General features: G+C 33.8%; 5 protein-coding genes across 5 annotated transcripts; 1 reads left to right on the top strand and 4 right to left on the bottom strand.

Annotated features, from left to right (window-relative positions):
• Window positions 1–1,760: 1,760 nt before the first annotated feature.
• Window positions 1,761–2,207, top strand: LOC148209195 (uncharacterized). Its single transcript, XM_088117443.1, has one exon. It carries the CDS (start codon window positions 1,761–1,763, stop codon window positions 2,205–2,207), a length of 447 nt encoding a protein of 148 aa, XP_087973569.1.
• Window positions 2,208–6,670: 4,463 nt separating this feature from the next.
• LOC111018324 (MLP-like protein 31) lies at window positions 6,671–8,518 on the bottom strand. Its single transcript, XM_022294366.2, has 2 exons — window positions 8,266–8,518; window positions 6,671–7,275 (listed from the first exon to the last, which is right to left on the bottom strand). Exons 1-2 carry the CDS (start codon window positions 8,453–8,455, stop codon window positions 7,004–7,006), a joined length of 462 nt encoding a protein of 153 aa, XP_022150058.1. The 5' UTR covers window positions 8,456–8,518; the 3' UTR covers window positions 6,671–7,003.
• Window positions 8,519–20,075: 11,557 nt separating this feature from the next.
• Window positions 20,076–20,936, bottom strand: LOC111018314 (uncharacterized). The gene is made up of 2 exons (XM_022294349.2): window positions 20,573–20,936; window positions 20,076–20,458 (listed from the first exon to the last, which is right to left on the bottom strand). The coding sequence occupies exons 1-2, from the start codon at window positions 20,934–20,936 to the stop codon at window positions 20,076–20,078; spliced, it is 747 nt and encodes a 248-aa protein (XP_022150041.2).
• A 4,143-nt stretch (window positions 20,937–25,079) lies between these two features.
• Window positions 25,080–26,636, bottom strand: LOC148209194 (MLP-like protein 43). The gene is made up of 2 exons (XM_088128369.1): window positions 26,361–26,636; window positions 25,080–25,562 (listed from the first exon to the last, which is right to left on the bottom strand). The coding sequence occupies exons 1-2, from the start codon at window positions 26,545–26,547 to the stop codon at window positions 25,147–25,149; spliced, it is 603 nt and encodes a 200-aa protein (XP_087984495.1). The 5' UTR covers window positions 26,548–26,636; the 3' UTR covers window positions 25,080–25,146.
• A 22,608-nt stretch (window positions 26,637–49,244) lies between these two features.
• LOC111022325 (MLP-like protein 43) lies at window positions 49,245–50,331 on the bottom strand. Its single transcript, XM_022299498.2, has 2 exons — window positions 50,068–50,331; window positions 49,245–49,687 (listed from the first exon to the last, which is right to left on the bottom strand). The coding sequence occupies exons 1-2, from the start codon at window positions 50,327–50,329 to the stop codon at window positions 49,416–49,418; spliced, it is 534 nt and encodes a 177-aa protein (XP_022155190.2). The 5' UTR covers window positions 50,330–50,331; the 3' UTR covers window positions 49,245–49,415.
• Window positions 50,332–60,948: the final 10,617 nt, after the last annotated feature.

The following is a 60,948-nucleotide window of genomic DNA, read 5'->3' as shown; positions in this document are numbered from 1 at the left end:
GGACGTTCGAACCATCGGAGCCCGAAGATGAGGACGAAGTCCCGCACGAGAACAATGCTGCTGAACCATCAAGTGCACATGCAGGACCAGAGAAGGACGACGGGAGACAAGGAGGGAATGTCGACGAAGGTGTCAGAGAAGACGTCCATCAAGAGGCTGAGGAGAAAGAGGAGAATGGACGGGTAAGAAGGTACGCATGTCTAGTGTGCGTCTGAGGAAAGTTGAGAAACGGATCAAGCACATGGACAAGCGCATGGACGACGGGTTCGAAGGTATTAAGGCTGAATTAAAATCCATCCGGAAGTTCTTGCGAAGAATCGCTAAGGTAATAACAGTTTTCACTTATGATAACTACGATGTCATTTTCATATAAGGATAACTAACTTGTTATCCATTGTATAGGGTTTGCCTGTCGACCCGAATGACATGAGAAGAGGCAGCAGCCGTGATGGTACTGGGCAAGGTGATGGTCCGAGTGATGGTCCTGGCTAGGAGATGGTTCGAGTGATGCACCCAGTGGGGGACCTAGTGATCGAGGTGATGGTCCTAAGGATGGCGATGGTTCTACACCATCTCCTAGGGACGTGGACGACACGGATGACATGATCATCGATCCCCCCATGTGATCGCGCACGAGACAAAGGAACATCAGTCCGGCCAAACGACCGGGGACCAGGTTGAACCAGAACGCGAGGTATGTGTTCGTAATCCATAAGTTCAAATTTGATCGTAAGCATGGTCTAACGAAGGTTACTCTGCCCTGTATCAACAACATTCACCTGCCTTGACGCGCAAGGAAGACATGGGTACAGAGGACATGCACAAGGAGTGTATGGATATCGGTCTACATGCGCGTTGTGAGGCTGCCCCTCTCGAGTAGACTCCTGTTCAGAGCAGATAGGTAGACCATATTACGATCGATTTGCATCCGTTGAGTCATCTATGGACGACGAGGTATTTATTTTTGACTTTTCAACTCTAAACACAAGATTTTATTTGCTAACATAATTTATCCAGGACGAATACGCCGAGGACTTCACGGACTCTGATGCGGAAGGACCGAGAGCGACGTCGCAACCAGATCTAGATGAGGTATGCGTGCTATCGCAGCCCGTTGAACGTCAGAACCCTCGGCGGGGGTCTCGGAAGAGGAAGTTCCCATGGAAGCTTCGAAGGTCGTAAATATGTCATGGTGGACGGGAAGCGGAAGAAGGTAATGCGATATGACCCACTAGTTCACGTCCCTTCTGAACAAGTCCAGAAGTTTCATGCTTGGCTGGCGAACCCTAACACCGACCGCGCCACAGGCAAATCATGCTACGGTGATCGGGGAAAGACATGGTTCCGTGACCTTATCACCTCGGGCAAGTGGATGACGAGTGAGGTACGGGTTCGAAACCCCAAATATGTTGTACTGGTATTTAGTTTTTTTCTAACAACAATGACTTATATAGGTGATCGATTCGTTGTTCATGTTTACGCGGAACAAACTCGAGCAACGACAAGACTTGTGTTCTCGAAGATTCACCACGGGTGACATTGTCCTTGCGATATGTAATATATATATATATATATCTCTCTCTCTCATACGCTAACCGTTTTTACAAATTCATGTGCTAATTGAAATGTTTTATTCATTGCAGAACTTTCTTCGACGAACAGACGGACTATATCAACGCATGACAGCCCCGAACGCTGTACCTGCGAGAGTTGCAGCGGAATACGATTGAGCTGGAAAGTATAAGACCATCCTGAGCTATATGGATGGGACGTACACCGACTATCAGACACGATGGCTTGATCTGGATGCTGTTTACCTGCCATACAACATCGGTGGCAACCATTGGATTATGCTACATATCGATCTGCAGGAGGGTGAGATCATTGTGTGGGATTCGATGAGGTTGATGACACACTTTCCAGCTCTGGAGTCCGAGTTGAGGCCGATGGCTGTTGTCCTACCTGCATTGATGCACAGGGCCGGTGTTCAGGTACTGAGACCGACACTACCGAATACGCCATGGAGCATTCGTCAAGTAACGTTCACGCCCCAGCAAAGCGGGTCTGGTGACTGTGGGATGTTTTGCGTTAAATATTTAGAGTATGATGTAACAGGGTCAAATATGACCAGCTTAACTCAGGACAACATTAGTTTCTTTATGGAGAAATTGACCATAGAAATGTGGGCAAACCGATCTATATTTTGAATCTAATTCGCTTATTAGTACTATGCTATTATTTTATTACCTAGCTCTTACAAACTACTTATCTTGCTTCGTATAAGACAAATATGTTAAAAAAGCAATTTGATACATAAAACGAATCAATACAACATTGACCATTCATATTCCACCCAAATGAACAAAGTATGGAAATCACTGAAACATTCCACGGGCGAAATCGGGCTATTCACGGGCAAGAAATATTTCAATCAGTGTAAATGAAGTCACTGAAATATTTCTCGGGCGAGAATACGGCCATTTCACCCGAAAAAGTTTTCAACCACTAGTGCGCTGGTCTCTGCACTATTTCACGAGCAAGAATATCATTATTCCGCCCGAGAACTGCATTCATGGCAACATCTCGTTAACATTTCGCCCGAATATATGATGATCAGATTCCAATACACAAAAAAGAAAATACATGGATATAAGTAAATCATACATCGAACTAAGACTCAGTTGTTCGTAATGGTTGGCGGCAAGTTTTCCTATTGTGACCTTGCATTCCAAACCTGCTGCATTTATGTATCTGTTGAGGCTCGCTTGTTGATGGTATTCGTACTGTTTGCCGTCTACCAACTCTTGCAACGAACTTCGGAGGCTCGATGGTGTACTCAACAAAGTCGTCGGGTAAAGGCCAGTCCTCCTCATCACCCAATGGGTAGATTGGCTCGGCGTACGCGTTAAGAAACGTTTCTAATTTATACTTGGGCGACACAGCGTGTATATACTAACATTACGATGCATGGCGGCAGCGACAGCGTGGGAGCACGGGATCTGAAAGTAGTCAGACTGCTTACACGTACAACTCTTACTGTTTAGGTTGACACGCACCTTGCTGTTACCATCGTGTACCTCGTACTCTAATTATCAATCGGTCTAATCGTATTTTGTCGGGCCTACTCCACTGCACTCTTAACAATCCCTTCAGCATAATCAGTTAGAATGGATGCTCTGGTCGATGCGTACGTCCGTCGTTCGTAATACCATCGTTGCAGAAGAGCCCTACAATGTTCTAATAGTACAGTGACCGACAAATATCGTGCGTGAACTAGAACTGCATTCATGCACTCTGCAATGTTAGTTGTCATCTGATTGTACCTCAATTCAGGTTGATATGCGTGTGACCATTTATCGAACCCGAGTTCCTCCAAGTACTGTCGCAGTTCTGGGAATCCCGTAAGTTGATTCCAATAATACCTGAAGGTAGACTTCTTGAATGCCTTAGCTGCTAGGAGGTATAGCCATTCCACGCCTTCGCTCCGAATCTTGAACTTATCATTCAAATTCATCTGCACATGATGCATGCAACTGATGTGTTCAGCAGTGGGGAAGACAGAAGTTACAGAGTTATTAATGGTTCGGTGCCAGTCAGACATGAACACCAATCCTTCAACATCTCCAATACAACTCTTCACCCGCTCCAAGAACCAAGTCCAAGACTAGTCTGTTTCCCAGTCTACGATTCTAAATGCAAGTGGATATATCTTATTATTACCATCAACAAAGGAGGCTATCAATATCACACCTTTATATTTTTCCCTTCAGATGTGCACCGTCGATGACAAGTACGGCGCGAATGCAACTTCTAAACCCCCAGATAGAGCAGCCTAAGGCCATGAATGCATATTGGAAATATTTATCGTCCTCTAACTTGAATGAAAATACCGTGCCCGGGTTCACCGATTTCAATGCCTCACCGTATTTACGCAAAAGAGTGTACGACTTCTTCGGCGATCCCATTAGTAGTTCCAAAGCCCTCTCTCTCCCATGCCATGCCTTTTCATATCGAATGTTAACATCGTAATTTTTCCACATGTCATTAACAATATCCTTCGGTTTATAACGTCGACTTACATCCTCAAATGTGGACTTTATAATCTGACCCACCACACGACTTCGAGCTTGCCGGTGGTCATGTTTCATTACCTCACGAGTGCAACTGTGAACCTCATAGAATGTAGAGATAAGAAAAGTATCTGAACCTTTAATTTTCCTTGAACGTAGGCTTCATTTGCACCCATCCTCGGTGCATCCGACAGTGTACAAACTTTTTGTCGACTTCTTCACACGATATTCAAAATTCATCTTCATTGCGTACACCGAGAGTTTGAACTGCAAATCTTCTTTCGATCGAAAAGTACTCCCTACCGCAATGTCCTCTGTTGACGAACAAACTTCAGTCCTAACAATTTCCCTTGAGCAAGAAGCTTGTGCGCACGGTGCATTCGTACTGACCACGTGCACTTCGGTCGAGGGGTTCGATGATGGACCGGCTACATCCACTGGTCTACTTCCTCCTCGTTGTCAAAATCATCATCCTCGAATTCAGTATGATAGGTTGGGAGCGTGGAATCAAAAGGAAACGATGGAGCATAATACAGAACGGTCTGCCCTAACTGGTGGGGAAATGATTGGAATGTTTTTGCTTCTGGAATGTTACGATTCATACATACAATGGGACTTCGGAGGGATGTGGAGGGCCTCTTAAAAAAAATCTAAGGCTATGGTCATCAAAGACGTAATACTTCGGAACCTGGTACTGCAGATTGAACTTATATACACAGTGTCTCAAGATTTTGAACTGATCCGGATCTATTCGGGTAAGGCTGAACATAGCACTAAAGAGCTCCTCATAAGTTATAGAGTCGTCCACATCCAAACCTCCCATAATTCCACCTTCATATAGAAATTGTGACTCATTCCAACTACCACCATAGCTAACAAATAGGCAAGGCATCCTGCATGTGGAAAGAGAAGAATTCAAAATTCAAAATTCAAAATTTTTAACGTTCTCGGGCGGAAGTTATTGTTGTTCGGGCGAGAATTCACGCCCGTATACAATATGATTCTCGCCCGAAACTCATATTATATTGTCATTTTCGACCGTGAATAACCCTAACTTCGCCCGAGAATCATGGAAAAATACAGACAGTACATGCCCCAAACATGTCGTTCTCTAAGGAAGAATAAAAACTACAAAGATGCACTCAAACGTTTCCAAATAAACAAAAAACAAAAGGGTAGACATATAAATGTGCGACTTCAGAGACGAAAAACACAAAAATAGACCATTCTTTGTAAATGACATTTCACCTACCTCGTTTGTGTAGAAATCTTATTCAGCTACAAACAAACTGTGTGGTCAGATGGAAGAGTTACTTTCAAACATGGAAAAATACAGACAGTACATGCCCCAAACATGTCGTTCTATAAGGAAGAATAAAAACCACAAAGATGCACTCAAACGTTTCCAAATAAACAAAAAACCAAAGGGTAGACATATAAATGTGCGACTTCAGAGACGAAAAACACAAAAATAGACCATTCTTTGTAAATGACATTTCACCTACCTCGTTTGTATAGAAATCTTACTCAGTTACAAACAAACTGTGTGGTCAGATGGAAGAGTTACTTTCAATGTACAATATTCTTTTTGTTATCTGCAAAGCTGAGTATGAAGTGCACATATGAAGAAGACTGGTTTGCTAAAGTGCACAGATGAGAGATGATTGTTTGATTAATTGGAAAACCTTAAATTCTCGGGCGAAATAATACCAGTTAACGCCCGAGAATTCATTGTAAGTCAACCTAACTTCTCGCCAATTCTCGCCCATAAACAACCAAAAATTAGCATTTTGGCCAATTTTCGGGCGGGAAAAATGCGATTTTGCCCGAGAATTAGTTATCATTTTCACGCTCACGGCCGAGAAAATCACGTTTCAGCCCGAGAATTGACGCTATACTTGAGGGGTAGTTGGGTACATTTACTTCTATTGACAATTGTGAAAAAGCAGATTTGGGTCATTCAAAACAATTTTTGAGGGGTAGGTTATTTGAGCACATTGGAACTTAAGAAGGTCATATGAGTCATTTTCCCAATACATCAGGCCCGATAACGTTTCTACTTCTAGTTTTTCATTTTCAATTTTATTAATAAATTTAAGTATTTTGACAATTATTTAATTGATTTATTTCTATTTCTTAGAATCATTCTCAAAATTGTATTAGATTGGTAGGACAACAAAAACATGTTTCTTATTTTTAGCTTTCGTTTCCAATTTATTCCAAAACATAAATAAAAATATTATTTTATCATTTCTTTATTGGGGCATACCCATTTTATTTTTTCTTTATTAAAAAAAAGAAACAAAAGCAATAAATAGGAGAACCACCTTTTCTAATTTATTGTTTCATTTCTTGACTTTTTGTTCATATTCCTCTGGGATTTTTGTACATCTGCTCATATTTTTTCAAATCTCTTCTTATTTTGTCCAAATTTATTAAAAACCTGGGGTTGGGAGGAGGTTCTGAATGGATTTGGATTATTTTAAAGAGCATTTTTTTGAGTGATGGATCATAGATTGAAAAACTTACCACTATATATATATATATATATATATATATTTTGGTTGTGTAAATTATGATAAATAACAAAACCCCAATCCTCCATTAAATTCCACCTCCATTTCTATTAATTATCCAAACACAGAAGATATTCACCCTGAAACAAAACCCACAATCCAAACGTCCCCAAAGTAAGTAACCTAATTCAACATAATTCAGGTAGTTTTTATCCCACACCATTATTTATAAGTAGGTTTACATTCATAATATCTCACAACCATGAGTTCTCCAATGCATGATTTCGTAGAACATGCACAAAGAAAACATTTTGCTTACAAGCAATTATTTTAAACATAGAGTTCATACATAACGCATAGTAGATGTCAATACTCGATCGGTATCAGACCCGACCTCCCATCAGTGGTTTCGGTTTCTCAGTTACCTCCCATAAGGTGCGCATCGATATCTTTGGCGGTGTCAGCGAGAAATTGAAGCAAGGAATGTGAATCTCCAATATTTTCATGCAATTTTTCATATTCTATAGTATAGTGAATCACACTTCCCTTGCCCTTTGGAATAGCTTGGAGAGTACACTTGAAGTTTTTATAATTCTTCAATTGGTCTCCTTCTATTTCTTTGAAAGTGATCATATTCTTCTCCTCATCTACTGCTTCAATCAGATGCTTTCCTACTTTAGCTTCTCCATCTACAATTTTAACACTACAAATTAATAGTACGGTTGCCATGATTTATGGGTATCGTTCGTAGATGAGAAATAAATTATAAAAGTTGTAAAATAGTTATTGGAAAGGTGTGATGCACGAAATAAGAAATGAGAATGAAATGGATTAGGTCACGAGAGGAATGAAAAATTATCTGTTTTTAGAGAGACAGAGTGATTTCGAGTGAGTCCTGATTCTAATCCTACAATCTAGTAAACACCCTCAAAGGTAATTTCATTCTCATTAATTGATTCATATTCCTTTGAACATGGTCCGGTAACGTTCTTGTTTTTCCAACAAAATCAAGTTTTTCTTTATTTTTTCAATAAAAAAATAATAAAGAACAAGAAATAGTTTACAACTACAATTATTGTTTTTCTTTGTCAAAAAAGAGGAAAAAAGAAACAAGAAACCCATTCTCGTTTCTTGTTTATGAGATACATTAGATCAACGAATCTAATAAGGTTTATAAGGCCTCGTTTAGTAATCCTTCTATTTCTTGTTTCTTCATTTTTTTTGTAAAGAAAAATGAATTGTATGACCCTAACATCCATAAATTCAAGTATGATATACAACAAATATTTTTTTTACGTATGATTTGAAACAAATTGGAAATGGGAACACAAAAAGAGAAAACCTGTTTTAGGTTGTTTCCAAAATTTATAAAAATATTTCCAAAAAAGGGAGAAACAAGATTATTCCCGCTCTAGTGGAGATTACTTGCTTTCTGGATGGGAATTGGTAATACTTGGTCTTGGTCTTGGTCTTTGATGAGGAAGTGGTGACAAGACAAAGAAACAATAGCTAGTTGAAAACTGCTTAGATTTCTTAAGAAAATTGGAAACGAGAAATAAGAAATGAGAACGTTACCAAACAGATCTACGATACCTGAACTACTTCTTTCATAGCCAATTTATTTTGAGAATATTAAGAAAAAGTAAACAGTACGAACAAAATAATTGACGAAAACAAACCGTGAAAGTAGTTCCAGGAGATGATAGAACCCACTTCGCCCCAATTACCCTCATGGAGCTCACAACCTTGTATGTTGCCCCCAGAAACATTGGAAATATGGTGTGGTCTCTTGAGGACTAATTCATGGAACTTCCAAGCTGGGGCCTTGATTTCGACATCGACTTCCAATTTTCTACAGAGATCAGACATTGTGTTGCTTTGAAATATAGATTATAACTTCAATTCAACAAAGATTAATGTCTTACCAAGCATATAAGTTTTGACACTTATTTATAAGGAGGGTTGTAACATTGAATCAAGACACTTGTTCTTCACAATTTTGAATTATTAGGCATAAATTAGATCATTCAATGGCAGTAAGCCTACAGACTTTTATTGAGTATGTTGTGTCGCGTTTGGTAACGAATTGTTTCTTGTTCTCCGTTTCTAATTTTATTAAGAAATATGAGCATTTGACAACTATTTAGATTTCTTGTTTCTCATTTTTTATAAACATTATGAAAATTGTACAGAAATTTTGTAAACAACAAAAAACAAGTTTAACTTATTTTTTTGTGTTCCCGTTTCTATGAATTTGTTCGAACAGAAATTACCTTGTTTTATCATTCTTGAACAGAGAGGTTTGGGAGCTATGCAATTCTATTTTCTTTATTGAAAAGAGGAAATAGAAACAAGAAATGAGAACGATACCAAACGGGCCTATAGATGCTAATTTCTTGTTCCTACTAGAATTATTGAAAGCATAGGAAAATAAAGCTTAATTTCTCAATACTATAAAAATGGAAACGTTACCAAATGGGGCGAGAGATTGAACTTTCAACTTCTAGAGAAGGAATATGTCGTGTCTTTACTATTTTTTTTTATTCAACCCTGATTTGAATCTCTAACCTAAAAGGTAAAATAATGTATGGACTAGTTGATTGACTATCGCTCTATACTTCATTGGGTTATGAAAGTTTATAGGGTCACTCAATGTATGTATATATGAATATAATTAATTGCTTATAGTCCTTTATTAGTGAAAAAAATACATTAATTTATTTTTTAATATAAATTATAAGAAATTCACGAAAGAAAGTATATATATATCTATATTATACAGATGAAGGTAAAAATTGTCATGCGAACATGTTTTTAACATGGAAATGTTAAAAATGCATGGAAATTTAAGAGATCATCCCCTAGTTCCTTACATGCTTTTTGTATGGGTATCTTTGAAAATGATTAACTATTCACGAACTGGAATTACATAACTTAATTTGACTACAACATATCATCGACTAAAAGTTAAATCTTCAAATCTCTACTCTCACATATGGTTGAACTCAAATTAAAAAAAAATCAAAATATTTTATATTCCTACCAAACAAACACTAGAAATCTAAATACTCATTATATAAATCTTGGATTCCAACCAAACAAACTATCACTATTACCAACCACAATGTCAATGCTTAGGGACGTTACTGAATGTGTTCATGATATTTAAAACCATCGAAAAAATATATCACTTTCTTGTAATATAGTTTGTAACATATCTAAAAAATTTTATTTGGAATCCTATAATAAAAATATGGTAAAACATAATAATTAAATAAATTTTGAGAAGTTATAGAGTTAGAAAAAAAATTCATGAAATGGATGAAAATAATAGAAATCTAGAGTTGATGTGTATAAGCTCAGACATCAACGGACAACTTTGTCACTCGTCTTACCCACATCATTGTTATTAATATTTATCAAGTTCCTTTATTTTTTGTTTACATGCTTTGTAACCCAACAAAGTTGTTGCATAAATAAAATTTCCTGGGAGGAAGATTTTGTAATACTAATTTTCAATTTCATCTCAACAAATAAATCTGGCTTGAATAAGTCATGAGATTTAGGTATAAATTATTCATAGTTGTTTTATACTTGGAACCTATTAGCTTATGCTGTGACTTGTGGATGAATATGATTAACATCCAGCAGCTATAATATAATTTTTAAATGACTTTTAGATATAATAATGTACTTTACATTTATGTTCTTTTAAATAAACCTACCAACTGCCTTATTTTAATGGGTTTGTTTGATGACTTTGGAAAAAAAAAGTTTTATTTTTAATAAAATTACTTCTTGAAGAATTATTAATTTAGAGCATTGTATGGGAAGAAAAAAAATTAGACATGACAGGCCATGTCTAAAGCATGAATAGACCCAAGGTGTGAACAGATCTAGGGCGTGGCTAGATCCAAGCCCCCAGCCAGGTCCCGACCGACCAAGTCCCGACCGACTAGATTTTTGCACTTCTCCAAACCATTTTTTGAACTAGTGTTGTAGGGTGCTCTAATACCTCTCAATCGACTCTTGAACAAAAATCTGTTGTTCGCAGATTTTTTTTTTCTTTTAGATGACCAATCGCACCTTATAGATCATTGGTGACGACTCCAGACCCTTATCTCGAAAGAGACCCTTTAGGCGATGACGTAAACCCTATTTGCCATTTTCTTTATTTTCTCTCGTCTCCTAAAGGTTAACACGAACTACAAACGTCGTGCTTGAAAGAAACAAACACTTGTAGAAATTTGGGCTCCAGTGACAGTTAATTAACATAATTCATGACGGGTTTTTTTTTGTCATCTATTAAGGCATCAAGAAAGAGGAGAAGATGCCAAATTTGAAAAATTGTCATCAATGCATTTACAAGTACAGTTATACTTTGTCACAAATAGATCTTCCATCACAATTAATAAATGTCACAGAAACTCATTTAATTACAGTTTATAACTGTCACTAAAACAATGAAATATTTTATTTTCTTGTCAATAAAACGTAATGACGACATTTTATAAATGTCACGAAATATTTTTTAACGACTGTTGATAAACGTCAAGAAAAACGTAACACTGACTATTTATAATTGTCATGAAAACTTTTATAGTGATAGTTTTAACGGTCATGAAAATCTTTATATTCACAATTTTTAACTGTCATTAAAACCTTTATATTGACAATTTTAACTATCACGAAAATTATATATATGACAATTGATTAATTGTGACAGTTTTTTTTTTGTCACAATTTGTGTTTAATAAAGGTTTGTAATGTCAATAAAAGTTTATATATGACAATTTCATAATAGCCATGAAATACATTTAATAACACTATACACGTTTCAAAAAAATTATCTATATCTGTAAATTATAAAATGTAACAAAGTTGCATATAATATGATCAAAGTCTGATCAAATTTGTACATTAGGATATTTTATACAAATACTATATACTATAAGTCTATGACTACAATAAGAGAATGCCCAACGAACTATATTCACATTACATCAACCTCGTACATGTTGAAAATACGCCGAAACTCTTCCCTATACATTCTCCTTTCTCAAAATATTGCTCCCGCAAGCTACTCCTTTTCAACAAAATAAAACGAACAATTAAGAAAATATTAATATTAACTCCCACATTATCTTTCTAGCTCCAACATGCATTACGTAATAACACATATAAACACCAAATCTTAATTGGCTATCTTTGCTGTAGAATAGCCACACAATTATCAACCTAGATTTTAAACTATATGCATGACACAGATATAAACACTAAGTCTTAATTGGCTATCTTTGCTGCAGGATAGCCACACAATTATCCAATTGAAATAAGTGCAAAGGGAATGAATTCATTTTCATGAAGTTCATGTGCAAAACAGCTATACGCTCAGCTACATACTCAAACCTATTAGTCCAGACATAAGAATGTATCAGAGTTGAAAGAAAACAATCTAATTAAAAAATTATATTTAGCAGTGAACACACAAAGTATTAACTATTTACTAAAATTGATGTACTTATAAGTCGAAAATTAGCAAATTTTTATATGCACTTCAGTAGATGAACAAACCAACAGTCTCCATTAAGCATTAAAGGTGGATGAGAAGTAGGCTTAGCTAATAGTCCTAAAATAAGCGAGCACCAAAACATGAAAAATGAACCTATATAATTATAAATAACAAAGCACAACTACGTCATGACATTAACTCATTACTTGTTACTTCCTTAGAAAAAACATCCAAAATAAATAGATATTTGGTAGACAATACTAAAATAAATTTACAAACTAGAACGAACGGAGAAACGACACCGTACATTTCCAGTTGATTGTCCATAGCTAGAATAATCATACCTACATAAAATACAGAACAAAGGATCATGAGCCAATTCTGCTGTTGGGTGCAATGTGTACAATATTTCAAGAAATTCACGGTATTATGAAGGTAGTAGAGCAACTTTCCTTGATTTCAGCAGTTACAAATGCTAAAGGGTTTTTTTTTAATTATGAAAAGCCGAGCTTCTATTGAAATGAATGAAAAAAAAACAAAATAGCATAAAAAATAGCTTAACCAAGGGGAGCCAAACTAAAAGAATGAGCTTTAATCAGCAGCACAATAAAACCTAAAGAGTATACAAAATATGTTCAACTATTTTGAATACTTTTTCGATCTTGTACAGTTTATGGCTTTGAATTGGAGTGCTCAAACAATTTTTTTTGTAATTACTCAACCTGTACTATTGGATTAGATTGGAAGGGTAAACACCTTGTCCCGAGGTCCACTAGGCTGTATTTTACCTTTTTTTGGGCTCTTTGAATTAAAGTCTCCCTTGTTTCTTATTGAAAAAAAAAAGATAGGAAAGACTACTCTTAAAATCGAGTTCAAGCACATTCTTAATGATGTCATCATGTGATCAGAATAGTGATTTCCAATGTAAACATGATCAAGAGACGTATAAATCCTTGTTTAATGACTGCTTCTAAAGTATGTATTTCAGCCATAACTATTAGAGCGATAAATGCCTAATTGCATTGAGAAAAATCCACTATTCTCCCATCCAGCCATCCCTATTCCCCCGCTTCCATGGAGAAAAACGACGCTAAGACAATCGATTACTCATTTCATTTCTATATGATACTGTCTAAAATTAAACTAAAATATAATCCATAGAACGACATGATTTGAAGATGAAGGAACAAAATAAGTTCAAAAGTTGATGAAACAAACCAAAATTTCAACTAAAATAGAATCCATAGAGATGGATATCAAAAGACAGAAATTTTAAACTCTAATCCTTGTAGTGGTTAGACTCAAACTAACTTGTACATGACAAAGAGGACGGCAAATGCATCAAGCATGAATGATTTAATCAGATTGCTCTTTTCGAATTTTCACAGCAATAAGAACGCATGTACAAATTAGGCAATTATAATTTTCATGTTTCAATTCAATAATTACCTCACTCGACATCGTACCCCTTCTCTTGAAGCTCCGAAATGACCTCGTTCCTCATCCTCAACCATAGCTTCTAGCCCTCTTGCTCTAGATTTTTGTTCTGTAATTATTTCTAATAATTATAAGAATCCTTATCTAAATCAAGCATCCACTTTGGACCTATGATAGTTCCAATCATTCCCCCTTTGGCAATGAACACCTCCATATCTTCCTCGTCACCTGGTTGATAATATATCACAAGATTAACTTTAGTTCAACCCATAACCCTAAACGACCTAGGTTCTAGATTAGTTTACAGGACCAACTCCGCTCGACACTCATCTTTGTCCAAAGTTGACGTATCGATCCCCGACCTTCGTACCCAAAGCCTCGATAACCAACTAGTGACGTATTAGCCTCCTGACCCTGATACTCACCCATTCGCTTCATTACATTTCAAAAATCTCACCAAAATCCTACATATTTCTAAGTTATGACCCATGCATCAAACGTCTCACAAGAATTCATAACTACAACTAGGTATCGAATCCAACAACACAAAGCTAATCAATCATATCCAGTCAGAACCAACTTGTTCATCCAAAATACTCATATTCATCAATATTCACAAAGGGATAATCGACATACATATTATTGGATAATAAAACACAGAAAGGCCAAGCAATTCATACATATTTAATTGAACTTTTGCTCGCATTGTATCATTTGGTCTATGTACCGGAACGATCAACAAACAATCCCCTCAAGTAAGAAAGTACTTACAAAGGTCATAACACTCCTAAACTTTGCCGAAGGGTTCCTACTAACTCACCACTAATCACTTGGGTTATGGGTGGGTCAGTGTCAAATTTGTTGGGTGTGTTACCTAAACTCGTGGTTTGTATTTATGTAAAAACAAATTTTATATTTAATAAAGTTATATTCAATAAATTTGTTGTTGAATTCATAGCATTGCATTGTCCAAACTCCAATAAACTAAACATCCAAGGTTATTATCATGTAACCGGGAAAATATATCTATTCGTAACCGGGAAAATATATCTATTCGGTATATATATGATATATTCGGTATATATTTGATATACCCTTGATATACTAGGTATATATTTGATATATCCCTGATATACAAGTGGATAATATCTTGGGAATAACCTAAAGGGTCTATAGTATATGGATAAGGCTGGGTACCTTATCCTGGTAATATTATGGATACGACCCACTTTGTAAATGTTACAGACAACTCGATCCAGGTCGTTCGTGTGGAGACATGCGAGTGGGGGTATCCTACACAAAGAGTTTGTATAAGACCGGATGGTGAAATAACCAATCTTTAGATGTAACACTGTTAACTAACAGATTGCTATTTCTTAGGATGACCAGACAACTCATTCTCAATCTTGAGTGAGTTATAGACTCCTGCCCGTGAGGGCTCTTCCTTTGATCTGTATGGGTGAGAGCGGCCTGAGTCTCCGACTCAATATTCCTACCATTTTGGGGACGAGACCGAGTGGGGAGCTGGGAACATAATTTCACAAGATGGAATTCACTCCTCCCCGACTTTAGGGAGTAGATGAGTGTTCTCTTAAATGCTGACGTCGGGACTTGAACAAGGGGTCCCACCCTCTCATTGGCCTAAGAGGGACTTCTGGTTATTGGTCGGACCATAACCAGGTTGTTCATTAAAGGAGCAGTGGTATTTAAGGAGTAAGATGTAACTCAGGGGTAAAACGGTAATTTGACCCAGCTTGAGTTACGAGCACTCGTGAAGGATTGACTTGTCATTAATGGTCATATATTCATGGACACAAAAACATTCTGCAGTGAGAAGAGTGCAACTGCGGGTCTTTAGTGGAGTGACCTGTAGTAAACGAATGTTAATTAACTCGGTCAATGAGTTTGACCGATTAATCTCGCATCGTTGGAGCTTCTGATCTGTAGGTCCATTAGGTCCCCTTGCTAGCTCATAACGGGTAAAACGAGGATCAAGTTTTTGGAAAATTTTGAAATTTTCAAATTGCTCAAGGGATTATATGTATAGTGATACATTATAATATATAGTTAATTCTAATTAAAACTATATATTATGAGAGAAATTATTTGAATGAGATTCAAATAAAATTAATATGAATATGATTCATATTAAAACTATAGGTTAAACATAATATGCATAAGATGTACATTACAACTATAGATTAAGAGAAATGCTATAGAATACGATTCTATTTTTGTAATAAATAATTAAGTGTTAATTATTTATTTGATTTATATATATATTAATTGTTAATTAGATTAATAATTAATAATTATTTATTAATTAATATGATTAAATAAATAAATAAATAAATATGTATATATATATATATTAATCATTATTATTTATTAATAATATTAATATATAACTCCCCTACAAAAATGCTGGGGAGTTAAGCGACGTGGGTTAACTCCCCACATCACAGTTTCTTTTGTTTTGGTTTTTCAGAAAGGTTCTGGAAAAACAGAACAGACACTCTCAACATTTTCTCTCAATCACACTCTCTCAATTCTCCCTCACATTCCCTGACGCTCCCACAAACATGATCTTGGTACCCAGAGAATAGCTTGGAAGATCTATTGGTGGTGTTCAGGAAATCGTTGAAGAACAGTTCTTCAAACGTAAGTTTTTCCCTGTGTTTCCTTTTTTGCACATTTGGTTTTGTTTCTCAAGATTGATGAACGATGATCATCGCTTCTGTTGCGGGATTCACATCCCATCAAAATTAATGTTGAATGAGCCCGACACTTTAAAATGAAGTTCGAAAATGCTGGAGTTTCCTGATTTGATGCCAAAAAGGGATGAGTAATGCAAATCGGGCTTCAATTGGGTGTGGGTAAGCACTGAAAACCACCGAAAAGCTGTTGTCCATGAAATCCAACAAATAAGGTGCACTACTGATGCTACTGTGTGCGGTCTAGTTGACGGGGACGTTGCTACTACCATAAAAACACCCCGAACTGCCGCGATTTCTGCTGCAAATCGCCCTAAACTGTTGCAACTGCTTCTGGGTGACGGGTTTAGTGATGAAAGCTTCGAGCTTTCTTGAAGACATCACAGATCAACGCGTGAAGAAGCGGCGATGTTCGAAACTGTGCTTAGATGAGGCTGAGCCACTGCCAAATATTTGCTATACGTGGGTTTCGCAAATCTGTCATGGTTGTGTCGCCGTACGTTTGTTAGATCTTAAGCATAAACTATCCATTCTGCTCATAACATGCCAAAAGGAGCCGCACGCACTGCTGGGCCGTCGAAGAACGCCAGATCTGGGCATTTGTTGTTGTCGCGCCACCAGTCGAAAACACTACAGCAGGAGGGTCACGCCGTCATGGGGTTCGTTCGCATCGCCGTTCGCTAGGAAACACTGTCGTGGAGTCGCAGCCAATGATGATGAATAATGAGGACTGCTATGGAGGAAGAAGAAGAACAACAAGAAGGTGGGTGGTTAGGGTTTCCTTCATTTTTTTTCCTTCTATTTTCTTTCCCTTTCTCTTTTTGTTTTATTTATTTTACAAAAAAGAAATGGACCCAGTGAAACTAAAATAGTAACACAAAGTAATGTTCAAGGTCTTATAAAAAAAAAAGAACGTTACATAATCATTTTCCCAATAAGAACTCTCTCTAAAAATGCTTCGGAAAATTTATCTAAAAGATTAACTAAATTTAAAACCCAAACTTAGAACTCTAATATTAGAAAATTCATGAAACTAAATATCAGCTTAGAGGAAAAATCCAAGGGCACAAATAAGTCTTAAAATAAACGAGCCAGAGAACGCGAGCGTTCACTACAAGAATTTAGAGATTTGCGACTAAGAAATTTGTCGCTAAAGGTTGGAAAGTCGTCACCAAAATCGTCGCCGCTGCCCTGTCGCGATAGATCTTTGACGACGAAATCATTTTCGTCGCCGAAAGTCTATGGCAACGAAAATGATTTCGTGGCCAAAAGCCCCTATGGGGACGAAATTGCGTCATTATTTTTTTTAATTCTTGTTTCTTCATCCTCTTTTTTCTTCTTAAACGTTAAAAAATTTAAATCAAACTTCATAAACACGTATTCAAAAGTATATATAAACTTCAATTTATATTAAACAACAAATAATTATTACAATCGGTATGATATAGAAAATTGAATAGATAATAGAAGCTAAATTTCGACTGCAAAGTAAATCTAAACCTAATACAAAAATCATCATCTCCTTGGCTTCATGAAATCTCGTCCAATTACCAAAGTTTGTGAGAAGAAAAATCAAAACAACCTGAAAAACAGAATTAAAGAGATGAAAACTTAATACAAGAACCCATTAACCAATTATTTTATCTTCAAATAAGGAAAAAAAAATAGAGACGTCAAACAAACAGAATTAAAGACATGAAAACTTAAAAAATATACCAAAAAAATAGTCATAACAAATAACATTAATTTGATTTTGAGTGTGTAACAACATAGAGATAGAGAAAGAACAAGTTTTAGAATTTTACCGACGAAGAACAACGGAGAAACACGACAAAGTGAAGCAGTGACGATAGCACAGCGGTGGCATCCTATGATTTCAAGATATATATACTCAGATTACTTGAAAAATAAAATAAAACAAAGTATAGATTAATACCTCAAAATCAGTAGAAGAAGAGTGGTGGTGAAGGATGAGAAGCAATAGAGAGAGAGAGGACACATCACACACACAGAGAGGTTGGACACATCCACGGAGACGGAAGGAGGGAGAGAGAGTGGTGACAGTGGAAGGAGGGAAAGGTGATGATAGAGGCGGTGGAGGGAAGGAGAGGGAGTGGTAAAGGCGGAAGAATGGTCGGTGATGACGGAGGTGGTCGAGGGAGGAAGAGGAAGTAGTAGGGAGAAGGAGGAAGAAAACAACTAAAAATGAAAGGGAGGAGGAAGAAAACAACTAAAACTGAAAGGGAAATGGAGGGGGTTAAAACGTGATCTATGGCGACGAAATAAAAAGTCGTTGCCCAAAACCCTTAATATCGTCGCCTTAAGTTTCCCTAAAAAATTGGGCGGTAAAAATCTCGCCATTTCTCAAAACTTTTGGCGACGAAACCTTGAATTCGTCGCCAAAAGTGTCTTATGCGACGAAATCACGATTTCGTCCCCAAAAGTTATGAATAAAAAATATTAATTTAATCGGGACTTTTGGCGATGAACCCAAATTTCGTCGCCATATGATACTTGTGGCGACGAATTGCAATTTCATCGCCAAACGTTTTGTCGCCAAAACTAAAATTTCTTGTGGTGGTTACAGAAAATGTGAGAATTTCAAAAAGTGAAAAGTCTACGTTTACAAAGGCAACGACAATTTTTTGGAGTAAAAATGATATTTCAATAAAAAAATTTCGGTTCAGTTGAACTAGTCATTTTATGTAAACCAAAAAATCAAACTCAACCATTCAACGAACATCCAAACAACTAAATTTAATTATATTTATTTCAAATTATTTTTGTTCCAAACAAGATAAAGAATTTTCAATCGTATCTCTGACTATAAATCACGAAATTTAAAATCATTTCTTGAATATTCTTGCCAGCAAACGAGGATAAGAGAAAGTATTGAATTCTTGCAAAAATAAAAAATAAAAAATAAATAATAAAATTGAATTCTATTTATAGAGACGATCTCTGACAAGACTCCCGCCAATGGCTTAACGATCATCCGACAGCCCGTAAAACGCGACGTGTTGTTTGATTAATGTGTTAATCAACACTCTTGCAGACATCTTCGCGTAGGTCGGCTCTAACCTTCTAGGTCGGTTGATAAAACATAATGAACAGGTTAGCTCAGCAAAACATTCCAACCTGAAGAGACCATGATTAAAGATATTCTTAAATAACAATACCTTTCTTTTGTCGACACGTGGCCGGCGATAAATAGTCTCCAACAAACCTAACTAGTTCCAATTTAAACCCAAAATAATTCATAAGCATTCGATTAAGTTGACTACCTTTCATTCCAATAAAAAAAACTCGAGTATAATTTAAATATGAATATTTTGTCTACGAAGTGCTTGGTGAAACTAGAATTAACTTATATTATTTTTATAGAAATATATTAATAGAGGGTTTAAAAATTAATTTAAATTCATAGGGCTTAAACTAGGGACCGAAGAGAGGAATCACACAATTACGCAGGATAAGCATACCACTATACCAAATACCATTTTCTACTTGTTTCATGGAGTATTTGGGGAAACTATTAAGCGTAAATCTATACTCGATGCGACTGGACAATCCCGAAATAATTAATATCGTTAAAAAAGCTGCAGTTTTTCTGACAGAAATGAAATGCGCTCAAAATCATTTGTTTTTGTATGTCATACATTCTCAAGATGGTCTAGGTAATTATTATGAATACTTGAATTTCTTTTTATTTTTCTTGACAATTATAAAATGTCATAAAAGCATGAAAATTTTCGTAAATTGTCGTTTTTTGGCACCAAAATCGCGCCTCCACCATTTCGTGACAGTTTTCACTGTCATTGAAAATTCAGTTTTCATGACAGTTGTTGGAGCTTTGTCCCTTCTTGTGTCTACAATTTGCAGCTATATGGCCACTATTGCCACAAACCCAACAGATTGCACGAATACGCTTGTTAGCGTCATTCCTTGGCCCAAGATTCACATTCTTTGTCTTGACTTGATTCTTCTTGGGATGACGCCTTGAAGCTTCAGCAATATGGACATTAGCTTCAACTTTACGTGGCTCTTTGTCTCCCTTTCTGTTGTCCTCTTCAATGTGGAGTTTCACAGTAAGATTCTCCATGAACAACTTCTTTCGCTTATGTTTGAGATAACATTTGAATTCTCTCCAAGCAGGAGGTAATTTCTCAATCACAGCAGCAACTTGGAATGATTCATTAATGACCAATCCTTCACGTTACAAATCACTAATGATAATTTGCAATTCTTCCAACTGGTTAACTACAAACTTGGTATCAACCATTTTATAATCTAAGAATTTTCCAACAAGGAATTTCTTAGTACTAGCATCTTCCAGCTTATACTTCTTGTCTAATGCCTCCCACAATTGCCTTGAAATATCAAAGGCATTGCAGTAGACATTATACAAGGTGTCATCTAGGCAACTTAGAATGTAGTTGCAACACAGGAAGTCTGAATGCAACCATGCTTGTTTGGCAGCTTCAGTTTCAGGAGTGATTGCTTCTAGCGGAGTAGTTGGGATACCTCCTTTAAGATGAGCAAGATTCAAGGTGGTGAGGTAGAAGATCATCTTCTGTTGCCATCTTTTGAAGTTTTCTCCCTTGAACTTCTCTGGTTTTTCAACATGAGATTTGACAATGGTCAATCCCATCATCGAAGGAGCGTTGGCAGAAGTGTTTGCAGCCATCAGATAATTGTCTTCAGATTGTTGGGTAAATATACACTGTATATATGAACTGTGTAGTACTGACAAACAGATTACAACGTAACTAGTTACAAACGATATAAATTTGAACAACTTGATGAACACCAAAACTTGATAAAAAATAGTCGAGACACGCTTCAATAGCGTTGACTTGAAGACAATTATTCGCTCTTCACAAGTTGCTAGCAGACTACAGCGATAATCTCAGCAGGATACAACGACTAACTTCGGTAGAACTGCAACCTCGAACTACTTGGATCTGGCAGAACTCTTAGATACTTGCTCTCAACATAAACAAGAAAAACAACTCAAAAGAAGAGAGAATTCTTGTGAGAGGAGGAGAATACCCAATTGTAGTATGCTTGGATATCTCAAAATGAAGAAATCCACAACTATATATAGTTGTACAAACAAGTACATCTCACTCAAAATTAAACACATATGTAACATTTTTACATATGTTACATAGTTAACTTTAACACATTTATTTGTAACTTTAACAAAATAAAGAAATAATTTTTCATTTAAATACATAACTTCAAGTTTAATAAATAAATAAATAAAACCACTAAAGAAATAAATATATTCACAACGTATATGTGAATAAGTTTGTTTAAATTTCACTTTCTTTCACACCTTTAAATCCAACAGAAAGTATATATATATTAAACAGATGAAGGTTATAAAAAATTGTCATGCGAAGATGTTTTTAACATGGAAATTTAAGAGATCATCCAAAAAGTTTCTTACATGCTTTTTGAATGGGTATCTTTTAAAAGGATTAAGATTCATGAACTGGAATTACATAACTTAATTTGACTACGATATCATCAACTAAAAGTTAAATATTTGAATCTCAACTCTCACTATAGACACCATATTTGGTCCAGCTTATTTTATTATTTTATTATTTTATTACTATTATTATTTAATTAAATTTGATTGTCGCAACGTGATCGCGACGCGGAGCGGCTGACGTCTTCTTTTAAAGGTCTCTTAAAATAAAAGATTTTGGAGTCGCCACCAATTATGGTTGAGGGTGTGATTGGTCACCCAATTAGAAGAAAAAGCAAATTGGTCTACGCAAATCACATTGAGTTCGAGAGTCATTTGAGTATAGCAAAGGTATTAGCACCCTACAACACCCGTGAAACGGTTAGCAGTATTTTAATTTTTATTATCCAATTTATTAGATTATTAAAGGTCACCAAAAATTTATTTATTTTCTTTTTAAATATCCCATTTATTAATCCACATTTTAGAAATAAAACACGAGTTAATAATTATGGGTGACATAAATGTCATTCAAAATATGAAATTTTATTTTGGGATTATTAAAATTTATTTTAAAACGGAAATTTCATTTATGGAATTTATAAAATCAAGAACAATATTTTTCCAAAATTATAGAAATTTATATTTATTTGCGCGAGAATTTTCATGTATTTATGAATTTTAAGAAAATTCACAAATTTGATTTATGTTGTTTGTTAAACAATGAGTTTTGAAATTTTGTTAAATTAATTTTTGGGAGGAATTTCATGTATTTATGAGATTTTAACAAAAAAAAAAAAAAATCATAGCTAAACAATACACAGATATTTAAAAATTATTTTCTCTATGTCATTTGAAAATTTCCTTCTCTCTGTAGTTTGTAGTTTGTGCGTTCCTTTTGACTTTTTCTCACTGGCTCCCTAGAATGAGATTTTGAGAGGAAGATAATATTATGAGATCATTTTATGAGAAGTGAGGAGAGAGAGATCTGGAAGAGGATCTTGCAGTGAAGGTAAGAACAGAAAGATTTTGATATCCCAAAGAAATTAAAGACACTCAAACCTTCCCCTCCCTCTCCTAGGAGATTTTGGAGCGGATCCTCATAAAATTTTGTATTCCACCACCTCACCTCACCTCCTTTGTTCCGTGTGTATTTCTTCTCCTTATAGAGATCCTTTTACTTTCCCATTTCTTGTACGTGTTTCCTTCTCTCTTATCATAAAAATCAATCTAATATAGGGAGGATGAAACTTGAAAATAAATGAATGTAAGATGTACGATGTTATAGTAAAAGAGAAAGATTAGTGGAATTGATGGAGAATGTGATGGTGGAAGAAAAATAATTGGGAAGAGAGAAATGTGAGAGAGAAGGAGATATTGTTGGAAATGTACGGGAAGTTGGTAGAGAGTGGAGGGGACAGAAAGAGAGGAGGGAAGTGGGAGAAAATCAGGGGAGAGGGAATATGGAGAGAAATTAAACGAAAGATTATTTTATCTTTTTAAAATTCTATTTTCTCTTTTCATTTTAAAAATCATAATTCAATTTAAAATTTATTATTAATTTTTAGTTTTTTTTGTTATTTTATACTTTTTGTATTTTCAATAACAAATATCAAATAAAGTTAAAATGACCGGACGAGATACGGTATCTACATTGATTTTAATGGTTTTAGTTAAAAATAACATCATTTTACTTTATTATAAGTTTTATTTTTATTTATTATTTTTTTGCTAAATAATTATTTCAAAAACTTCAATGATGGGAACTCGAACCTTCGAGTATTCTGTATCAAAATTTTTCTAATGGCTTTCGTACCACTCATACCTATTAATTCATATCTTATTACAAAATGTGAATTAATATAATATAAGACATTTAAAATAAAATAAAAACATTTCTTTTTTTTTGGACCAAATAAAATAATAGGATAATTTTTGACAAAATGTGGTACCGTTTTCGAACGGGTGTCGTAGTACGCTCAGTCGACTCCCGAACCAACAATCTGTTTTCTCAGACATTGTCTCTATTTTTAGGTGACCGATCACACCTTGTTGATGTTTGGTGGTGACTCCCAAATTTTTTATTTGGAATTCTATTTGGAATCTCAAATTTTTTATTTGGAATTCTATAATAAATGTATGGTAAAACATAATAATTAAATAAATTTTGAGACGTTATAGAGTTAGAAAAAAAATTAATGAAATGGATGAAATAATAATAGAAATCTAGAGTTGATGTGTATAAGCTAAGATATGGTATAGCCAACGAACAACTTTGTCATTCATCTTACCTACGTCATTGTTATTAATATTTATCGAGTTCCTTTATCTTTTTCATGTAGGATTTTTAACGTGCCCTTTAAGATAACTCTCATGATTTTGCTTTTGATTTCATTCAAAAATTTGATACAAGGTAATTGTCCTCATTTATGTATTATTGATCTCTCTCTTTTCTAACCAATATGAGATTTTGTTTACGCACTTTGTAACCAGTTACAAAGTGGTTGCATAGATAAAATTTTCTGGGAGGAAGATTTTGTAATACTAATTTTCAATTTCGTCTCAACAAATAAATCTGGCTTGAATAAGTTTGAGATTAGGTATAAATTATTCATAATTGTTTTATACTTATAACCTATTCGCTTATGCTGTGACTTATGGATGAATATGGTTATAATAATGAGTTTTAGATATAATAATGTACTTTATATTTATGTTCTTTTAAATAAACCAACCAACTGCCTTGTTAATATGAGAATTCATTATGGTCAACATTGTTACATAATTTATTTGGAACATATTTTAATGCGTTGATGACTTTGGAAAAAAAAAACGAAAAAAATTGTTTTTTTTTTTAATAAAATTACTTCTGAATTATTAATTTAGAGCGTTTTATGAGATTTTCGTGCTTCTCCATACCATTTTTTGAACTAGTGTTGTAGGCTACTCTAATACCTCTCAATCGACCCCTGAACCAAAATCTGTTGTTCGCAGACTTTTTTTTTTCTTTTAGCTGACTCAATCACACCTCACTCATAATGGTTGGTGGCGATTTCAAACCCTTCTATCGAAAGAGACGGACGATGTTGGCTTGCGTGATGATGTTGTGACAAAACCCTATTTGTCATTTTCTTTATTTTCTCTCTATCTCCTAAAGGTTAACACGAACTACAAACGTCGTGCTCGAAGGAAACAAAATTCACGCTCGTCTGCCCCTACGTGGATCCGCCCTGATTCCAATAATTCTCGACGTTTATTATTTAAAAAAGATTACAAATGATAGAAAAATATACTAATGAAAAGCTTTCCAATATCAATTCTAAAACACATTTAATTTAGTGATTTTATTCCCATAGTTTAATTTAATAGTAGCATTACATTTAGGATACTTTATGACTATTCTCCAAGGCATGATAACTTAGAACAAGCCCAAAGAGAACACATATTGCATACGAGAACTTAGAACAAGCCCAAAGAGAACACATATTGCATACGAGCATTTATTTAAACATAGAGTTGGTACACATATAACATATAGTAAAACTAAATAATTTGCTTCTTCCTTATTGCCATTCATAAGGTGAGCATCAATGTCCTTGGACATGCTCACACAAAACTCAAGCAAGCTGCATGAATCTGGAATTTCTTCATGCAGTTTCTCGAATTCCAAAACCCAGTGAACTTCACTTCCCTTGCCCTTTGGAGTAGCTTGGAGCGTAAAGTTGAAGGTTTTATAATCCTTCAAAAGGTCTCCTTCTATAACTTTTGAAGAGATCAAATTCTTCTTCTCATCCACTGCTTCAATTAAATGCTTTGCCATTTGAGGCTTCCCATCTGTGGTTCAACACTACATAAATTAATATGGCATGCTTGTTTGGGATTCTAGTAAAAAGACGTAACAAAAATTTATAATATACACGATGTTGGATTTGTAGAGAGTGCAAATAAAGTTCCACATTGGCTCGAGAAAGGATCATGGATATATATGCGAGGGACAACATCTCCATTAATTGGTATGAAGTTCTTTTTGGATGAAACCAAAAGTAAAGTTGCGAGGGTTATGTTCAAAATAGACTATATCATACTATGTATTAGAGGCCAAAAGTTCAAATGAGTATATTCGATAAAAAAAATGGGATCCAACAAATATTGGAGCTCAAAAGAACCATTGGGATGATAAAAGAAAAATACGTATTTACATATTTACACTGCAAAAATAAGTGATATTTTATTATTGCTTATTTTTAAATGTTTTAATGAAAAACGTTTATTTCTGTTTTGATTAATTATTTGAATGTTACTTATTAATTGTTTAACATTTTAATTAACAAATTCATTTTTTTTTTGTAACGTTTCAATTAAAACGTTTTTATTTTTCCATTTTAAAATAAAGTCAAGTTTTCTTCTTCGGGGTAAAAATCCAAAATCTCTGTCAAATGTTCTTCGATTCCATTCGACTCCGGCGAGTGCATTATTTAGCACCGTGATCGTACTCAAATTGTTTTCGAGGCAGTGGTTTATCCATACCACAACAATCAATTTCATTTAAATTCTCAACCAGTTCTAACAATAATAAAGATCCAACGTTGAAAAGAGTAAAGAAATATAGAAAGAAAAATGATGAAAACAAACCATGAAAGTATTTGGCGCAGACGACAGAACCAACTTCGCCCCAATTACCCTCATGTAATTCACAACCTTGTACTTTGTCACCAGAAGCATTGGAAATATGGTGTGGTCTCTTGTGGAACATTTCATGGAACTTTGAAGGTGGAGACTTAATTTCTACATTGGCCTCCAACTTCCCTTTGGGAGCCATTGATGATGCTGCTTTGGAGTATAAGTTATCAACTTCTAAGTTATGGAAGATGATGCTTTGCTAGACATACAAGATTTGACACTTATTTATAAAGAGGGTTCACTAGTTAACACAAGATGAATTGCTTGTCACATTATAGTTAAGGGAATCCATTTATCATCCTTTAATTTAGATATAGACTTAAATGCTTGTCTCCACTGAGTTGGAATAATTAAATAATTCAAATATAAATTAGGTGCTCCGCTACTCTTGATTTTTATAGCACAACAAATATGAGGTAGGAAAATTTGAATCTCCAATTTTAAAAAAAAATTGAATGTCGAACTATGTTCCTGCTGTGATTAAATAGACTTCTATTGAGTAGAGTATAGAATGGTTACTTATTGGGAGCTTAGAAAATATTATTCAATATTGAATTATGGTGTGAATATATTTTTTTGTATTTTCTTGGAACTATGGTTTGAATATTCTACGCACTATTTAGTGTTTTTATTATTTACCTGACACTGATCTCTTCTCTATAATGTGTTTAGTTGAGAAAGATTAAAGCTGTTTGGTAACTTTTTTTTTTTTTTTTTTTCTGATTTCATTTCTTCTTTTTCAATCCAGAAAAAAAACAGAGTTGCATTGGTAATTGTTTTTTTATTTCTGGTTTTTTTTCTTAATATTGAAGAAGAAAGAGAAACTATTTCCTGCTTTTTCCTCTCTAACATTTTAAATTTTAAAGAGTGAAAGTTTTATATAAAAGTTAATTTGTCAAATTTAAGAATTAAATTTTTTAATTTTTTTCCTGATATTTATTATGTATCTTATAAGTAAAAACTTATACACAAAAAAATATTTTATCGTGTGTTTGGAAAAATTGAAAACAAAAAATTTGATTTATTGTTTTTAAAATCTCTACATAATTTTGAAAATTAGAAATAAGAAAAGTTACTGAATAGCAAATACTTATGTTTCCAAAAAAATTGGAAACCAAAAACAAAGAAACAATCCACACAAATGTTACTAAAAGGACTTAGAGTCCTTTTTTTGCTTTCCTTTTTATATTTTCTGGATTTAGAAGGTATGTAAAATTACATAGCAATAATTTTGAATTGGGTTCACAAGTAATTCATGCTTGCAAAAAGGTCTAGAGATTAGGTATAAATTATTCCAAATTATTTTATACTTAACTTGTGTTGGGATTTATTGATGAATAATTTAGAAGACAATTTCAACCTAACTATATATATCTTATTTATTTATTTAAATGAACCTCCTACCTATTACATAAAGTTATTCCAACTTGAATTATCTCATCTGGTTAAAACATCTATCTCCGACCAAAAGATGTAAGTTTAAATCTCCATTTTTATATTATTAAAAAAATATTAAAATTTTTTATAAAATGATGCAAGTGACGTCAAAATATATTTTATTAATTGAACTAAAAATACCCACAGGTTTAAAATTTATGAAATTGAAACATGTCCACCCATAATTGTATCCCAACTCACTTTATACGACTCGACTAATAGTAACTTACCCGACCTTAAATGACTTGCTATTAAAGAAAATGGCCTTCGAAATTGTGTTAATAATCTAGCAATCTATTGACTCATAAAAGAGTCTCTCTAATATACTTAATCATTGTCAAAGTGAGCATAGCTTAATGATAATTGACATATATTTCTAACTAAAAGATTGTGAATTTGATCTCAATTCTTACGTGTTGTACTAAAAAAACTAATCATTTTTTATATTTAGTGATAATAAAAACTTAGATCAGAAAAAAATTAAATACATAACAATGAATTAATTCAACTAAATTTATCTTGAAAGCGAGGATCATATTGGTCCTATATACCAATACACTGTATGTACTTTTCATTTGATCTAAACAGATAAATCTCATTTATCTAATTATTGTCAAAGCGAGCATAGCTCAATAATAATTGACATATATCTCCAACCAAAAGTTTGTGAGTTCGACTCCTACATCCACATATTGTACTTAAAAAAAATCATTCTTTATATTTAGTAATAATAAAAACTTAGATTGGAAAAAAAAAATTTAAAACATAACAATGAATTAATTCAACTCAATTTATTTTTAACGATGGAGGATCATATTGGTCCTTTATACCAATGAAATAAATCTGACAGTATGTTTGATCAAAAAAATATCAAGTATCCATCGCCAAGCTAGGACTAGAGATATCAACATACCAACAACTTGTAAAATAGAGTTAGAACTCAAATGCTTTGATTGATACAAATCTGATTTATATTCGAGAGAAAAATATAGTTTTGTGCACTTTGTGTGTGAGGAGGGATCTCTATCTATGGAGGTGAGCTCCCGACAAAATTTCTAACCGCGCTCCAATTGCTCTCTGATTGCTCGAGAATTGCGGTACCTTGTCGGAGAGTGTGTCGGGTGTCTTTGCAACTACAAGTGCTCTTAAAGGTCGGCTCTTACTTGACGAAGGTCGACTGAAAGATATAATATGGCTCGACTCAGCTTTTGCTATCGAGCTGCCTAGAGTTGTCCAGAGTAAAAGACTCATCTGAATCTTCTCTTCACCATGATGACTAACAATCTCTGATGTCGACACATGGGAGGTGATATTTACCTCTAACATAACAAAATGAGGGCATAAATTATTCATAACTGATATATAATAATGCAAGTAGGTTGTGATTTATAGATTAATAATCTAAATTACATCACTAGGCTATCATAATTTTCAAATAACTTTTAGAAATAATTACATACACTAGTAGAAAGTCGGTCTTCAATGACAGTTAAAATTCTGTCATTAACATCATTCATGACAATTATGTAATTGCCATCTATTAAGGCATCAAGAAAGAGGAGAAGATGACAAATTTGAAAAATTGTCATCAATACATTTACAACTATAATTATACTTTGTCATGAATAGATTTTCCATCACAATTAATAAATGTCACATAAAGTCATTTAATTACAATTTATAAGTGTCACTAAAACAATCAAATATTTTTGTCATCCTGTCAATAAATACCTAAAGACGACAGTTTATAAATTGTCATGAACTAGTATTTAACGACAGTTAAAGATTGACATGAATTTTTTTAACGATTATTTATAATAGTCATGAAAACTTTTGTAGTGATCATTTAATTGTCAAGAAACGATTTTGAATGTTTTTTTTTTGTCTCGAAACCTATTTTGTTGACATTTATAAATGTAACTTTTCATATAAACTTGTTTTGAAATATTTTTAAAAATCGCTTTTCATTGTTGTACCTCGTACCTGTCAATTGTGACGTATTTTACATACAAAAACATATATATCCATTACTATACCAACCCACTTGTAAATATCAAGTGTATACATATAGTAAATTATATATACATCAACGAACGAATTTTCATGTTCATCAACCCCGTACATAAACAAGTTATACCAAGTAATTGCTAATCCAATAAAAACATGGCACAACAGTCATCTTTTAAATATTCCAAGTAGCTACCCGCCATGGTTCTCCAGGCTCTTTTTGGAAGACCAAAACAATGAAAAAAACCTCAAATATTTCACAATAGTATCTGCGAAAGGTCAAACTACAACAAATGTACCTAACATATTACTATTATATGTTGTTAGAGTTCATACCGTGTAAACGTGAAAGGACAAACTACAAAATGTGGCTAACATATTACAGAAACTCTCGGCCTTGCTTCCTTCAACCCTCGTTCCCACATACAGAACAACATATTCAAAACAAACAATTAAGAAAACACGAATCTAACTTCGGCAAATATACACAAAAGTGGAGAACCTAAACTTTCAAATCTTCTTACACTGAGTTTACTTCCTTTTTCTAATCATTGTAAAAGTTAATGTAGTAGAAAAAGAAACTTATATTTCAAAACTTTGACTAAACTTTATGAAAAAACAACAAAAACATTTTAAGCTAATTTCAACACTGTCAACAAACACATTTTCGAAAATCATAAGCTTGTCTACAATTGATAAGAATGTGACACTTATCTATAAGAAACAACACTTAGACACAAATTTTTGGATATCATAGATACAAATTTTTGGATATCATGGATACAAATTTTTTGTTCAATCCATAAAGGATCTACACCCATTTTAGGTCATCCACTATGTAATCAGTTTTAACAATTACAAAATATAAACAGATGACCAACAAACTTTATTTTTGGAATCAACACACTTTCATAGCCTTTATGTAGTGCCTCAACAGAGAGCTAACAATCACAATAAGCACCTAAGATCTTTTTCTTCCCTTCAAATTACTCACACAAAACCCTTTTTTCATACGCAAAAAGACAATATCAAACGATTTTTTTAATTCTCAAAATACTAAAGTTTTTACCTAAATAAAACTGATCTAGGAACAACACAGATGTTGAACACTAACAAACAAAACAATCTTAATTGACTATCTTTGCTGCAGGATAGCCAGAAGATTATCTAACTAGATTTTTAACTATATGCATGACACAAATATAAATAATAAGTTTTAATTGGCTATTTTTGCTGCAGGATAGTCACACAATTTCCAACTAAACGTTAAACCACACAATTATCCAACTAGACATTATACTATATGCATGACACATATAAACACTAAGTCTTAATTGGCTATTTGCACAATCTTACATAAGTAAGTTAAGCCTAAAATCAAGGCATAATATTCACAAAAGAGACCACAGGAGCAACCAGAACGGGAGAGAAAGACAACCAGAAACAAGATATGAACACACAAATCTAAACAACATAGCTTTAACAAACATAAACGGAAACGAAAACATTATCTAACACATTTCTCACTGCAAGAACAAACTTTCACAATTAGTAAAAGTAATGAAAGGAAAGAATATGAAAGATAAAAATGTTTGAACACACTCCACTAGTGCCAAAGTGCTAACTTGCAAAGAGCGATAGAAAATAGAAACTAAAACTAAGAGAAGGACATAAAAAATGAAAACTAAGTGCTTCCTCCCCTCCCAATAATAAAATTAAAGGAATGATCACCTTCTGCCTTTTGCACTATATATATGTACATCATTTTCTTTCATTCAATTCAATGCAATTTATTGCTTTAGCAATCATTTTGATATCCTCCAATCTAGTACCCATGTATTTTATTTTCTTTCTCCACACCAAAATGAAACAAAACTATATATATACATTCTCCATTCCTTGAGAAGACATGAAAACATAATGCCTAACTAATTTTATGGGGTGGTAAATGACACAACGAATAATTCTACTATGACCAACATGCTTCTCAAGATCATACGATATGTTTCAACTCAAGAATATAGTCAATAACATGAGGCGTTAACAGTGACCAAGAACCATACCTCAATACACATTTACAGTATATGTGGTTCATGCCAAGGGTATTGCCCAAAAGTATTCAATCAAATCTTTCACTCAACAAAAATTTTCAATCTTCAACATGCGGCAGCCAACAAAATGCAAGATTACTTGAACGGGGAAACCAAAAAACAAGATAGCACATATACTACGAAAAATATATGTGCGAGAGTATGAACTCTGTCAACTCCCTCCTAATCACATCCAAGTGCTCCTATGTGTAACACTGCGGTGTCCCTTTCATCTATACATATTTATATCAAAGTCAAAGCAATGCAATGTGAGAATATATATTATTATTCAAACATTCACACTATGTTATATACGTACGCATTCTGGGATTGTTGTGTTACGAGCGAAGACTATGTCCCGCATGAACCGCATGACATAGCATCCGCATTCTACTACATTCGGTTGTTTTGGGCACTGTGAATACAACATATAAATAATACACCGCAATGAGAAAGTTACATATAAATCCAGACAAATAATTGAACTCGAAAAATGCTTTACCGGTACACGCTTCAGAGCAAATGGTTTTTTTTGTATATTTCTTACAGTCCTACACCAAGTGACTCATATAAGATATTTCATCATTATATATGCTAAATAATATTCAATACTACATGAGTATGCATGCAGTACACTTACATCGTGATGACACTAAGAATATCGTCTGTTAGGCGATTTCGCATCGAGTCAAGAAAAAATGTCATATTCTTTGCGGGAGACATCACTATAAATGTCCAATGATCTCTATAAGCAGTTAACGACGCTATATTTCTTGTTTCCTTAAATTGAAAAGCTGGTGAACACTTACCTTGAACGCCAAAGTTTCTTCCTTGTCCAATATCTTCAAGTGAACACATAAAATAACATTAGTTAAGTATTGATAACTACGTTCATTACATTTCTTATAAGAAAACTTGGTAAACATAAATATTTACCTCATCTATATTCTCTATTTTTAAAACCTTTTCATCTCGCTCATGCTTCGATAAAGTACCACGCTTTGATTGAGGAAATTTTTTTGAAGCGTTTTTAGATGGTGTGGTACGCTTCGACTGAGGAGATTTCTTTCGAGTGTTTTTAGATGGTGTGGTATGCTTTGGTTTAGGAGATTTTTTAAGAGTCTTCTTAGCCAGCGTGCCATGTTTTGATTATGAGGAACCTTGTTCATCCCAATAAAGAAACTACCATGACGTATAATGGTCACTAAAAGGAGAAGTTTCCTAGAAACAAACAAACTTGAAAAGATATGGAGGCTAGCAAATATCTAAATATAGTATCTAACTTGGTTAGTCTAACAATTAGACAACCCTCATAAGGTATAATTTAACTAAACTAACATGGAAAAAATAGAGACCTTTCTATTCTTATTCCTATTCCTAGTGTGAAGTTCATATTCCCTTTAGAAAGGGGAGGAAAAAAGGGAATGAGTCATTTTTCTATTTGTCTGATCTTTTCACATCATTTGTGAAAAGTTAATAGAGAAAAGTCTGATATGGTAATCTATCGAAAAAATATTGGATGTCCATTTTTTCAATATCATAGTATTACTTTTTGTGAAGATGGATTATATAACATTTCGAATGTAACATATTAAAAAAATTTCCAAAAGTACAATATTGATTAAATTGAAAATCTAGCATAAATCGTGGCTTATGCTCTAGATTTTTTTTCTAAATTTTATTATCCGAAAATCAACACCACCGGCTTATGCCATATTCTAAAAATACAATATTCCTTGTAATTTTAATTTTTTTTCACACAAAATATATGAATCCCTTATTCCTTTAGGTGAATTGTGAATTTTTTTATTTATACTAAACAACTCTATTTAAATCACAAATGAATCATATTCAATATCAGTCACTAATCCACTACAAAAGATTAAAAACACAAGATAATGTTTCTTCATTTTCCTAAGTTCATTCCAAGGTTTGTGTGCAGTCCTTTGTTTCTTTAAATTTACATTTTACTACCACTATTTTTAGTGTAACGACAAACTCTAAATAAAAGGCATCATTTTTTTTATTCCAAAAATCGAATCCGGCGAGAAAATGAAGAGAATAGAAGAGAAATACTAACCGATCAATGGCAACGTGACGTCACTAGAGCAGGTGGTGCGACGGAGGAGAAGAGATCGTTGCGGCGTGCGGCAGAGGGAGCGAGCACTGGCGGTGGAGTGCGGCGGCGGCGATGACAGCGACTAGTGGCAATGGCAGTGGAATGCGGCGGCGACGGAGCGGGCTGAGAGTGAATCGACGGTGAGGTCACGAGGGAGAGAGAGATTGTGAGTGTGAGAGAGGCAGAGACGAACTGAAGAAGGGAGGGAGGAAGGCTGTGCGTGAGGGTGCGGATTTAGGGAGTAAAAAGGTAAAGTAACCTAATTTCTAATATGATATAATATAATATATTATATTATTATATATATGTTAAAAAAAAATTTTAACAACATATAATTCACACGTAGTTCAATATGTTTTTATTTATTAAACAGAAATATCTACTAAGTTTTCTTTTATTTTACTAAAAAAAAATTGTTTCTATTTTCTTTAAAAATGTTTCAATTAATATTCTTAAAAACTTAGGCCAGAATCTAATAAAAAAAAATCAAAAATTGAGATTTAATTAATAGATTTCTATCTAAAATTCAAGATTTTATGTTATAAAAAAATTTAAAAGATCATGAACCTAACTAGTTCCAATTTAAATCCAAATTAATTCTTAAGCATTCTATTAAGTTGACTTTCATTCCAATAAAAAAAATCCAGGTTATAATTTAAATTCATACAAGGAAGGGTTGATGAGAAGTAAATATATATTATTATTTTTTAATTATAATTAAATTTGGATAATGATGGTTGTATGATCGAATGACAACACTAGAGGAGGGGGGGGGGGGTGAATAGGGTTGCTTACCACTTTTTGAAAATTAAAAATAAATTTAAAGTAATGAACAATTATGCAACCAATAAATCAAGAAGAGGAAACATTGAACAAAATATTTAAGTAAACCTATATGCAATCTACCAAGATTCAAAGTAGGTAAATATTGAATTTAAAAGAGAAAAGAGAAGAGAGTGGTGACACCGAGAATTTTTATAGTGGTTCGGAAATTCCTACTCCACTCCCAAGACTCCTTCTTGGGTATTTTACTGCAGTGGCTCTCTTAACGGGTGAGAACCAAACCGATCGACCATCTTTTTGTCCTAGGCTAAAGAGAAACCCAAAATTCTTTTTACTGGTTCAGGATCCAACCAATTGACTTTTCTCACAACCCAAAGTGTACCCACACCTTAATACAAAACCCAATTTGAAAATATAGAATTAAAAAAAAAAGTGGATTACACAAATTTTGCACCAAAGTAATGGCTAAAAAGCCACACTCTAATGAATCTCTCACAGAAAAATGAGCAAGTTATGTGTAGGAGAGAACGAAAATTTTGCAAAAGTTGAGAGGAGAATTTGTAAACAAATGATTTTGCTTTGATAGTTGGTGTATAGAATGATGGAATTTGGTGGCTTTAAATAGAGTTTCTATGATGAATTTTGGCCATTGGATTTAGGACAACAAAGGATGAATGATATAGATTAAGATGTGAGGTAAGGAAATGAAATGAAAACATAATTATGGTGATTAAAAGAAATTGGTGGAGATTGAGAAATCATTGAGATTGTGAGTGATTGAGGAGATTGAGAGTGATTGAGGAGATTGAGAGAAATTTGTGGAAATAGATTTGTGGAGATTGAAAGAGTCACATGTCATCTTCTCATTTGTTCGATTGTTGGATGTCACGTCAGCATAAGTATGTCTTCTTGATGCCACATGTCAACTTCTAAGCGGTCCACTTGTCCATGTCACCCACCATGTAGGATTTGTCCACTTGTCCACGTCATCCGCTACGTAGAATTTTTCTCCTAACTTGTTTTGACCATAACTTCTTCGTTTAAACTTCGATTTAAGTGATTTGACAGACATTTGTTTTGTCTTTTCGAGCTCTACAATGTGGACACTTTGAAACACTCAAATTGTTAGTTTATACTTTGTTTGTGATCATCAAAATATTTGGTTTGATTGAAGCCATAAAGCTAACAATCTCCCCCTTTTTGATGATGACAAACCACTCAAGAAGACACGTTCACAAAGTGGCTATATTCTCCCCCTTTTGTTATTATAAAAAAAAATTCCATGAAATTCAGCTCCCCCTTAATAAGATAATTATTGCGTGGTAAAAAAAAATTATCCCCCTCAATCATACATACAGAAAAATTCTCTCCCTAACAAATACGTTTAGACAATTAAATGCGAAGGATGCCAAGTGCAAGTCTATTCCTACAAAATGCTTCTTCATTTAATGGTTTAGTAAGAATATCTGCTACTTGAATTTCTGTGCGAACATAATTAAGTACAATATTTCCATTTTGCACATGTTCTCTAAGAAAATGATGTCGGATATCTATATGTTTTGTCCTAGAATGCTGAATGAGATTCTTGGTTAAATTAATTGAACTAGTATTATCACAAAAGATTGGAACATGTTCAAAATTTAAACCAAAATCACGTAATGTTTGTTTCATCCATAAAACTTGAGAGCAACAACTAGCAGCAGCAATATATTCAGCCTCAGTAGTAGATAATGCAACAGAATTTTGCTTTTTACTAAACCAAGACACTAAAGAGCTACCCAAAAACTGGCAAGTTCCACTAGTACTCTTCCTATTGGTTAAACTACCAGCAAAATCAACATCGGAATAAGCAATTAAATCAAGAGATGCATTCTTAGGATACCATAAGCCCAAGTCAACAGTTCCAAACAAGTATTTAAAAAATATTTTAATAGCATGAAAGTGTGATTCTTTAGGACATGATTGAAATCTAGCACACATGCATACACTGAACATAATATCCAGTCTACTTGCAGTTAAGTAAAGCAAGGATCCGATCATACCTCTATAAGCTTTTATATCTACATTTTTACCTTTTTCAACTTTATCAAGCTTTGTAGTAGTGCTCATTGGAGTCTTTGCTATTTTGGCGTTATCAAACTTGGACCTCTTGAGCGGATCTCTTGTATATTTTTCTTGATTGATGAAGATTCCCTCTTTAAGTTGTTTGATTTGAAGCCCAAGGAAGAACTTGAGTTCTCCCATCATGCTCATCTCAAACTCACTGTGCATACACTTAGAGAATTCTTCATATAATGAAGTGTTAGTAGCACCAAAAATAATGTCATCTACATAAATTTGCACTAACAAAATATCATTTTCTTTGGTTTTAATAAAAAGTGTATTGTCAATAAGTCTCATTTTAAAACCTTGTTCAAGCAAAAATTTACTCAAACTGTCATACCAAGCTCTAGGAGCTTGTTTAAGACCATAAGGAGCTTTTTTTAATTTATAAACATGATTTGGATTTTCAACACTTTTAAAACCAGGAGGTTGTTCAACATATACTTCTTCCATTATAAAACCATTTAAGAAAGCACTTTTAACATCCATTTGATATAAAGTAAAATTCTTATGAGATACAAATGCAAGCAACATTCTAATTGATTCAAGTCTAGCAACAGGAGCAAAAGTTTCCTCATAATCTATTCCTTCTTCCTGACTATATCCTTGTGCAACTAACCTATCTTTATTTCTAACAATATTACCAGACTCATCCATTTTATTTCTAAAGACCCATTTAGTACCAATAGCAGGATGATCATTAGGATGTGGGACTAATTCCCAAACATTGTTTCTTTCAAACTGATTTAACTCATCTTGCATAGCAATTAACCAGAATTCATCAACCTCGGCTTCTTTAAAAGACTTTGATTCAATTTGAGATACAAAAGCAACATTATTTAATGCATTTAAAGAAGATCGAGTTCTTACCCCTTGGGATACATCACCTATAATTAACTCCTTCGGATGGTGAATTGAGAAACTCCAATCCTTAGGAAGGGTTTCCTCTGGCACTTGTTGAGTCTCATTTACTACAACTTCCGAGTTATTATCTTTAAAGTTCAAATTCTCAAAAGGCATTTCTAACTCATCACTAGCTGGAACTTGATTAGCAGTAATATGAGATTCATCAAAAACAGCGATGACTCTTCAACTACAAGGGTTCTTTTATTAAAAACTCTATATGCTTTACTACATGCTGAATATCCTAAAAATATGCCAATATCAGTTTTTGACTCAAACTTTCCAAGTTTCTCTTTATTTTTCAAAATAAAACATTTGCAACCAAAAACTTTGAAATAACTGATATTAGGAATTTTATCATTAAAAAGCTCATAAGGGGTTTTATTAAAAATTGGCCTTATTAAAACACGGTTCATCACATAAGAGGCAGTATTAACAGCTTCAGCCCAAAAATATTTTGGTAAATTATACTCATTTAACAAAGAAGTAGCTAATTCTTGCAAAGAGCGATTTTTCCTTTCTACAACACCATTTTGTTATGGTGTTCTTCGAGAAGAAAAATCATGAGAAAAACCATTTCATCACAATATTTTTCAAAAGCTACATTGTCAAATTCTCCTCCATGATCACTTCTAATTTTTGAAATCATAAAACCTTTTTGATTTTGAATTTTCTTTGAAAAACTAATAAATGCTTTTATGGCCTCATCCTTATGAGATAAAAATAAAACCCAAGTAAACCTTGAAAAATCATCAACTATAACAAAAGCATAATGTTTTCCACTTAGACTTGCAACTTTAGTAGGTCCGAATAGATCCATATGTAATAATTGCAAAGGCCTAGACTAGAAACCATTTTCTTTGCTTTATAGGATGACTTAGTTTGTTACTCATTTGACATGCATCACAAACTTTGTCTTTTTCAAAATTTAATTTGGAAGACCTCGAACAAGAGATTTCTTGGAAATATTTGAAATCAGATACATGCTAACATGACCTAATCTTCTATGCCACAACCAAGAATCATCATGCATAGCAGACAAACATTTATTAACAACGGGGCAGTCATTCAATTCAATAGTATAAACATTTTTATCTCTATTTCCTACAAACAACTTTTGTCCATCACAAGCATTTTCAATTATGCAATTTTTATCATTAAATACTACTTTATAACCTTTATCACATAATTGACTAATACTTAAAAGATCACGCTTTAAGCCATCAACAAGCAACACATTCTCAATCATAAATTTTGAACCATTACCTATGTTACCTTTGCCAATGATTTTACCTCTTTTATTATCGCCAAAGGTAACGTATCCTCCATCTTTCATTTCTAGGTGCGTGAATTTTGTGTGGTCTCCAGTCATGTGCTTTGAACATCCACTATCCAAGTACCACTTGTTCTTTATTGATCTCAAACATACCTCGTCGTCGTCATCTTCATCTCCAAAAGCCATGAAACAAAGATTAGCTACTTCCTCTCCACTTTCAGAATCACTTCCTTCATCACTTTCATCCCAAGTAGCTTTCATAACCTTCTTGTTTCTCCTTGAAGATGATTTACGTAGTAGAGGGCATTCAGATCTTACATGTCCAGCCTTTTTGCACTCGTAGCAAATGATGACGTCTCTAGTGCTCTTTTCTCCTTTAGCATCTTGACTGTTGGTTTTCTTTGGAAAGTGCCTCTTCTTGAAATGCTTCTTGAACCTCTTGGATAGGTAGGTAAGTTCTTCCTCGTTTAGTTCTTCCTCACTTTCAGAAGCCCCTTGGAAGGATGTAGACTTTAATGCCAAGGTTTTCTTCTTTTTGACGTCCTCTTCCATATTACCTTTCATGATTATCTAATGCGTCACGCGAGATCCAATGAGCTCCTCCAATAGAAGTTTTGAGAGATCCTTCGCTTGTTGAATTGCTGTCAGTTTGAGTTACCAACTTTTTGGTAGAGATCTTAGAATCTTCCTCACGTTCTCAGCTGTAGTATATTCCTTTCCTAAATCTTTCAAAGCATTAACAATATTCGTAAATCTAGTAAACATCTCAGTAATAGACTCGTTAGCATCCATTTTAAACGATTCATAATTATGAACAAGCATGCTAATTTTTGACTCTTTTACTTGATTTGTTCCTTCATGAGTTACTTCAAGCATATCTCATATTTCTTTAGCAGAGTTACATGCAGATACTCAATTAAATTCATCAGCACATAAAGCACAAAACAAACAATTCATGGCTTTAGCATTAATCAATATTTTTCTTTTATCATCATCATTAAACTCATTTTCATTTTTAGCTACATCTACATTCTCAACTTTCTTAATAGGAATAAAAGGACCTTTAGAAACAATTTTCCACAAGTTATAATCAATTGAAATAAAATAAATTCTCATCCTAGTTTTCCACCAAGTATAATTATTTCCATCAAAAAGAGGTGGTCTAGTGGTAGAATGACCCTCACTAAATCCATTAACCCCAATGTTTGCCATAAGCTCAAACAATTAAGTTTTAAGAAAAGATTCAAAGAAAATAAATTTAGAATTAAGAAAGGTTAACTTTCAAAGATATTAAATTTCAAAATAATTTCAAAGATTTATTCTAGACAAAATAAATTTCCAAGAGTGAAGAAAGAAAATAGTTTTTAAAAGTCAATTTTTGAGGAAAATTAATTTCTAGTAAAATCGGCTCAAAAACTTAATTTAAACTCTTCTTCAATAATAAAGAAATTTCCGAAAAAAAAAATAGTATTAGAAAAAGATGGAATTTTCAGAAACCTTTTAAAAAAAATGAGCTACCTGCTCTGATACCAATTGTAGGATCGAATGGCAACACTAGAGGGGGGTGAATAGGGTTGCTTACCACTTTTTGAAAATTAAAAATAAATTTAAAGTAATGAACAATTATGCAACCAATAAATCAAGAAGAGGAAACATTGAACAAAATATTTAAGTAAACCTATATGCAATCTACCAAGATTCAAAGTAGGTAAATACTAAATTTAAAAGAGAGAAGAGAAGAGAGTGGTGACACCGAGAATTTTTATAGTGGTTCGGAAATTCCTACTCCACTCTCAAGACTCCTTCTTGAGTATTTTACTACAGTGGCTCTCTTAACGGGTGAGAACCAAACCGATCAACCCTCTTTTTGTCCTAGGCTAAAGAGAAACCCAAAATCCTTTTTACTGGTTCAGGATCCAACCAATTGACTTTTCTCACAACCCAAAGTGTACCCACACCTTAATACAAAACCCAATTTGAAAATATAGAATTAAAAAAAAAAGTGGATTACACAAATTTTGCACCAAAGTAATGGCTAAAAAGCCACACTCTAACGAATCTCTCACAAAAAAATGAGCAAGTTATGTGTAGGAGAGAACGAAAATTTTGCAAAAGTTGAGAGGAGAATTTGTAAACAAATGATTTTGCTTTGATAGTTGGTGTATAGAATGATGGAATTTGGTGGCTTTAAATAGAGTTTCTATGATGAATTTTGGCCATTGGATTTAGGACAACAAATGATGAATGGTATAGATTAAGATGTGAGGTAAGGAAATGAAATGAAAACATAATTATGGTGATTAAAAGAAATTGGTGGAGATTGAGAAATCATTGAGATTGTGAGTGATTGAGGAGATTGAGAGTGATTGAGGAGATTGAGAGAAATTTGTGGAAATAGATTTGTGGAGATTGAAAGCGCCACATGTCATCTTCTCATTTGTTCGATTGTTGGATGTCACATCAGCATAAGTATGTCCTCTTGATGCCACATGTCAACTTCTAAGCGGTCCACTTGTCCATGTCACCCACCATGTAGGATTTGTCCACTTGTCCACGTCATCCGCTACGTAGAATTTTTCTCCTAACTTGTTTTGACCATAACTTCTTCGTTTAAACTTCGATTTAATTGATTTGACAGACATTTGTTTTGTCTTTTCGAGCTCTACACTGTGGACACTTTGAAACACTCAAATTGTTAGTTTATACTTTGTTTGTGATCATCAAAATATTTGGTTTGATTGAAGCCATAAAGCTAACAATGGTAATAGGTAAAAGTTTGTAAAAATATAATAATACAGGGTTGATAAACTAATTTAAATCCATCGGGCTCAAACTCGATATCGAAGAGATAAAGGGTACAATTACACAGAGTATCATGATCAAAGATATTCTTAAATAGCAATACATTTCTTTTGTCGACACGTGGCCGGCGATAAATAGTCTCCAACAAACCTTGCAATTTAAACCCAACTAATTCCTAAGCATTCGATTAAGTTGACTACCTTTCATTCCAATAAAAAAAAAAACTCGGGTATAATTTAAATATTAATATTTTGTTTATGAAATGTTTGGTGGAACTAGAATTAACTAATGTTATTTTTATAAAAATATAATGATATAGAGTTGAAAAAATAATTTAAATTCATAGGGCTCAAACTCGGGACCGAAGAGAGGAAGTGCACGATTACGCACGATAAGCATACCACTATACCATACCATTTTCTACTTGTTTCATGGAGTATTTGGGACAATCTATTAAGCATAAATTTATACTCGATGCGACCGGACAATCCCGAAATAATTAATATCATTAATAAAGCTGCAGTTTTTTCGACATGAATGAAACGCGATCAAAATCATTTGTGACACTTTTTGTATGTCATACGTTCTTAAGATGGTCTAAGTAATTGTCATGGAATACGTGAACATTTTTTTTATTTTTCTTGACAATTATAAAATGTCATAAAGCATGAAAATTTTCATAAATTGCCGTTTTTTCCCGTCAAAATCGTGCTTCCACCATTTCGTGATAGTTTTTCATCGTCATTGAAAATTCGATTTTCGTGACAGTTTTTAACTGTCACAAAACTTACAAAATCCGAAAAATAGCGTTTTTTCCCGCCAAAAATACACCTCCATCATTTATGACAGTTTTTTTTTCCTCCAAACTTTTTTACTGTTCACAACTGTCATAGAAGACCACTTTTCTACTAGTGATATCATTTATTGTATTTTATGAGGTTAGAATCCACTTAATTAACAACAATATGTTGAAATCAATTTGGAACACAAAGTTTATATTAATTTTTGTTGGAGGGAACACTACAACAAATACTGCATTTTATAGCATTAATTTATTGCATTTGACCATTTAATGTTATTAAAAAAATTGGTGGCAATTGAAAAATAAAAGAGGGAAAAAAATTCGGGCCCGCACGTCGTTACATTTGACCCCTTTAGGGTTATGTTCGCCTCTCCCATCACGCTCTCCCCCTCACTCTCCCCTCTCTACTCTCTCCCTCTCTTCCGCGAAACTCCGGCCGATCGACAATCTCTCCCTCTCTTCGGCAACGACTGAACCGACAATGGCGCGCGACTGCTTCTGGTCAGTTTACAATCTCTCCCTCACTCTCTCTCTCGACTTTGTGTTTCTCTCTCTACTATGCTTTTTCACTTATGCTTCGTATTATTTCCTACCATTCTAGAAAAATTTTTGTTCACAAAACCATTTTTCTGTTTTTGATATTGAATAAAACTACTAACACACTCGGTTCTATTTTTTTTTCTCTTCAAAAACAATAATTCCAAAATGAATTAAGTAAACTATTTAAACATAGATTAGTGAATTTTTCTTTAACTAAGAGTGTGTTTCATATTGTCAAACAAAGTATGGTTCAACGGTAATTGATATATATCTTCAACCAAAAGGTTGTGAGTTGATCCCCACAATGGATTTTAGAGAAACAAAAGTTATCTTTAACACTACTACAAAACTGGTCTAAAATTTTGGGAATAAAAAAAAAATATCATAAATTGTGGGGCATGTTTTTTTTTTGGGAAAAAAATGCTACTTTACGAATTTTAAAAATTTTATGATAGTTAAAAATTATCACGAAAGCTTGAAATTTTTTTATTTAATGACAGTGAAAAATTGTCACAAAATGAAAATGGTGGAGGTGCGATTTTGATGGAAAAAATGAAGATTTACCAATTTTTCCAAGTTTTATGATATTTTGTAACTGTCGTGAAATGTTTGTTTATAAACATTTGCATATCATTTATGACAATTTTTAATTGTCCGGAAAGTTCACAACTTTTTAACTGTCACAAAGGTCATAATTGTTTTTTAAACCATAATTTATGACACTTTTTAATTGTCATGAAAAGTTACATTATTTTATAAACCTTTCAAATCTTGTATGAACTTCACATTTCTTCCCACTCGTACAATGACTTTAGGCAGTAGTAGTTACACATATTTTATTCTATGACACTTTTAATTTGTTGTTAAATATATTTTCATGGCGTTTATAAAAATGCTGTTAAAATAAATTTTTTGACAATTATAAATTATCGCGTGATGGTTAAAAATATGATTATTTAATGTTCCATGACATTTTTAAATTGTCGTTATACATATTTTCGTAATGTTTATAAAATATCGTTAAACTACCTTTCGTGATAATTATAAACTATCGTCAATACGTTTTTGTTGACTGGAAAGCAAATATTTGCCTTGACAGTTATAAACCGTCATCAAATTAGTTATTCATGACATTTTTAAATTGTGGTGACGATCCATTCCTCATAAATTATATCTGTCGTTGTAATTGCATTAGTGGCAATTTTAAAAAACTTTCACATTTTCCATTTCCTTGATGTTTTAGTCTAGGACTGTTATCAATTTTTAACTCGAAATCAATTTTGTGATAATGAAATTAGTTTCAATTTATTTATTTTAATAGAACACATTAAAATTGATTCTGTAGAAAGTAATGGACTGAAAATCACTTAGATGATGGCTCAACTGCCACAAACCCAACAACTTCACTTGTGTAAGTTGTAACAACTAAACAATATGCCTACGTGTGTGCCAGCTCCTCAGTACTTGTCAACCTCAAATGATGCTATTCGCGTATTTGTACATGTCCATCATTCAATTAAAGACTATTTATTCGGTGCGATAATCCAAGATTCTCATAGGATGGATATTTGAATTCCTATATTTGTTTTAAAGAAATATAAAATACCCATCTTGAGACGTTTCAATACCTATACGGTATCTAAATAGTTTTTTTAGCACTTTTGAAATATGAGTTTCTAAGACTCGTATGTTAAAGGACATCTTCTTATTATATCTTTGCTTTTCAAAATTCTTTTTTTTTTATATATATTTTCTTTCATCCATCTTCTTTATTTTTTATTTTATAATTAAAATAAATATATTAATGTATGTATTCACTAATCAACAACTCTATATTCATCAAGAATCTACGTTGAAAAAAAATTCTATACAATTAAATTTATTTATATATTACATTTATATATAAATAATATTCAATTAAATTAAATTGTATAAAGTTTCCATTTATTTGGTTTGTAAATTCTCTTAAAATTGAGTTTCATTACATATTTCGAAAGAATTATATAGAAACTAATATTATTACTGTCAATTTTTTTTCTTTTTCTAATTTGGTAGTGTAAAAACGTAATCCAATAAAAATATCATCAATTATATAGTTGTATTTTTTTGAAAAAAAAAAGATGAAGTTTAAGTTGAAGTTAAAATTCAAATCAGAGTTAATATTAAATATTGGAAAATTTTAATGGATAACACACATTGCATATTTACCAATATAGCAATATAGCAACATGATTATGATTATAATATGAATTTTTGTAAAAAAAAAAAAAAAAATCCAAGTGCCTATTTAGACATTCTCACTCCATTCTCGTATATCTACACTATATATAAAAGATACAATTGGGAAAAATTTATCTCCCTATTTTACCCTTTTACTTTAATGTTTTTCTATATTATTTTAATGACATTTTTGTCATTCAACCCCGATCTCTCTCAAATTCCACCCACTTTTCTCTCTTGATCAAATCTTATCAAATTCAACTGGTTCACTCTCCTCCCTCTCCCCACTTCACCTTTTTCTTTCTTTTGTCTTTTTAATAGATTTATTTAAGTTAAAATGAAGAAAAAAACTAGGAAAAGAATGTGAAAAGTTGGAATAAAATTGTTGTCAATTTATTCCTAAAAATTAATGACTTTATATTTAATTATATAATTAATGGAATTTCAAAAGTTGTACAGTGTTTTGATGGTTAAATAATATTTTAAATATAAAAGTATAAAAATATATTAAAATAAATAATTAGATACATTAAATTGAAATGACAAAAATGTTAGAGTGTGATTACGGAAAAGTTTTGTCTAACCTATTTTAAAAAAATCGTTTTGAAATTCATAACTATTGAAAATAGATTAAAAAAATCTACAATCTTTAGGAAAATATGTGGGCAATTTTGTTTCTGTATTTGAAACATGTTACTCACTATTTGTTTTAGTACAATATGTGGAGTGGGGGATTGAACTCACAATCTGATCTTGGTTTGAAAACTTGATACATAATAATGACAAAATTATATGTCATTAAGTTGAGGTCAATTAAAATTTGACAAGTGTCTTTAAATTAAAAGATATAAAAAAAATTGACCAATTAAATAATGTCACTTGTTATTTTTGAGCATTTGAATTCTACCAATCAAATTATGTTATGACCATATGATGACATAAGTTTGTCTAATAAGATTGCACCACCTATGACATAAATGGATCCAATTAGATTGTGACACGTGACAATGGACTTAAAATCAAATGGGTCCAAACTACCTAAGGTCCATTAAAGATCCTATAAATAAATGAGTTCATTCACTATCTAATTCATCTACATAGTATCAAAATCCTTTCCACACATAGGATTAAAAGCCTCCCGCCCTCTAAAGATCATGGAGAAGCCAAAGAAGATCTCCATCAACAAGTCGCCAGAAGGCCGGTCAAGATCAACAAGCCGCCAGAAGGCCGATCAATATCTTTATTTTAACTTAAATTAACTCAATAATTATAATATTTAATTATATTAAATTATTTAATATAAAAAATTTTGAAGTTTCAAGAGTTTCGCGCATGTTTCGTTTTTCACATTACTCTTATTTCTCTCTGGATTTTTTCTTTTAACGTAGTCAAATTTTCACCTTCAGCCAAGTGTTGCCATTAACAATGACTTCACCATTGTCACAATGATCAACTACTATTACAATTTACCTAAACCGTGGTTCCATTTTCTGCCCCCATCAAATGTCACTAGCTAGTAGATATTCAGGTTTCAATGATAGTTAAAAACTGTTATTAACATAATTTATGACAGTTATATAACTATCATGGATTAAGGCATCAAGAAAAAGGAGAATATGACAGTTTTGAAAATTTGTCAGCATTTACAACTACAGTTATAATTTGTCAATAGATCTTTCATCAGAATTAAAAGTTGAAAGGAAAATTAGAGCTTGGTTCTCCCAATTTCTCAAAAATTCTATTTTAAAAACTTTAATTAAATTTGTAAAGGATTTGAGAAGAACCGTAAACAACTTGTGTATTTCAACTTAGGGATAAATTTAATGAAAAAAGTTAAATTTACAAAACATCTTATTTAACATTTAATTAAAAATCTTTTTAAAAAATTTGAACATTTAATGACTTAATTTTATATGAAAGATTAAAACTAAAGTCCGAATCCCTTTTCCCAACTTTAAATATTCAACTTTGAATTTAAGATTAAAAAAAAAAGTATTTTTCAAGACCAAGGAGGAACTCATGAATTATATATTATATTATTTGATTTTTACCCTCTATTTCAGTTTAGATATGGGAACTCAATTATTGTTCTTAAATAACATAATCAAATACTCTTAAAACTAAAAATTTGAAAAAGAATTTCAAGACATAAATTAAAAGTTGAAATAGTATAACTTGAAAACGTGGGCGCACACAGAGAGGATTGACTGAAGCTCAATACCCCATCAAAATCTCGGAATAATCACACAACACAGGAAAAATCTTTCCAAACTACAATGAACAAAGATCTGGATTGGTATAGTTTGCAGAAGAAGCTAAAAAGAAAGAAATAGAGGGAAGAAACCACGGTATGGTGGTTTGGGGTCAAGAAACAAGGTGTGAATAGTAGAGGAGAGAGAGTGGTTTTAAATTAAATTAAAAAAAAAGAAAAAAAAGAAGAAGAAAATGTTGGAAAAATTGGGCTATAAGGTGGTGTGGAAAGATAATTGATTGTGGGATGTGGTCCCACTTGTTAATATGTAAGAAATGGAACTAGTGAGTTTTAGTGAGTTTTTAACGGAGAGAGATGATGGGGAGTTTGGATAATTGGTTTTGTTTGACTATTGTGATTAAAGTTTGTAATTAGTTTATATTGGAATTAAGTGAAATAATTTGGTATTAAATCGATATTTCAGGTCAAGCGGAAATTGGAAGAGCGTGCGACTCCCTTAAAGGATTTGTGAATGGTTGTTTTATTAAACGTTTTTGGATACAAGTCGGTTTTTAATTCTAACAAAATCGATTCCGATGGAAATATTTATCAAATCAACCGATCGATGTCGGTTCGGTCAGTTTTGATCGGTCGGATCGGTTTTTCGGTCTTATATGCTCACCCCTAAGTAGAAGAGAAATTAAGGTGACTTTACTTGGACCATCCACAATTCACGTAGCAATAACTATAATGGAAAAAGGAATTCTTCAAGCCTAAGAAGCACGGACACGAATACAGGACACGGACAAAGACACGGCTATATGTCACTTCCTAAAAATTAGGAGACCCTTTTTTTTAAATATTTTTTTAGGATATAGGTAAATTTAAAAAAGAAAAAAACTAAATACACTAAAAATGCATAAATATGAAATCCATACGTAAGAAGCAAAAAAAGAAAAACAGAGGGTCGGGGCCGCGGCACCGGCAGCAAGGGCGAGCGGCGGCGGCAACGTCCATGTCGGCGTCGGCAGCAAAGAAGGCGTGCAGCGACAGTAGGGCAGTGGACTTCGTAGAGTGGGTGGCTGCTGTGTGTTTTTTTTTTGTGGTTGGGTGCTAATTAGATTATTTAATCATTTATTTGTTTGTTTTTAATTACTACTGGGCATTGGGCTTTTTTATTTGGATTAAGAAAACTCAGAAAAAGTGAGCTACTGTGTCCATTTCGTGTCCACCCGATGTTCGATTTAAAAAAAAATCGGACACACCAAATGCGTGTCCAACACCTGTCCGGTACAAATGCTTCGCCCAAAAATATGTGTTCGTGTTTCATAGCTTCAAGCTCTTTCCATAACTTCTAGAATAAAATTATCCTCTTTGTATTTTCATAATGATATTCTAATGTCTACATGCTTTGGAGTTTTAGACCACGTGACCTTACTTTTTGTTTCACTTAAAACGTCTAACAACAAGGAACATGACGTCATTACTTATTGACTATCAATATTCCACTCCCATGTGTGAGACTGTTTGAATCCCTAACGTAATATCAATGATTTTCCAAACTTCAATCATAAAACAATTTTAGCAAATTTTATTCTCATACTATAATTTAATAGTACATTTCATATAGTATACTTTACAATTCCCTAAGGCATGAATACATAACATGCACAAAGAGAATTGATACAAGCAATTTTATTTAGCATAGAGTAGAAATCTTGTTGGTCATGGTTTCTAATTGCCCTTGATGAGGTGAGCATCAATGTCTCTGGACATGCCCATAACAAGCTCAAGCAAGGAATATGAATCTGGAATGTTTTCATGGAGTTTTTCATATTCCAAAGTCCAGTGAACCACACTTCCCTTACCCTTTGGAGTTGCTTGCATTGTGAACTTGAAGTTCTTATAATGATCCATAATGTCTCCTTCTATCATCTTGAAAGTGATCAAATTCTTCTCCTCATCCACTGCTTCAATCACCTGCTTTGCCACTTCAGGTTTCCCCGCTGTGATTCAACACACTGCATGAGTTAATATACAGGGAGAGGAGGAAAAAGAAAAAGAAAATACAGCCAACCTGAACATAACTCAATTGATTAAAACACCTATTTTTTACCAAAAAATTATGAGTTGGATCCCCATCCCAATATGTTGTATTAAAAAATAATAATAATAAAGAACAAAGAATGCAATTAGGTTAACTAATGGTCAACTTCACTCAAAGACCCATTAAAAACTAAACTAAAACTGGGTGGACCAAACATGTCAATTTTGAAACTTCAATGACTGAAATTGAAACTAAATTTAAATCCCAGAGACTAAAAATGATGGTTCTTTTGACAAAATAGAAACTAAAAAAAAAAAAAAAAAAGTTGATGAAACGAACCATGAAAGTAGTTCCAACAGATAATAGAACCAACTTTGCCCCAATCACCATCGTGTAGCTGACAATCTTGTATTTTGTCAACAGAAGCATTGGAAATATGGTGTGGTTTCTTGTGGAACATTTCATGGAACTTTGAAGCTGAAGCACTGATTTCTACATCAGCCTCCAACTTCCCTTTCAGAGACATTGTGTCGTTGGTTTTGAAAACAAGTTTTTTTTTTTCTACTTTTAAGCGAAGAAAGGTTATGCTCTTGCCATGCATGAAAGATTTGCCACATATTTATAGAAAGGGTTTATCTCACACGATTCAATAAGTTAATTATTCAATCCTTTTTATTGAGACATAATTCTTGTGTTTGTTGTTCAGATTTCGTCGAGGGTGGTTGGATAACTACTTTGTTTTTAGATTTCTACTTTTTAAAATTAAGTTTGGTTTTGTATATTTTTATTAGTAAGTTTAATTATCATCCCTCTGGAAAACACATTTGAAATTTTAGTGAAATTTAGAAAACAAATATTACATTTTTTTTCCTCAAAACTTAGCCAAGATTTCCAAAATTACATTAATTATCACCCTCTAGTAACAATTTTTTTACCCTCCAACTAATTCAAATTTTTTCTCTTTTAATTTTGTGTCGTTCTTTTTATTTATTTATTTTTCTTTCTTTCTCCAACATATAGTGCACTAAACTTTACCCTAACTTCTCTAAAATTTTCCGTTTTTAGTTTTAATTTTTCTCTCACTGAATTATTTTTTCTCTGACTTTTCTTTCTTTAAATTTACTTTCTCTAAAATTTTTTCTTTAAAAAGTTTTTCCGCATCTCTCTACACTTTTATTTTCATGTTGCTAATTAGGTATGAAAAAATCTCCATGGTTGGTCCATGTCCAAGAGAATATATTTTCCACCATGGCTCGACACCATCCCTAATTTCATTTTTTAAATAATTAATATATATTTTATTAACTATTTTACTAATTACAACTAAAATATTAATATTTTGAAAACTAAGTATTTATACTATTAAACAATACTTTTTAGTAAAATAGATATAAAGTGTATGTATTTAATATTCTTTTTTATTTTTAAATTCTAAAAATAGCTAAAATTAATTAATAAAATCCTCAATCTTCCTAAAAGATCCTGGACCCCAAATGAAAATTACTCAACCTTGAATGAGAGAATAGGATGGAGACAAGGATTGAGAGGATAAGGATGGGGAGGGCAACTACAACTTCCGCCCAACCCTGTTGTTATTCTACTCTACATAAACTTTTATTTATCTAGCATGTCTTTTCTACACTATTTAACTTTTTAAATAACAAAAGGTCATAAAAATGTTTCCTTTTTCTGTTTTTAAAAAATAAAAAATCTATATATAATATTTATTTTTTAAAAGAATAAAATAGAAAACAGAATCAGAAACTAAGGACAAAAAACGTTATCAAACGAGCTCTAAACGGTTATCAAGTGAGCCTTAGAAATGATTAACCAAATGATGGTGATGATAGTAATAGAACAAAAATTGTCTCATTGTTTTGAATTTGGCCTTAAACATGTGGTTCTCTTGCTTGAAAAAAAAAAGGTCTCGAGATTAAGAATGAATTATTGATAATTATTTTAAATTTGACTTATGACATGACTTATTGATGAATAATCTTACAATGGAATGTAATAATTTTAAAAGCTAATTTAAACGTAATTATAAATGTCTTTATTATTATTATTATTATTATTATAATAGAACAATTTTAATCCATTACTGTCAAAAAAATTTTTTTTTTGATAAATCCATTACTGTGAATTTATTGTCAGTAAAGTGGGATGTTAAATTTTTTTAGTACGGGATGAAAATTCATGATTTTTTTGTTAGAGATAGATGCCTTAAGTTATGCTTGATTTGACAGTAAGATGTTAAATTTTGAATGCAATCTTAATTTTATAGAATACATATAAAAGAAACAATATACCAATTTTACCTTGTTCCAAGGGCGATTCCGATGTGATTTTGGAGAAATCCAAAATCACTTTAAATTATTCTCCGTCAATTACTTCAAAGGTGATTTTCCAAGTGACTTTTGATAACAAAATTATTAGGATATTAATTTTTTCAATTGAAATAGGATATTAATTTTTAAAATGATTATTGTTTTAAATTTCAAATATGTGTTCTATTTCACCTTAGTTTCAGTTTAAATTTTGAGAATTTTTTTTATTATTATATAAATTTTTTTCTAATCTAACTTTATTTATCTTTAATTTATTTGTTGTCTCTAGTGTTTTATCTTTAAAATTTTTGTAATCTTTTTCTAAATTTTCAGTGCCCATCTATTTCTATGTTTATTTCTTTTTCTAAAAAATTTCTTTCATCCTCTAAAATTTCTCCCTTGACTTTTTTCTCTTTTTTTAAACTTTTCTTATAAAAGTTACTTTCACAGGATCAATTATCATTAATCTTTTTTGCTAAAATAATTTATTCTAAAATCATCTCCAACCGTCTTGAATTAGAGACGTTAAAAATGATGTATCAACGTCGACTATAACCCTTAGCCTTCCAAGCTAAGGATGCGGGTTCGATTCCTGCTATCCGCTTATCTTATTCTTATATATTAAAAATATAATAAATTATTTATTAATATTTTTAAATTTTGAAAAATTAAAAATATTAATGGAATTAATATTAATATAGAATTACTCAAATATAAATTTTCAATTTACTTAATTTTCACTAATGTATTAGTTAATGTAATCCATCATTGAATTGAATACACAATTTCCCTAATTCTCACACATTGTTTTTACGAATAAGAGAGGTGAAAATATGAAAAAAAAAAAGCTAAACCTTTTTACTACCTTGATGACAATTTTTCCCAAAAATTCCACTATCAAATTAATCTTCAATTCTCTCTCGAAATACTTTTTTCCCTCAAATTGCACTAAAAATCGACATGACACGTGGATTAGTTGTTGAGAAAAAAAAATGCAACTATTAATATTCATGAGGTTACATCTCAAAACCAATTGGCAATGGGAGAAGTAGCCTATGTCTATTATAAACCCTTATTAGGTTCGTTTCCTTTTCAATGAAGGATCTTTAACAGCAACCAACTAATAATTATCTCACAATAGTTGTTAGCTAATCCTAGATAAAGTTCTGATTCCAATTAATGCGGAAATCGAAATTCAAATTGGAATTTACAACTTAAAAGATTAGATAAAATAATCTAAAACTTCTAAGTAAAAAGAACGATAAATAAAGATTAGGGATAAGAAAATTAAACGATAGATTTATATTGGTTCACCCAATGTGGGCTACGTTGCTACCATTGCATGTTCCACTAAAATGTCAGGAAGAATTTCCCAACAGTTTACAAGCCCTTTACAATGATTTCTGTCACTTTTTCCTTACACATAAAACGCTCACAAATTACTCTACAAGTCTTTCAAACTCTCTAACGGATATACACAAGTATTTATCGCTCAAACTCTCTTTTCTTGGAGAATTATTCACGATTCTTTATTTGTGCACACCAATCAAATGACTCATCTATCTTCTCTATTTATAATAGATGGTATGAAAAAAACTAAAAAGGAAAGGGAAAGGGAAAATAAAAAGGCCCAAAATAAATAGGACAAGGAAAAATTAAAAAAAAATACATTTTCTTAAAGATTTTCTCCTTGGCTTGGCTCCATTATCTCAACACTGGTCAACTTAGCTCGGGAGAAGCAATCATTCTTACCCATCCGAAGGGAAACGTTCTTATCTACGACCAAAGCCGAGCTGAGACAACTTGGAGAATCTAAGGAATCTCTCAAGTTTTACTTGACCTAACTGAAGTGATCACGACCTTAAATCCGACAGTCGGTGATTGCTACAACATCTTATCGAAACAATCGGACTTGTCCCCCCATTATGCCTATAAAAGGGGAATTACCCCTTGATATGCAACTTTGTTTGAGATCGACTTACTAAGCTTGAACCCCTTCGCTAACTGGTGCTTCAAAGTGCTTGTTTTCTTTTTGTAGATCAATCTCTGAGTAGCTCGCTCCTACACATCTGATTCGAGTTTATCGAAAGCCGATGGTTGATAGCTCGACAGAATTCATGATCAACGAAATTAATCTTTAATTCTCACTTTCTCTCACCGCACGGGTCCGGAGTCTCCTCCAACTAACTCTCTCTCTCTCCAATATTTTCTCTCAAATTAATATTGTCTCATTATGAATTGTTCAATTTCTCTCCCATCCATCTACATTCCTCCATCTCTCTGATAGTCTTTACGCTCTCTTTCCTCTCCCATCTAAATTCTCACACTTCCCTCTCAAATTTTTTTATCTCTTTCTCTCTTTTTTCAATATATATGTGTGTGTGAAGTCTTTTGTAATATACCTAAACTATACTTTTATTAATCGCGGCTACGTGATGATGGGGAATGAAAATATTTTCAAGACTAAAGAGATTGAAATATACAATTGAAAATCAATAGTGGGACTAAGTTATTACAACAATATTTCAGGTATGTACCCAGTATTAGAATAAATCTTATCTACAGTTGGATGATGATGATTATCAGAGTGAGTTTGGTGAAAACCAATGGAAGCTTGCAAAAGGATCCAAGTTGGTGGCAATTGGCCACAAAAGATCTATAGTTTACGCGCCGTGATTGAGTATTGTTATAGGATCATTGAAACAATGGATACAAGTTGCAGATGGTGTCCAAGGAAGTAGGACTGAGCCAGCAGCTAAGATAACCAGATTAGATTAGGAGGATTTGCCATCAATTAAGGAACAACAATTGCTGCCAACCTAAAGAACAGAAGGGATTATCCCAAGTTGTCAGACAGATGGGTGAATTGATGAAGTCGTGTCAATGAAAAGTTGTACCAAAGAAGATGAACCCAGTAGGTGCTGAGTTAAAGAATAATGGAGTTTCACTTTTGGCAATATACTTGAATAGAGTTGTCAAGTCATCAGTGGAAAGTTCTTTCTTCAAGAATAAGTGTTTGAGAACGAAGAAGGACGCTTCAGATATCGCCACTTAGTTTGAGTGGGAGCATGTGGCTATGTCTTTTGCGTCTAGGAGAAAAGACCACGTATATTGCCCGACCTAAGATCAAAGACAGATGGGAGTAGTGATTTATGATATTTTGTTTTACATGTTTTTAAACTTCCAGGAGAAGCCTTTAAGATTTTTCAAGAAGATAAGAAGTTGTTGTAGAAGAAGTCTTGAAGTTTTTGAAGATTATTAGAGACTGCTGTTGCAGTGGAAGGCAAGATCGATGTTCGGTCTCCGAGTGGGAGATTGTTGGGATAATGGAGCCAAATCAGGAGACCCATGTCCTACAAGAAGAAGATTTTTCAACACTACTACCATTTCCTAATAGGATATTGTTTTCTTATAAGGATTAAGATAGTTGGCCTCCTATAAATAAAACATTTCTGTTAAGGTTTTATTGGCACAGAATCCAAATAAAGTAGTCTTGAGTGGTTGTGGGCAATGTGTGAAAAGGAGTCTGTATCCCCTGGGTTTAGTGAGGGTGTTTTCAATTATGTAATCGTAGGTAGCCATCATTATGGTACTTCGAAGCAAGATAGTAATATATTGATTGAGATCTCCATTGTAATATTCTAAACTATAGTAGAACCTGCTTTTTGCAGAAGACTGGACGTAGTCCTATGATTGAGGCGAACTAGGAGAATTCCTTTGGTGTTAAGCTTTTTCTGTCCCTATCTTTTATTCCTTTGCGATTATTACTTACTTACCTGCTTTTAGCCTAGAAGATAAAAATCAAATAGTTCATGTTTTAAGAACTCGCAGGAGTTCCCATAAAAAAATCCTTCAAATTATTTCTGAATTAATTCCATAAAAATTAATATTATGTTACATAATAATTAATTAACTTTGTTTGTTTTTGATAGCGAATTTCCCTAATTTATTACTAATCTTTCTCAACCATTAGCAAACAGTTTGATAGAAAAATTCCTACATTCTTTGTGAAATTTTGTTACCTACTAAAAGGCATTAAAGTCAAGGAGATTCATGAATGTGCTACACAAGAATTCATAAACATTTTTGTCTTACCAATGTAATGTAACGAACATTTAAGGTTTGATTCACTCTCATCCCTCAATCTAAAATTAAATCTTAAATCATGCAATTGGTGTTCAAGAAACTACGAGTATTAAGATTATAGTATTAACTCAACAAAGGAAATAAGATCGTTAGTCATAAATTCATGAAAATTGAAGAGTTCATAGTTTTTGTTACATCGTGCCATAGAAACAAAATCTAACACAAAATCAAGTTAAAAATCTAAAAAGCACTAATAAAAAACATAAAGAAAAGAAAAGGAAGGAAAAAGAAGATGATGCTCCCTTAAAAACTGTCTTCAGCTACAGCCTCCATGGATCTCCTCTTTCTCCCCAAAAGCTGACATAAAATATGTGTCTAATTGGCCTGATCATTGTCACAAATGCCTGGGTGCAATATTCTATCCTATGTTTTGTCCCTGGAGCACCTAGAGTTTATATTGGTGCGCCTCAAACTTGGAATTATGTCCAAGTCTTTTCCAACGACATGTTCTCTACTATATGATGTGAACATTACAATGTTCCGATCCTCTCTTTCTCGCTCTACAATACTCTTAAGGTATCACGACAATGACTACCTAGATTATAAGTACCACGACAATGGCTACTTAAGATTATACAATAAATACCACTCGTTAAACCCATAAAGAATGGACTACAGCCAAGCTCTAGTACGACCTCCTTCCTATCTTCCCTCAACTCTGTTGCCGCTCGCATCTTCTTTTATGCTTAAAATAGATCGATCGTATGATCTCATCATTTCGAGAGTACATTTGCAGGTGTTGGAATATCTGGGTCGAATTTTGCCGAAACTACCATTGCGGGTGTTGGAGAAGGCCAATGCTAACTTCTTGTTGAGCCCATCCAATCAATCACTGTTGGATCACAGGGGTACATGGACCAGGGCACCTCAACCACTAGGATATGAGGGAAAGTGGGCCCAGCCAATGGGTCGGGCCTAGCTTGGCACCGAACAGGGGTCGGAGTCGACCCGATCGGCTCGGTCTTCCATTCGTCGTTGCTTGGTTAGGCCTCTTTGGTCTGGAGAGGCCCATTTCTTTGATTGATTTCTATGTCATAACAGTTGCCCCCTTCTCTCAGGATGGATGGTGAGTGACAATGTTGAGACCTCTAGTTTTAGAGTTCTTGTTGCCTGGTTGTATCATCTAAGGCTTCCTTGTTCTTAAGATGTCTGGTTATGGTCAAGTCTCTTGAACTTGTCTATAAGTTAGATTTTAGCTTTTGAGATCCAACTTTTAGCTAAGCCAGCAACGATACTCTGGGTTTCTAACTTATTTGGCTTTGCCGAATGATTTTATATCCTGGACTCTTACTTTATGTTTTAACCATACTAGGCCTTTATTGACCGGATCTTGCCTGGGGAAGTCGTGTTCTACACCCTCATACTCTTGTCGTAGTTGGCTGTAGTCAAGTTTCTTGGGCTCTGCAATACGGTTAGTTTTAACTGTTAGATTTGAGCTTTGGGATCTAACTTTTAGTTAGGCCAACGGTACCACCCTTGGGTTTCTAACTTGTTTGGCTTTTGCCCATGGTTTTATACCCAAGGTTTACTCTTGAGCTTCTAACCTATTTGGCTTTCACCAATGATTTTATACCTTGACTTTAGTCGGAACCCTTGGGTTTCTAACATGTTCGCTTCTGCCAGTTTTTTACCCTGAATTTAATCAACACCCTTGGGTTTCTAACCTATTTTGGCTTTTGACAAATGGTTCTATACCCTAGGTTTCTTTGATTGGTTTGGCTTGCCTACTCTCTATTTTAACCTTGTTGGGCCTGTACGCATGCCTTTTTCAGCACCTTTGGGATTCTTTTTTCTGGTTTCACTGACTGGCTTCTTACTTATCGGCCTGCTTATAGGTCTGTTCCAATTCGAGAAGGTTTTGTTTAAGGTATCAAACAAAAATTTTCTCAAGCACTTCAAGCCTTGTCGTTTTCTTTTATGTTGTTTTCTTCTATCTGCTGGTGTCAACTGAGTGACTTCTCCTTGCCGAGCACAATTTCTAGAGTCCGGATCGGCTTTTCCAAGTAGCTCCTACTGCTACGTGCTACTGACTTTTGTTGTCGTGCAGTTATCCGATCTGGTCGGTAGGAGATACCTGGTCGGCAGAAGATGCCAAGTCGGCAGAATAGGCGTGGTTTGCGGAATAGGCGTGGTCGATGGAATAGGCCTGTTCTGCAGAATAACCCCGGTCAGCGGAAGACATTTGGTCGATAGTAGAGACCTAGTTGGCAGACACTTGCTCCGCCGAGACCTGCTCATGCCCTAGACCTAGTCATTTGGTTCCGATCGTGCCCTAGAGTCTGGGAATTTTCAATTAAATCTCCCTTAGCATTACTATTGGTTTGCTTTCGCCATTAGTCTTATTAGCCTAAGGCTTTAACTTTGGCAGAGCTGATTCGCCCGTCCCCAATTTCTATAGGTTTCTAACACATTGGCCGTGACCAACGGTTTTATACCTTTTGGTTTCGTTGTGTTTCTTTTCGCTTTAGCATTTGTGCTCCACCTTGCGTTTTAACCTTGCTAGGCTCGGTGGCCCGCTTATGGTTTGGTCTTGATTGAGGTCTTTAACCGTTTTCCAGCCTTTGTTGACCATTTGTGCCATCTACTTGAAGAGTATATGGAATGAGATTTACTGCTCAAGCATGTAGATAATAAGAATTTTATTGAACCAAAAAACACGAAATCAAATAATTTGTAGAACATAATCTAGGTCTCTTTTGAAAAAAAAAAGAAAGAGTAAGAGACATAAAATCCAAAAATATGCATTATCCTAAAACTGTACTCATTAGTCAATCAACTTCAAGCAGCAGTGGTCATTTTGAGGTAGAGACTCTATTTTCGTTGCCTCTTAATGAAGTATAGTAACACTCGCACGATACCCGTTGTTCCCCTTTAACTTCACCCACACCTTTTGGCGTTGGGAAATTTATGGATTGGTGGTAGGTTGAGGGTATCACCTTTAGCATGTGTATGGTCAGCCTCCTTAATATGGCGTTATAAGAGGAAGAGTAGTCAACAACTAAGAACTCCACCATCTTAGTGATGCTTTTTGCCCCACTTCTAAACGTCACCGATAGCTCTATATTCTGTTTTGGAATCTTCGAACCCTACCAGCGGGGCCGAGCTGCTCTTCAGCATTCTATCACCAGAATCCTAGGCTGTTAGTGATATGATGTCAGTCAAGCTGCCCCCATTTACCAAGATTCGATGTACCTTTGCGTTGGCTATTTTAAGAGCAATGATCAGCGCGTTATTGTGTGGGTGGAATAGGTGGGTTACCTCATCCTCTGAGAACTTGATCTTGGAGACCTGACTTGAAAAGAATATATGATAAATTGGTGCTGCCCCGGGCTTGCCCTAGCCTCTCGCACACTCACCTTTCTCTTCCTGCCAGACTCTCTCTCCATTGGACCTCCCAGTATTGTTCGTATCTCCCTGGTAGGGGATTTGCTGTCGCATTTGTCGCTCAGAGTCGCCTTGGGATCACCTACATACTCTTGAGGTTGAAGCAATCCTGTGTCGTATGGTCGTGATCCTCCATTTCTTCCCTGAGGTCGAAGCTGTCATGTGTCGTATGGTCGTGATCTCGATGAAAGAGACAATATCGCCCTTTGCTCCTTTTGTTTGAAGATGCTTTCATTCTCTCCGTCCATCTGAGCATCAGCACTTGTTCGAGTGGGACCGTAGTCGGAATGTATTTCTCGAACTTTTGGATTGATCCTGTTGGTTAGTCTGATCTCGCTTAGCCTCTGTTCTGTCCCACCTCGACCCATGTTGCTTTTCCCCTAATCTTTCTCTTTTTTGCTCAGCCCGCTTTCCCTCGGGAGTTCTTTTTTAGTGAAAGAATTCCCAGTACTCATATATTTCTAGGCTTGGCTCAGTACTTCTGAAAAGGTGCTCGAAGTTTTCTTTCCAAATGAGAACGACAGGTGCTCATCTTTTATGCCAGACATGAAGGCTATCAGCGACACTGCGTCAGTTAGTACTTCGATTTGTAGCTTTGCCTCATTAAACCGAGCCACGTAGTCTTTGAGGCTCTCTGTTGCTCTCTCCTATGGTTAGGAGGTAAGCTACTGCTCGACTTCGGTTTCGCCCTCCCACGAACTGGGTAACGAACGCCCTAGTCAGGTCTTTAAAACTTGAAATTGAACCTTACTTCAACTGTCGAAACCATACCCTAGCCGAGCCACTTAGGGTAAAGGAAAACACTCGGCATCTAATGGCCTCGGTCACCTCGTAGATGTCCATCCATTCTCGGTAGGTGTCAAGTGATCTATCAGGTTGGTCGACCCGTCGAATTGCTTTATGACCGGGAGCTTAAATTTTGGAGGGAGCTTTTCTCCCATTATTTCCTCCCTAAACGGAGAGTCAGCCTGGTCTATCAATTCTTCGAGGTCAAATCCCTTCTCCTTCTTGCTTAACAGCTTCTCTGATGGCTCCGGTCGATCCCACGGCCTTTCCTTGTTGATGTCAATAAGTCCGGGGTCTCCTTGGGCATCTTGGCGTTCATTACCTTCCATGGGTATGGGGGACTTCGGTTGCCTCACGACTTACTGCTGCCTTGGTGGGTTGAAAATTCGGGTATGCCATTTGTCATTCCCTCCAATTTTCAACTTGTTCTCGGCGTTGGCAATTGATTCCACAGCCTCATTCAACTCTGGGGCCTTACCCTTCTAAGGATTCCTGACAAGGGGCGGCGGGTTCACTTCTCGCTGTTCCAATTGATTGAGTAGTCGGAACAGGCGTTGATACATTCCCTCAACCTTCT

This window comes from Momordica charantia (genome assembly GCF_013281855.1).
Source record: "Momordica charantia cultivar OHB3-1 chromosome 9 unlocalized genomic scaffold, Mcharantia_2.0 BLBB01000009.1, whole genome shotgun sequence".
Taxonomy (NCBI): Eukaryota; Viridiplantae; Streptophyta; class Magnoliopsida; order Cucurbitales; family Cucurbitaceae; genus Momordica; species Momordica charantia.
Note: the sequence above shows the minus strand (reverse complement) of the source record. Positions and strands in the feature narration are given on the sequence as shown.

Bases quoted from the DNA above. Each gene is read 5' to 3' on its own strand.
- LOC111018314 (XM_022294349.2), bottom strand. From the start codon at position 20,936: ATGGCTGCAAACACTTCTGCCAACGCTCCTTCGATGATGGGATTGACC. The intron at 20,459-20,572 runs GTACTAAGAAAT...TGTAACGTGAAG, and splicing joins GTATAAGCTGGAAGATGCTA to GATTGGTCATTAATGAATCA.
- LOC148209194 (XM_088128369.1), bottom strand. From the start codon at position 26,547: ATGGCTCCCAAAGGGAAGTTGGAGGCCAATGTAGAAATTAAGTCTCCA. The intron at 25,563-26,360 runs GTTTGTTTTCAT...GTTGAACCACAG, and splicing joins CTGCGCCAAATACTTTCATG to ATGGGAAGCCTCAAATGGCA.
- LOC148209195 (XM_088117443.1), top strand. From the start codon at position 1,761: ATGGATGGGACGTACACCGACTATCAGACACGATGGCTTGATCTGGAT.
- LOC111022325 (XM_022299498.2), bottom strand. From the start codon at position 50,329: ATGCATGGCAAGAGCATAACCTTTCTTCGCTTAAAAGTAGAAAAAAAA. The intron at 49,688-50,067 runs GTTCGTTTCATC...GTTGAATCACAG, and splicing joins CTGTTGGAACTACTTTCATG to CGGGGAAACCTGAAGTGGCA.
- LOC111018324 (XM_022294366.2), bottom strand. From the start codon at position 8,455: ATGTCTGATCTCTGTAGAAAATTGGAAGTCGATGTCGAAATCAAGGCC. The intron at 7,276-8,265 runs GTTTGTTTTCGT...TTAAAATTGTAG, and splicing joins CTCCTGGAACTACTTTCACG to ATGGAGAAGCTAAAGTAGGA.